This window comes from Manihot esculenta, chromosome 8 (genome assembly GCF_001659605.2).
Source record: "Manihot esculenta cultivar AM560-2 chromosome 8, M.esculenta_v8, whole genome shotgun sequence".
Lineage (NCBI taxonomy): Eukaryota > Viridiplantae > Streptophyta > Magnoliopsida > Malpighiales > Euphorbiaceae > Manihot > Manihot esculenta.
In genome coordinates this window covers 2677013-2748135 of record NC_035168.2, presented here as the reverse complement: position 1 = coordinate 2748135, position 71123 = coordinate 2677013, and the positions used below count along the sequence as shown (strand labels likewise).

At 33.0% G+C, this 71123-nt stretch overlaps 6 protein-coding genes, 1 long non-coding RNA gene and 1 other non-coding gene across 9 annotated transcripts; 1 reads left to right on the top strand and 7 right to left on the bottom strand.

The window, feature by feature from the left end:
• Positions 1-568: 568 nt before the first annotated feature.
• On the bottom strand, positions 569-1575 carry LOC110621377. The gene is made up of 3 exons (XR_006351595.1): positions 1339-1575; positions 841-945; positions 569-727 (listed from the first exon to the last, which is right to left on the bottom strand). It is a non-coding gene; the product is annotated as an uncharacterized LOC110621377 (transcript).
• A 7647-nt stretch (positions 1576-9222) lies between these two features.
• On the bottom strand, positions 9223-10168 carry LOC110619980 (casparian strip membrane protein 1). Its single transcript, XM_021763509.2, has 3 exons — positions 9768-10168; positions 9558-9681; positions 9223-9469 (listed from the first exon to the last, which is right to left on the bottom strand). Exons 1-3 carry the CDS (start codon positions 10028-10030, stop codon positions 9251-9253), a joined length of 606 nt encoding a protein of 201 aa, XP_021619201.1. The 5' UTR covers positions 10031-10168; the 3' UTR covers positions 9223-9250.
• Positions 10169-12713: 2545 nt separating this feature from the next.
• On the bottom strand, positions 12714-14290 carry LOC110619932 (casparian strip membrane protein 2). Its single transcript, XM_021763451.2, has 3 exons — positions 13672-14290; positions 13252-13375; positions 12714-13163 (listed from the first exon to the last, which is right to left on the bottom strand). The coding sequence occupies exons 1-3, from the start codon at positions 13932-13934 to the stop codon at positions 12948-12950; spliced, it is 603 nt and encodes a 200-aa protein (XP_021619143.1). The 5' UTR covers positions 13935-14290; the 3' UTR covers positions 12714-12947.
• A 763-nt stretch (positions 14291-15053) lies between these two features.
• LOC110620498 (probable UDP-N-acetylglucosamine--peptide N-acetylglucosaminyltransferase SPINDLY) lies at positions 15054-27238 on the bottom strand. 2 transcript variants are annotated; one of them, XM_021764266.2, is made up of 18 exons: positions 26884-27238; positions 25928-26338; positions 24998-25159; positions 24711-24886; positions 24532-24607; positions 24173-24301; positions 23820-23939; positions 23669-23737; positions 23505-23586; positions 23234-23328; positions 22487-22551; positions 20629-20827; positions 19230-19424; positions 17960-18054; positions 17722-17857; positions 17364-17581; positions 16307-16434; positions 15054-16004 (listed from the first exon to the last, which is right to left on the bottom strand). In XM_021764266.2, the coding sequence occupies exons 2-18, from the start codon at positions 26336-26338 to the stop codon at positions 15589-15591; spliced, it is 2772 nt and encodes a 923-aa protein (XP_021619958.1). In that variant the 5' UTR covers positions 26884-27238; the 3' UTR covers positions 15054-15588. The 2 variants fall into 2 exon arrangements, with proteins under 2 accessions (XP_021619958.1, XP_021619957.1); XM_021764265.2 differs by having other exon boundaries at positions 25928-26364; positions 26884-27237.
• A 2541-nt stretch (positions 27239-29779) lies between these two features.
• Positions 29780-35405, bottom strand: LOC110621162 (cyclin-L1-1). Its single transcript, XM_021765289.2, has 9 exons — positions 34747-35405; positions 33866-34047; positions 33699-33780; positions 33363-33503; positions 33067-33236; positions 31113-31383; positions 30425-30842; positions 30261-30296; positions 29780-30156 (listed from the first exon to the last, which is right to left on the bottom strand). The coding sequence occupies exons 2-9, from the start codon at positions 34015-34017 to the stop codon at positions 30086-30088; spliced, it is 1341 nt and encodes a 446-aa protein (XP_021620981.1). The 5' UTR covers positions 34018-34047; positions 34747-35405; the 3' UTR covers positions 29780-30085.
• A 2400-nt stretch (positions 35406-37805) lies between these two features.
• On the bottom strand, positions 37806-40236 carry LOC110621163 (NAC domain-containing protein 90). Its single transcript, XM_021765290.2, has 3 exons — positions 40006-40236; positions 39475-39770; positions 37806-38240 (listed from the first exon to the last, which is right to left on the bottom strand). The coding sequence occupies exons 1-3, from the start codon at positions 40169-40171 to the stop codon at positions 37920-37922; spliced, it is 783 nt and encodes a 260-aa protein (XP_021620982.1). The 5' UTR covers positions 40172-40236; the 3' UTR covers positions 37806-37919.
• Positions 40237-55789: 15553 nt separating this feature from the next.
• On the top strand, positions 55790-57579 carry LOC122724455. Its single transcript, XR_006351829.1, has 4 exons — positions 55790-55827; positions 56705-56809; positions 56904-57253; positions 57383-57579. It is a non-coding gene; the product is annotated as an uncharacterized LOC122724455 (long non-coding RNA).
• Positions 57580-67224: 9645 nt separating this feature from the next.
• On the bottom strand, positions 67225-69170 carry LOC110619950 (NAC domain-containing protein 90). Its single transcript, XM_021763470.2, has 3 exons — positions 68986-69170; positions 68470-68765; positions 67225-67524 (listed from the first exon to the last, which is right to left on the bottom strand). Exons 1-3 carry the CDS (start codon positions 69149-69151, stop codon positions 67225-67227), a joined length of 762 nt encoding a protein of 253 aa, XP_021619162.1. The 5' UTR covers positions 69152-69170.
• Between the last annotated feature and the right edge of the window lie 1953 nt (positions 69171-71123).

Sequence of the window (71123 nt, the reverse complement as noted above, 5' to 3'; positions counted from 1 at the left end):
ATAAAACAGTACAAATGGACCTTAATCAGTTCTCTGAGAGGGCCAATAAAAAAAACCCTAACTCTATTGCTTAATGTTGACTAAATCCTAAGGTATCATCATGTCCTGAACCAACCAATCAAATCCCTCAAGTAGCCCCTCCCCTGTGTATGCGCTACAGCCCACGATTTTCCAATGCCTGGTTTTGTCCATATTCTCCAGGTTTAGTACCTGCAGAAGTCAATATCCACAAGCACAGTCATATAGGAAAAAGTACCAATTGAGAAGGAACATATGAAACAGACCCTAGTCAAAAGTCAAACACAGAATTGAGATGCCATGCATGCATCCAACAATCAGGCTGATGAAATAGCACGGAAGTTTTTCTTCATGCAATAACATTAGTACAACAAAAGAATCAGCTTAAAATCAAAATGATATGACAATTCAGAATTATATATATATATATATATATATATATATATATATATATATATACACCAAAGGTGGGACAGGTGTGACACCCCATTATTTGCATCAAAATAACAGAGCTTCAAACATAGAATTGAACCACATAAGAAAAAAGAACACTAACATGTGATGCTACTGTCAGATTGAGAGCCACTCCTCCAGCTTTCAAACTCATCAAGAATATTTTGCAATCTGGATCCTCGGTGAATTTCTTGATAGCAGCATCTCTTGCAGCCAAAGTCATGCTTCCCACCAATTGAACGCAATTTACACCAGACTGAAGAAAGACATCCCCTTTAAATGAAATTCTTTCTTTTTTCGAAAAAATAATGAAATAAAAGACAACTATAAATTATATAAAAAGATAAGAATACATGCACACATATTTACCTTATGTAATGAGTAGCTTATGAGATCCAAGAATGAAGTGAACTGGTTGAAAACAATTCCTTTTGCAGAACCATCCCTTTCAACCATAAATCTAATTTCTTCCCTCTGCAGCCATATAAAATTGCTTTATGCAATAATCATACACTGAAATGCTGCAAATTAGACATGCAATGCAATTTTAGCAGATTTGATGCTGGTAATGTGATTGATAGTATCAAATACGGAAGTAGTTAAGGTATTTATCCTAGACTACTAATATGGTATATTATTGCCATTGAGAACTCATAAAAAATTATGATAATTTCTCTCTAGATAATTAGCTTCTCTCCGTTGAATCTCTGAATATTTGTTTCTCTTGATTCCTTTGCTCTTGTGCTACCTCAGACAGTGTATGGGAAACATAAGAACTACTTGTACAATGCATTTCAAATCATAAAGCAAGTTCTTTTATTAATCCAAAGAAATAAAATGAATGTAAGACTTTCATGCAACACATACCAAAGCTTCTATCTTTGTGCTTGTCTGAAAATCATTTAATTGTATTCTGTTGAGAATACTGGAGGATTTAAATCCCTTAATGGTTGTCTTTGCAGTCTGATCTCCAAAACCAGCATTTGCAGTCAAATCAACAGTAAGTAACTTAGAACAGGTAGGGCAGGAGACTTGTCCCAAGGAAGCAGAGAAATCAAGCAGACAAGCCTTACAGAAGACATGGAGTCAGGCAGTAACCTGAAATAGTAAGATTACAAAAGGGAAATTGTTAATGAAGTTGTGCATCAACATCAGAACCAGGAAGGAGAATCAAGTCTTTGTTTACATTCAATGATAATTTTTCCATTATCTTGAACACAAGGGATGTGGTCATGTGAGCATGAAGTCAAGAGTATATGAACTTTTAGCACTCAAATTTGAAAATTGCAAGCAGAAGGGATCAGTTTTGCGATTCAAAATTTTCCCCTCTTGTACTGCTGAGAAAAAAATTACCCTACTTATTTTTTACAATATTATATTGAGAGAGATTTAGGGTTGGGATTTAAGGGTTTTTTGATAGCAGGTTTGTTTATTTAGGTTTATTTTTTATTTTTCAATTAAGATTTTATTTTTATAATTTATATTATTTAAAATGTTTTATACTATATGTTTATTAATTTTATTTTTAATAGTATAATTTTTTTAAAGATAAATAATATAGTTTTATTGTATTAAAATATTATATTGTATTAATTTATAATAACAATATTTTAAATTATTTTTTAAAATAAATTGTATTAAAAATAAGAATATACGTAAAATTATAAAAAAATATTTTAACAGTATATTTAATTTTAATTTAAAATTTTAAATAAAATAAAATTTAATTAAAAATTAAATTAAAATTTTAAAAATAAAATGGTCGCTGATTGGTCGCTGTTTAGCGACTAAACTAATTAGTCGTTAAATATGGTCGCAAATTATAACATTATATTCCAACTCAAAAAATAGTCGCAATTTCGTCGCAAATATGGTCGCAAATATCTTGCGCCACTAATTCCCGCTAAATTTAGCGACGATTTAATATTTGGTCGCTAAATAGCGACCAAATAACGACCAATTTTTGGTCGTTGAGCTTTTTATTAAATAAAAATATTATTTTATTCATGTAGTAGCAGAATGGTCGCTGATTGGTTGCTATATAGCAACCAAAAATTTTGGTCGCAATTTCACAGTTTTTTTATAGTGCGCCAAGACTTCGACAGCTCCTAAATAAGCCTCCAAGGAGCCCATTACACTCAGCGAGTCTACTGGGAGCAGTTCAGAGGAGGGAAGTGGAATTGCTCCTTTGGACGTCCCACCTCTCCAAGCTGTAGGGGCCATAGTGATTAGAGAGGCAGCTAAGTGGGTGCAAACCTCATAACCTACTACTGAAGGTAGGGCTACCAAGTGGGCTCGTACTACAGAGCCTACAAGGACAACCCCTCTCCTCCCTCCCGCTGACAAAGGGAAGAGGGCAGTGGAGCAGTAGTCATCAACTCATGATAACGAGCTCTTGAATGCTGCCGAAGTGACTCCTAAATCCATGTCGGCTTCGGCAGCCAAGATACTCTGCGAGAAAATATTTGGGCGGACTCTAGATGCCTCGAATTCCTATTTTCTGGCTCTTATTAGCCACCTTGCTTGCTCCACCAAGTAATAGATGGCGTTTAACACTCGTTCTTTGGATGACCTTAGGGACAGTTTAAGGGAGATGTTCCTCATGGTAAGCCATATGTTTTTCTCAAGGGTATTTTTAACTTCTTTGGCTTTTTTAACTCTGTTTTTATTTTCTTGTGGTAGGCTTTTGGGGTATTCCTTAATATTGATGCCTGGAACCGGTCTTTTCAAAGCTCAGTGGAGCAGCGCATCGCTGAGCAGCGTCGGGATGAAAATATCATTACCACTAGTGAGGCCCTCAGACAGATCATTGAGTTCAAAGAGGTTATTGAGGACCTCACCAAGCAACTGGGGGAGATGAGGGAGGAGGTTGCCTAGGCCTCCCAACGAGTTTCTGCAGCTGAGTTTTGGCGAGATGAGGCCTTAGCACAACTGTCCTCTTTAGAGGAGTCCTGCTGTCAACGTGATGAAGCCAAGACCCAGTGTGATGAGGCCTTAGCTCACACTATTGTCCTTCAATAGGAGCTCAACAAGCACATCGAGGACCTGAAAGGTATGGCTTTGGTAGCGGAGGAGTCTCGTCTCCAACAACAATAACTCCGTCAAGAGGTCACTGCTATGGAGGAGAGGTGTTATACGTTATTAAGAGATGACCAGCCTGCAGATGATAGGGTCCAGCAAGCTTGTGAGAAGCATTTGCGAGAGTATAAGGACTCTGTAGAGCTAAAAAGCAAATCCATTAGGCTTGTGAAGCGCGACTGGAAGAGTATAAGACCTCTACAGAAATGAAAGAGACAGTGTACAAGGAGGCCTTCCACATGTTTACTTCAGGCTATAATTAGGGCCTTAAGTTGACTAGGGATGCCCCCTCCACTCCGTTGGCAGACCTATGAGCCCTTAAAATTGACTCTGACGATAAGGAGGTACGCTACGGAGAGGATGACAACCCTTTGCCCAAGAATACTCCTCGCTTGCTTGCTGGGCCTCAGGGGGAAGATACTATAAACAAACCCTTAAATGATTTAGTTAGTTCTGTTTCTCCCTCCCTTGTAACTCACTCCAACAATCAATAAAAATTTAACTTTTGTTATTTTCCCTCTGTCTACTTTTATTTTTCATGTTTATTGAATTTGCTTATATTTTTGTACTTAGGTTGTTTCTTTATGTATATTGCTCTGTGAACTGCACCAGGCTAGCAGCTCATTAATTTAATTTATTTATTTATATTTTTATACTTAGACTATTTTTATGTGTACAGCTTGTGAACCTTACTGAGCTGGCGGTTCGTTAACTTAATTTATTTGTATTTATATACTTGGATTGTTTTTATGTGTACAGCTTGTGAATCTTACCGGGCTAACAACTCGTTAACTTAATTTATTTGTATTTCTATACTTAGACTGTTTTTATGTGTACGACCTTTGAATCTTCTTACGGCTGTCAACTCATTAATTTTGCTTTATCTGTATGGCATCTTTCCTGTTATGTTGTTTTTCCTTTTTACTGAATGCCTCAATGTTTTTTACCTGCTGTTTTCTTGAAGCCTTTATCTAGGCTGAGTTTGGTTTTCTTACAACTTTTTACTTCAGGTTGTACTGCTATTTAGCTAGCTGAGCTATTTAATTTTCGTACAGTCTTGCCTTCAGATTTTCATGTGTTTCCCTTACATGTTTTTCTATCATTCATATGCTTGTTTATGGAGCTTAGTGGCAAGGCTTATTTTGATTTCGATTTTCCCTTGGTTTTGCTTGTATATGAGCCTTAAGGGCACTGAGCTCGTTTTTAAGGTCAGCGTGGTGCTTTGGCTCTGTGGGCTTTAAATTAGCTTTTCGGTATGAAGTGAGTATTAGAATGCCTTAGGTTAATTTCTTTACATGTTGGGCCCTTTCGTGAGTTTGAGATCTCATTCTCCTACAGTCTGAGCCCTTTAATGAGGTTGGAACTAAGCTTTCTGCATGCATTCCTATAATATGTGCCCTCACTAGTCGAATTCAGGTTTGAGGTTGGAGCCCTTTACTTGTGTTTTTATGATCCGAGCCTTTGTGTGAGATTGGAGCCAAGCTCTTACCTATATTCCGGTGATTCGTGCCCTTTGGTGAGGTTGGACCCATGTTTCTTTTCCTGTATGATCCGAGCTCTTTTTATAAAGTTTGAGCCAGTTCTTATTTGTTTGCTGAGTCTTATGTATGTCGAGATCCTTTTTTAGATCTGTAGCATATTTCTCAATTCATTTTCTTTAGGCTTATAGCCTTGCGGATGTTGGGCCTTCGTCATGGGCCTTTATTCCCCAACCAGTTTTGTGGTGTCAGCGGCCATGTTCCGAGACCAATCACCTACCTTATTAAGGGCTTCATCTCCCTAGCTGGTTTTGTAGTGCAGGTGGTCAAGTTTCTAGATCGGCCACCCACCTCGCTAGGGTCTTCATCTTCTCAACCAGTCTCATAATGTCGGTGCTCATGTTTCGAGACCAGTCACCCACTTCATTGAGGGCTTCATCTCCCCAGCCGATTTTGTGGTGCTGGCAGTCAAGTTCTAAGACCGGTCACCCACCTCACTAGAGTCTGCATCTCCTCAACTAGTTTTGTGATGCCGGTGGTCATGTTCCAAGACCGGTCACCTACCTCATTGAGGGTTTCGCCTCCCCAGTCAGTTTTGTGGTGCCGACAGTCAAGTTTCAAGATTGGTCACCCACCTCACTGGGGTTTTCATGTACTCAACCAGTTTTGTGATGCCGGTGGTCATGTTCCGAGAACGGTTACCTACCTCATTGAGGACTTCGTCTCCCCAACTAGTTTTGTGGTGCTGGCAATCAAGTTTCGAAATTGGGTACCCACCTCACTGGGGTCTTTATCTCCTCAACCGGTTTTGTGGTGCCAGTGGTCATATCTCAAGACTGGTCACCACCTCATTAAGGACTTCATCTCCCCATCTGGTTTCGTGGTACCGACGGTCATGTTTCGAGACTGGTTACCTATCTCACCGGGGTCTTCAGTACTTGCTCAGGAATACTAATAGAAGGGAAAAGATGATAAATTTATTCATGTCTTCAAAAAAAAAAAATAACAGTTACATTGTATGCCTTTATGGGAAGTGCCTTTTTAAATGTTGAATATTCCTAGTGTGAGGCTCTGAATTTTCTTGCAAGTCTTCAATTCGGTATACCCCAGATTTGACTGTTCTTGGTGATCATGAATAGACCTTCCCAGGTTGGTGCTAGCTTCTCCACAGCTGCTCTCTTTCCTGTTGCTTCCAATCTCCTCAAGGCTAGGTCCCCAACCTTCGAGTTCCTTTCACGAACTTTCTGATTGTAATACCAGGCTGTCTTTTATTAATAAGCAGATGTTCTTATTTGTGATTCATCTCTGATCTCTTTGAGGGCATCTAGATTGCTTCTTAATTTCTCGTCGTTGGTGCTCTCATCATTGAATTAGACTCGGTGAGAGTAGGGATTTGCAGCTCTATAGGGACTACAACTTCTATCCCAAACGCTAGCGTGAATGGTGTCTCTCATGTGGGCGTCCGAGGTGTAGTCCAAAATGCTCACAGGATGATATGTAGCTCGGCTGTCCAGTTCTTCTTAGCACCGTCTAATCGCTTCTTTAGCCTTTGGAGGATAGCCCGGTTTTTTACTTTAGTTTGGCCATTTGTTTTCGGGTAAGCTACTGAGAACTTGTGCCACATGCCCATATTTCTTATGAAGTCCCTAAAAGAGTTGCAGTCGAACTACTTTTCATTGTTCGATATGAACATCCTAGGTATCCCGAATCGGCATAGAATATTACCACAAACGAAGTCTATCACTTTTCGGACTACGATAGTGGGTACAGCTTCTACCTTAGGCCACTTGGAGAACTACTCCACGACCACTATCATGAATCTATTCTGTCCTACAGTCTTAGAGAACGGGCCAAGATGTCTATCCCCCATAGTGAAAACGGCCAGGGACTAGATATACTCGATTGTGGTGTGACCGGGCTATTGATAGCATTTACAAACCTCTGGCATATATCACATCTCTTGACAAATTTATCAGCTTCTTTCTTAACTGTGGGCCAGTAATATCACTGTCGGAAGATCTTATTCACCAACATAGTTGCCCCCTCATAAACTCCACAGACCCTTGATGTACCTCTCAAATCACTCTGGCTGCTTCTTTTGGGCCTACACATCTCAACCACAGGCTGGATTTCCCCCTTTGGTACAAGGTTCTCCTTACCGCTTGGTAATTGGCAGCTTTAGCTGTGATTTTTCATGCTTCTACTTTATCCTCGAGCAATTTTTCCGCTTCAAAGTATTTTAGGTAAAGGGTCATCCAGCTTCACTCTTCATTAATATGCATGACGAGAGCTGGCTTTTCAAAGGTAGAGGTGACAATTAGCTGTAAATACACTTCGTCTGAAAGCTACTCTAGTTCCTCTACAGACGACTTACTGAGTAGGTCCGCCTCTTCATTTTCTTCCTGGGGTATTCTCTTATATTGGACAATGATGCTTTGTTCACCGAGTTTGGCCTCTAGAGTTTACACCTTGGCTAGATACTTTAGCATAATGGGATCCTTCGCCTGATATACTCCTATTATTTGATTTACAATAAGCTAAGAATCACTGTTTATTCTGAGTTCAGTTGCCCCTACTCCCAAAGCTATCTGCATCCCATTTATAAGAGTTTCGTATTTCGCCATATTGTTAGATGCTAAGAACTCGAAGTGTAGGGCATAACACACTCTCAATTCATCTAGCCCTTTCAATAGAATTCCTGCTCCGCTGCCTGTGGAACTTAATGCCCCATCTACAAATAGGTTTCATCTGAATTCATGCGATTATTGATCACCCTCCTCCTCTTCTATCGAGCTTGGCGATGCTGCACTTTGTTCTTCTTTATCTGAGCTGAAAGAGCATTTAACTATAAAGTCAGCTAAGACTTAGGCTTTGATAGCCATTTGAGATCATAAATAAAGTAGTACAAGCTGATATCAACGGATCAGCTAGCATTCGTCCTGAAATCTCTGGCCTATTTAAGATTTTTTTCAGGGGTTGGTCAGTCATTAGTATCCCCTAGTGGCTTTCTAGATACATTCTGAACTTCCTCACCACTAGCAGCAAAGCAAATGCTAGCTTCTCAATATTCATATACTTGACCTCGACGTCTCTGAGCACCTTGCTAACGTAGAAGATAGGCTTCTGGTTTCCTACCTCTTCTCTCACCAATATGGCACTCACTGCTTGCTCGGATACTGCCAAATAAATTTACAGTTCCTCTCCCGCTAAGGGGCTACCAAGCACATGCGGGGAGCTAAGGTACTCTTTGAGGTTTCTGAAATCTTTTTTACAACCTTCTATACATTTAAAGTTAAGGACCTTCCTCATCTTCTTGAAGAAAGGTAGGCATCTTTTTTCTGATTTGGACATAAAACTGTTGAGTGCTACCACCCTTCCTGTAAATCTCTGCACGTCTCTGACACAAGTTGGCTCGGGTATTGCCAACATAGTCTCTACTTTCTCCGGGTTCGGTTCTATGCCCCTTTCACTGACCATGTAGCCCAAAAATTTTCATTATCTAATGAAAACATACTTTGTCGGGTTCAACCTCATTCTGTATCGTTGTAATACCCTAAAAACCTCTTCCAAGTCGGTCAGATATTGTTGGAAGGTCTGACTTTTAACTACCATATTGTCAACATAGACTTCCATGTTTCTTCCTATCCTATCCTTAAAGATCTTATTCATCAATCTCTAATACGTTGCCCTGACATTTTTCAACCAGAAAGACATAGCTTTGTAGCAGTATATCCCATCTCCTTCTTTTTTTTTCGGATGGAAACGCATTTTTCATTTATTAAATCCCTATTACGTAACCCAATTTTATAGTGATAAATCACAATTTATTTTAAATGATTGTTATGGAGTATCATATATAAATATGTATTTTTTATAGGTCTAGAGATTTATTAGTGTGTAATTTATAATTGAAAGTGTATAAATAATTTTGTATTGTAATTTAAAATTTTTAATTATTAAATTAAAGACATAAGACGGTTTAAGAAATAAGTTAAAACCAATTTAAGCAATGATAAAATTAAACAATATATATATAAAGCTTGAGTAGCGTGAAATGATACACAAAACAAAATGATATCATTTCAATTTCTCCCAATACAGGAAATCACAAACATCATGACAATTAACAAATAAAAGGCATAATTAGTTTTGTCTTAATTATGCTTTTTTTTTATATAAAAAAAAAAAAGGCAAAGCAAATATGAAAAGAATTAAAAGCATAATTAACTCTGTCTCCGAAGAGCCAGACCAGAAATCACAACTAACAACATGAACACAACAACTGAAACAAAGGCAGCCACCACAGCCCCACTAACTTTCTGGCAAAAATCACCAAATTGTTGGCACACAGCGAGCCAGTTCGCGCTTGGGTTTCCATTGTGAGCCAAATACACTATGGCCGCCGCAGCGGCTGCAGCTGCCGTGTTCAACGTCAGAGCCACCTGCAAATTATCAATAAACACCATCAGGTTAATTACCAGTTAACTTCAAATACAATAAAAAAAAGAAGGGAAGCGGTTGAAAATTTACAGTGTCCAGAATCAGAAGAAGGAGCCTTAGTCCAACAGCATTGGGGCGAATGATTGCTACAACAGAGAAGGGAAGGGAAAGGACTAAATAGCCTCCAATTATTGCCATAGCAATAAGAAAGAACCTGCAGAAATGGGTTGTTTATTAAATCTCTCGTTTGTTCGCGAAACAAACTAAAAAATTAATTAAGATGAAGGATCATGCACATACTGAAGAGTGGGAAGATCATCATAGCTAGCTTCAAACTGGAAGAACTGGGTGAAGAAGGGAAGAGTTTCATCACTAGTTCCCATTGTAGCAGCAGCAGAAAGAGCAGAAATTACAGCACCTAACCTCAAAAGGAAGTCACAAATGGCAAAACCCTTGTTGTATCCTCTTCCCTTTGCATGGCTTAAAGAAGTTAATCCTATTAGAGGAGCTTTTCCCTTAGCAGCAGCACTTGATTCAGCTGGAATATCAACTGTAGTTGACATTTTTTAATCAGTCAAAAAGAAAATTAAGAGAAATGAATGGAAAGATTATGAATGGGAAGAATGGTGGAGGAGGGGTGATATATAAGAGAAGAGGAGTAGAGGAGTTGGTTGTGTTGAAGTAGTTTGAAATAAGAATTGTCAACCATGAAATATGTTCAACTGGGATTTTGTCTAAGTTGTTGTTGGTTAGTGAAGAGTGAGAGGAGTTGTTGTCAACTATTTCAATTTTATCAGAAGGTCACCTTTGCTTATGCACCAAATAATACTAACTACTTAATTGGTAAGACTCTCTCTCGTTTAAGATGTTGGTATATGAAATAAGGATAAAAATATGAAATATATTAAATTTAAATAAAAATTGAGATAAGAAAAAGACTATATTACCCTGTAATTAAATAGTTTTAAAATTTTAATTAATTAATTTCTAAGTGCATATATACTCTCAATCAACATTTTAAATACACTCTAATTAAGAATAATTAGTTTAATCACATATATATATATATATATATACTTTTAATTACATAACTTATACTAGAAAAATAAAATAAATCAATTTTAATTTTAACCTTTCCATCTAATTAATTAATGAAAAGAGAATTTTATATTAAATTGCTTTGCAACCAGGTGTATAGTGTAAATTAAAAAAAGTATAAAGGTAAAATTTACACTTAAATTATATAATAAGGTTAAACTACAAAACTTCATATTTTATTTTAAATTTACCTTTAAATTATTATTAAAAAATTAAATAAATTTAAATAAATTAAGTGTAGCTTACATTTTAAATTTTCAACAAGTCATGGTTTTATTTGATTTTTTAATAATAATTTAAAAATAAATTTAAATAAAAAAATAAAATTTATTGCTTCTAACTTTTTTATTTTTATATTGCTGATGAGCAAATCTAACCTTTTTTAGGTAGCCAAGTTAAAATTCTTAATTTTAACATTATGACATCTCTGTTGCTTTTGCCTGGCTACAATTTATAACAAGGTGAAGTAATTTTGCACCTTATGAGCACTAGATCGGAAGCTTTTAGCTCTTTTTTTTTTTTATAAATGAAAAATTTTCAGACTCGATTCGATTTAATTTTAAATTCGATCTAAAAAAACCGAGTTAAAAAAATTCATATTAAACTTTTAATATTTTACATTCTATTCTGCCTGTAACAAACAGACATGAACATATTTATTTAAAAAAAAATTAAATTAAAACTAAAAAACTAATTAAATTTATACTTACATAAATTTTATATTATACTAACTATAATTAACAAATAAAAAACATTATAATATAATTAATAAATGAAAAAAAAATAAATTTCAACTCTATTTTTTTTTCTCTAACAATCTAACCAAACACTATAATTACCTACCATATATCATATATTAATAGAAATTAATATAAAAAATAATAAAAAATCTAATTTTAATAATTTTCACAATTTAAAATCTTAAAAAATAATTTAATAGATAATTAAACTAAAATCTCAAAAAAATTTATTAAAATCATCTATAATAAAATAAATTTATAAAAAATTATATAAAATAAAAAAATATCAATCAATATTATCTTTTTTTTAAATCAATAATATTTAAATTTTATTTAAAAATTAATATGTTTTCTCAAAATTAATATATCTTCTCTATTTATTTTTTTTATTATTCACACCTTAAATTTTATTTATAAAAAAATTAATAAATAAAATAATATCATTTTAATTTAAAAAATAAAATAATATCATTTCAATATTTCTAAAACTTAACTCGCAAATCTGTTCAGTTCGGTCCACACATCTGTCCAATTCAGTCTGTACAAACTTGCTCTCAAAATAAACTGGATAAAATTGGATAAAAAGAAGCTCATTTTGAAAACCAACTTCAAATCTCTTATTCAGATAGAATAAAATAGCGATTCCAAACTGTCCGCAAAATCGAATCCGTTCTGACAGTAATACTTTAGACCCAGAAAAACTAAAGCCTAAATAAGCCCAAAAGAGTAAACCTTATAAACCTTATAAAATATTAAAAATAAAATATAAAAAATAAAAATTTATTAAAAATTTAAATGAATTAAATTAAATTAAATCAGTTTGATTTCTACTAAAATTAATTTGATTTTTTATAAATAATAAATTTTTAATTTTTAATTTATTTAATTTAATTTAAAATCCAATGGTCGTCCCTAGATAAAGCAGCCTGTTCAAAGCTAGGAGGACATGCAACACGAGATCTGGACAGATGATGAAGGATATGTATCACATATTCGAGCCAAAGAATCTTCAATAGATCGAGTGGTGCCAGTAAAGGTGAAGGAGATAGTCTTCGGCGATCCAACGCACCTTCCGAGCTAAGCTCTGCGAGCCATCACCAAACCACCAGAAGCCAGACTAGGGAATACAACTGAGGTAAAGGATCTGTGTAGCTTCAAACCTGCATGCAAGAAAACCCAACACAAAATAACACAACTACAAGAGAGGAAACGCAGATCATAAAACACCCTCTCAATATCTCCACAGATCTGCAAAAAACCAAAGGAAAACAAAACAGAAAACATAAAAACTACTCGGAGGTGGAGAGGGAGACTCACTTTCCGAGTAGAAAGGAAGAGGACGTCCCCCTGCCTGGACGGGACAAGGGGAGACCGACGTGCGAAAAAGAGAGACGGGAAACAAAGAATATTGAATCTTTAAGCACAGGCAAAAACTTTATTAAATCAATAATTTAGCATAAACAGATATGTAAGACTGTAAGAAGAATACATTAATTTCCACTGAAATTAAAATCCACACTTAATTACACTACATTCTCCATCACAGGACAGGATCACACAAAAGAAACATTAATGAGAATTTTACAGATGGACAAAGCGGAGATGGTGTCCATGCATTATCCTTATTTTTATATATATTTTCTTATTGCCTTCTGAGAGCCAGACCAGACATGATGACCAACAACATGAAAACCACAGCTGAAGCGAACGATGCCACCACAGCCCCACTCACTTTCCTGCAGAAATCACCAAACTGTTGGCAGATAGCAAACCAATTTGTGGTTGAATTCCCATTATGAGCCAAGTACACTATGTCCGCCGCAGCCGCAGCAGCGGCGGTGTTCAGGGCAAGCGACACCTAGAAGATAAATGAGAATACCGAGTTTTCAGTAACATTTCTACTCGTCAAAAAAAGAAAAATGGAAATGATCAGAGAGGTTACGTACAGTGTCAAAAATGAGGAGCAAGATCCTTGGTCCAGCAGCATGGGGGCGAACAATGGATACTATAGAGAAAGGAAGAGAAAGGACTAGATAACCAGCAATCATTGCCATTGCAATCACAAAGAACCTGCATGCATGGAAGCCTCATAGTCAGAGTTCCCATTTGGAATTTTCTATATAAAAAAAAATTTGCAAGCACTATTATGTTTTGGATTTAGATAAAGTTATATTGTGAAATTGTTATCTTAATATTATTAAAATAATTATTTAAAAAATTTAAAATTATTATAAAAAATATTTATTTTTTTATTATATATAATAATATATTTTAATAAAAAAAATAATTTTATTATTTAATGAAATTATAATTTTACTGCTGCCATTTAGACTTATTTTTATAAAAGTGCAGTAAAAGAGACATACTGAAAAGTGGGAATATCGTCATAGCTAGCTTGGAACTGGAAGAACTGATTGAAGAAGGGAAGGCTCTCATCACTGGTTCCCATGGTAGAAGCAGCAGCTAGGGCACAAACTATAGCACCTAGCCTTAGAATGAAGTCAAAAATTGCAAACCCCTTGTTATATCCTCCCTTTGCATCTCTAGTAGCTGCCATGAGAGATGCTTTTCCTTTAGGAACAGCGCTGGACTCTGGTACATCAATTGCAGTGGACTCACTTTTCATCATTTTTAGTTGATTAGAAAGTGGACTTGATGATCAGAGAGATCTGCTGAGCTTTTTTTTTTTTGTTATGAATATGATGAATGATTATGGGGTGAATCTTAAATAGAGAAGTTGATATAGATATATGAGGAGTTGTTGCTAAGAATCTCCATTGTGATTTTTATTTTTATTTTTTTAATAAATTGGTTAGTATTCATAACAGAGCTAGTAGAAAGGTAAAGGGCATAATGATACTAACAACTCCATAATTCCCACTCAGGGAATAAGAAGAAAAAAAAAAATTTGTCATTTCTTGATTAAAATTGTGAATCATATCTATTATCTTTTTCACTTAATTATATTCCATTTTGAAAAATAAATTAAATATAAAGCATGAAAAATAACTTATATTCAAATTTTATTTTTTATGAAAAATATTTTTTATTTTTGTTAATATATAAATATTTTTTAAAAAGAGTAATCTATTTTCTTTAAAATAAATTAAATATTCTCTTAATTAAAAAATATTTTTTATTAACTTATTTTTTTAATAATCCAATCACAAAAATTATGAAAATTTATCTTAAAAGTTTTGAATTAATATATTTTTTCAATACTTGTCAAAAATAAAATTATAATTTTTTAATATAAAAAAAATAAATAATTTAGGTTAATTCAGCTCAAAATTTATTGCCAGTTTTAGAGTGAAATCGAAAATACATCCTGATTGAGCTCTGACATAAGCTCAATAAAATTAATTCGAAATAAACATGATTTTTTTTTTTCTTTTGGATTTGATTCAGGCTGTACTACTTCTGAGGAATTATATTTTGATTTTGAAAAACAGAAGGAAGAAGTTGGAGACCCGAGTTGAGTAGGAACAATGAGCTTATACAAAACCTGATCATTAATTATGTAAGAATGAAGTGATCTATTAAACCTTATATGTTGCAGAAATTCTGCTTTTCTAAACTTAAACTTTTTTATTTTTAAACTTTTTTCTTTTTATTATGTAAGAAGTTGTAGCCAATGAGTTGAACAGATCTCAGGGGTCATCTATTAAACTTTTTTCTTTTTATTTTTTATTTTTTATTTCTCTCATTAGATTGCTGAAAAACTAAAACCAACAGTGGAGAACAGCCCTTAAATCAAACACGTTATGTCAGTAATTTTTGCTCTATTTCATGATATTCACTGTTAGTGAGATCACAGAATCGCACTCGCACAAACTAAATCACTAACTCCGCCATCACCCATCACCCATCACCTCCCATGGTGATCTACTCCACCCCTTTAAAAATCTTCAAAAGAAAGAAAAGCTCTCCTTACAATATACAAGCCACCGCTAACCTCTATTACATGATCCACGAAAAAAGAACAAGGGGACTCAGGTACCCACTTGTAGCAGCTCACAGATCATCTCTTCCCAATTCCTGTACTCTGCTATGAAGAAAAATCCAAATACCAGCAACTACCAGCGTTCTTTCCCAAAAAAATTGATCCTGTAATAGGAAATATTGGGTTGCCACTGTAGTCAACATTAAGCTTTAACTCAGCGGGATACAGCCGCAAATATCATTGACACGGGACTCGCTGTCTAACGCGTAGGTATACATTCCAAGCATGTCTCCACACACATTGAGTTGACAACACACACCCCATTCAATTTTAGCCTTGCTTATCTGAAGTCTGATTCAACTGATTGACTCCCGTTTTCCTCGGACGAGTGATTCGCCGTTGATGATGGGACTGCATTAAATCCATTTTCCTTGACGGATTCAGGAGGGCCCTCTAATGATAATGGGATACTTGTTGGTTCAGAGTTTTTGATAGGTGCTGCTTCAGAAAACCCCTGTTCTCGAAGCTGTTCGATGCGCTTTAAAGATGGCACATCATCCTTGCAATATCTGTGCCACATTTTCCGGTATGTGGACTCCAAGCCGAGAATGAAGTTTGGCCCATCACAGACGGGAGACTTCGACATAAGATCCCTAAGACTCATTCTCAAGTTTGAGAGCTCTGGTATGTCTGAGGCAAGCTGCAAAGCCAACTGGACATATTCATCTTCATTTTTGGCAATCAGATGCCCCAGCCCTGCATGACAAGTAGAAAGAAGTTTGTATTGATTTAAGGAGGCTACATAAAAATATACCCCCAAAAGAAAAAGCATTGCATAGAAGGTAAAAGAAATGGAAAAGGACGCAGGTTGCTATACACAGATAAATATTAGCAATACGAGTACATGTTATCGCTCCATTTCGAAAACCTGGAACCAATTGGAAAAGAGGTTTCTCGTTCCGATTTAGGACGTGCACAGAAGCAGTAGAATTTACACGATGCTAATACCAACAGTGATCTTGAGATAGACATTAAAGGCTAAGAAGAAGGTTCCTCACCAACTTTGCTGAGAAGAGACACACCAACATTGTGCGCATGTACAGCACCAGCCATAGCAACACATGGAACTCCCATGTAGAGAGATTCACACGTTGTTGTTGTTCCAGCATATGGAAAAGTATCCAAACTACACACACAAGAGAAAAAAGTTGGGACCCATAAAGAAATGGTACAGACTAGACATAATGCAAATTCAGAATTTATTTATCAGCCATATATGACTGGAAACACAGTTCACAGGCTGCAGTAGGCAGGTATACCACTCAAAACTTGCATATGAACATAAGCTAACCAAGCTCATGCAAGGAAAGAATAAAAAAACATCTATCCTCGGCTGCCAGGATTCCCAGCACAGGTCTCATACAATTCGTATCAGTTCTGTTTCTAAGAACCATCATTATCCCCCATTCCTCGACATAAAATGCCATCTTCAATCTCATTTTGACCCATTAAAATGACAATTATATACAGAAATTAGGAAATTATCATGGAAATGGTCTCCTGCCCAAAAAAAAGAAATTGTACACGTTCATTACGTAAATATTCCATGTCAATTTATCTAACCCTTATACCCATTTATTTTATGCCCAATGAATTACTAGGCCGTACAAGAAAGAGAAAGGAAAAGACACTACCCTTATATGGCTTAAAAGATTGAGGGAGGGAATGGACCGTTAATGTTACTTTATGGTAAATAATGCCCGCTACTTAGCAATAGCTATCACAGGAAATTTTTTCTTGGTCAACAAGTTTCACAGGAATGGAAGGCAAACAACTATAATTAACTGCCATTACGTAATGTAATGGCCCTTATTTCATACCACGTCCCACTTGGTGGAGAAAAACTTTTTCTGTCACTCTTCAAAACTCAACATTGCAGTTGAGTAAGAAGGATATTGACTCTGTGATCACATAAGCTAAAAAAGATAAACTGGCAGACATCACATGATCACAGCATATGAATCAACAACATATGGAGCAAGCTAGACTTCTCCAAAACAATTGTCAGGAAGAAATAAAGATGACCAATAAAAAGATTAACACTCAATGTCTTACCTAATGTCCATGAGTGAATATGCTTGCATGTGATCATGGTTAAGAAGAATTAGAGGTAAAAGATCAACACGCAATGACTCTAATCCCAGCTCCTCCAAAGTTGTAAGAAATCTCTGTCTAATGCTATCACAACAAAATGGCTTGCATTTTACCACAAGGCGAGAGTTTGGTACTGCACACAGTATCCTAGCCCAAACTCGTAGTACCTTAGGAGTTATCTGGGGTGGGGGGGAAAGGAAAAGGAAAAAGAAAAAAATTGAAAAATGGGCAAAAAGAAAGATCAAATAGCACAAAACAATAATTTGGAAAATTTTGGTTTATCATTAAAATTGATAAATGTACAAAACTTAAAAAATACCTTTGCCAGATTATTAAAGCTACCAAATGTAACAAAGCCATTAGCAAGTGCAGGAGTTGGAGAAACAGGGCCAGCTTCAGGTGACGGTGTATAACAAAGGAAGCATTCTGGTAGTCGGGCCAACTCCTCAACATGCCTGCCATTGGATAGAAATGGCACAGATGAAAATCTTAGAATAAAATAAGAAAAATAATTTCACTTGAAAATGCTCATCAGAAGAAGCAAAGAGAGGGGCTACTTTTGCTTTGTATCTAGAGGATCTGCCAATGAATCAGTGATTCTGTAATCAATTGTAGGCAAACCAGTTGTATTTGGGTAGCCAATCCAAGTCACCTAAATTAAAAATAAAGCGGAATAAAGTCAGCAAGGCACTGTTTCTTATTATGTTCAATCATATAGATCCACTGCATGAAAGAAACACACACCATGTCATTAGTATTGTGCACAAATTGCATGACATGATTTCATGTGAAAAATTCCAAAAAGAGGCAGATAAAATATGAGAGTGAGACACAGACGGCCAGGATGTATTAAATGGTTATCATGTGCTAAGATTCCAGCTGCTAATCGTTTAATGCTTATTTAGTTTTAGGCTTGTATTTTCTGGTTCATTTTAGCATGTATTAATATAGTTTCCATCTCTTCTAAGTTCTATGTTTATTTAAAATCTTGGGGAAAACCATCCAAATGCCCTAGCTTTTCAAGCTTCTGCTGTTGCACTTCTAATTGAAACTTGTGTTCTATAGTGCCATCAAAAAAATTTATGGGCTATAGTTTTTCCCTCAAATGTTAGTACTTGATCAGACCCCAAAGATCTGTCAGTGAACTTAAATTAACTGGACTTGACAACAAAGAGAAAAAGAATGTATGTGCTTTGACCTATCCTTTATGTAATTAATTTAGGTTTTCAGCTTACAGCCTTACACTGCTTGAGATTGTTGATAACTCATTCATTAATGAAGATCACGCCTCACCAGTCTCCCATAAGCCCTCTTTGTAATGCATCAAGCAATCAGAGCAGTCTATGATAAAAGATGATGTTCATTCAATTGTCTACACCAAATGTAACTGTGTGTGCACACACATGCATATAGATATCTTGCAGCATAAATTTGCAGTGGTCCTGGTTTTCCCTTGGGAAACTGAGAATAAGGACTACTTTCTAGAAGTGAAAATCTAACAAATTCTTAATGCAAAAATGTGCACCACTAAAGTTTAATAAAGTGATTTTAAACAAAGAGGTTCAAGCAAACAAGATACTTAGGTTCCTGTTTTCCCCAATAAAAAAAGTTAAAAAAAAAAAAACTCCTCGAGATGTGCATCTTGCAAAAAAAGGCCTGGAATAAATAAAAAGTTTTGCAAATTCAAGCTCTGCAAATTGCAATGAGAGGCTACTCATAAAGAATAGAGCTGTCCAGTAAGGCAGCAAAAACATTGAGAAAATGCATCTTATGAAAAGGAACTGAACCTCAGGAAAAATACTCAAAGAATAATAACCTGAAGCATACCTGAACAGGTGCTGGTCGGCATGCCATCATACCCAACTTATTGTTAGCTGTATGTCCAGTAAGTTCTACCAATATGTCAACTTTATCTTCTCTAACCATGCTTGCCACCTTCTTTTCATCAACCCCATATATATCCCTCCATACTCCACCCTTTTTTAAGACTTTCTCCCTAAACCTGTTAGTCTTTGCATCAGCCTGTGAATCATAATAAATGTAACTTAAGAATTGTGAAAAAGGTTAAACAAAAAATAGCAGTAGATATGTCATTGTGCCAGTTACAAACACAATACTGAATACTCTTGAATGAATAATATGATATTGGCAGGCCATGGCAGTAATAATGACCCCAATGCAAAACAATTTAGAGGAAGGAACAATTCTAAAGACATAATATGTACGTACAAATAACAACTTCTAAAAAAAGAACAAATACATATTTGCCCCTCCTGAACTTTAGCAAAAAAAGTCTATGGCACCCTGAAATTTGGAAAATTATATGGCACACCTGAACTATTTAAAAGTAGAATTAAGATGACCATACAGTCGCCATCAACAAGCAGCTTGAATCTTCTAAAGAATTCTTAGAACAATTTGAATCTGAGGGTAGATTCTTTGAATGTAGAAAACATAAGGTGAATTTCAATTTTAGAATTTTATATGATTATTATTATTGTTCGACTATTGACTGTTAATGGAGATAATTATGCAACAATTTAGAGCTTGTTAATACATGTCATCAACGCATTTTTTCATCAAATATGTCAGCACGTTTATTGTCTATGCTACCTTGTAGTAAAATTGTAAAATTATCTTAATTACATCTTTAAATAGTTCAAGTGAGTTATAGGACGTTGTCAAAGTCCAGAATGGCACAAAACTTTTTTTAGTAAAGTTCAAGGGTGCAAATATGTATTTGGCTAAAAAAGGAAAAAAATCTGGACTGATGCAGAGATGGTAAATAATGCCCATAATGATTGAGAACATTGCTGACAAGTGGTGGTACAAGAGCAGCGGAGGAAAAGTGATATAGTTGAAACTAATAAGGTTAGAGTAAATGCATACGCCTTAGCAGCATCTATGTTAACCTTTCAAAGCATTTGGAAAATCCAAAATTCAAGTTTCATATGTGATCATTTATTGTAACAACTTGATCAATCAAACAGGAGCATAGATAAAGTAAAAACATGGATCTAGAGAGTTGGCAATGCTAACGACAAGAATTAACATGTAAACACAGTGACAGCAGGTAGAGAGAGCAATGTTTTGGCGCAATATCCAAATTTATATGATTTATCTATTGATTGGAAAAATATTTGCACAATAGCATGGATCGGACAATGAATAGCATGTTCCAAACTCCTTTAAACAATTAGCTGAAGTAGACAACTCTAAACGATACCTTCACAACAGCTGAATAAACCACCAGCTTGTAATTTGCATAGTCATGATATACAAGTGGGGCCTCAATGAAGTAAGATACAGAATGGGTAAAATAGTCTGGAGATACATATCCAATCACAAGCGGCCTTTCTGGATCTTTTGGGTTGTCCCATGAAGTGTACTGCGGATACAACCTCATAAAGCGCCTACCCCAGTCCCTGTATATAAGAATTTCAATTCAAATGAAGCTTCAGCAAGGCCAAAGCAATATTTTCTTAGAAGAACAAAGCATAATGGTTGGTACAGATGTGCAAATCCATAATATTAAAAAAAAATTTATTCATTTGTGAGATGAGATTATCCCTTCATTCACATACAAGCATCAAAGGACAAAAGAAATAATAGCAGGAAACTTGAAGAAATCAAGAGACAGATCCACAGGAACTTTAACTTTTAGAAAGACTGAATCTGTCAACCCTTTAGTCAAAGAAAATCAATTTTATGGACCAACAAGACTAAAGTCCATTGTTAGAGAGAAATTGAAGTCAGTACCATCTAGTAGCTTAATTCTGCAGCAAGGTACCCAAAAAAAAATCATCTTCAAAGTGGAGTTTAATAGATGTCAGCAAATAATGCAAGTTAGTTGTCCTATTTTCAAGAATCATATAGTTAGTGGTTTAGCCATACTCTTAGTGGTTAACCCATGTTATTAGTGGTGGTTAACCCATGACGTAGATAGTACAAGTTAGTTTTTATTTTTTGTAATGCAAGTTAGTTTTTGTTTTTCATTAGTGGTCCTCCACGTTGCTTAATGGTTCCCTATTTTTAGGAGATGCTTATGTCTCTCTCTTATATTTAAGTGCAACAATTCAATAAAAGAATTATGAGAAAATTTTTCAAAAGTTCTTGAGTAATTCAACTCGAGAGATTTTCAAATTCTCTATAAAGAGCTTGTTCCATTGCAACCATAGGTCGCAAAAAAGAAAATTTTGTCCCCATAAAATTCTAGCAATAGACCCATAACTCGATCCATCTCTAAGGACCCTAACAGATGTCTTCCTCAAATGTTTCAAGTCATGTACGTCTTTCATCCTACATCACATCTTACAAAATAAAATCACATTGTCTTTTATCTTCATAGTCCTCCACCTACTATACATGTAGTCTAAAATGGTTAAACCAAGTAATTTTCAATATTTGGATCTGGGCTATATATAAGCCCTTATTCATTCTATTTCCTAATCGATATGGGATTACTTGTGGGATGCTTAAAAACTCTCTTACTGAATTTTATGATGTCCTCGTTGCAACTCTACTATGCCATATCATATACAATTGTTAACTCGATTGTCCTATATATCAAGTACAATTGCTAATTCAAGACTAGACCTTATATATTATAGTTCACTAATATCTCAGGCAACTCAACCTTATCCCACAGTTAGCCCTTTTCTCACATGCTCATCAACTCTATACAATTCATCAACTCTATATAATTTTTTGACACAAGGTGGCTCTAATACTAATTATAATAGCCCAATTCTAGCTTGCCCAAATTGTTTTTCAAACTCTCTTTGCACTAGATCTACAATGGTTAGCCCAAGTTATTTTTGATATTTGGGATTGGGCTATATATAAGCCCTTACTTCTATTTCCCAACTGGTGTGGGATTTTGTAATCCCAACACTTGTGGAATGTTCCAAATATAGTTCGAAACAATTTCAAATAAGTAAATGGTCTCACTACAAAGTCCAAGAAGGTGTCGACTAGCAAATTTTAATATCTGTACAAGAGGATGGACTAGTAATAAATTGCATTTTATGTTAAAAGAAAAAAGAACTAAAAAGTATGCCCAGTTTATCAAAATTAAGTCAGACCTGTGAGCCTCAAAAAGCTTATCATCATGTCCCTCATCTATGTAGTTCATTGCAAGCAATCGATTCTGCAAAAGCAAGCCCATGAATATACATATTGATACAATAGAGAGGATATGACAACTATCAGATAACCATATTAACAGATAGAAAATGCAGAAGTTGTTTCAAAATTTGGCATCAAGCATGATAACATTTAAGATTTATTCAATAACTTTACATACACAATTGAACGTGTGCAAGAAACATCATTTTGCTGATAATGCTAATGCTTCATTTCCTAAAGGAAAACCATTCAAAAGGGAGAAAAGAGGCCAATTTGGCATATCTTCTACTGTTAATCCATTTGACAAATTTAGGCACTTGAATGTTAAAAATCTAATCAACTAAATCATATTTCCATGCAAGAACTTCCTTTGCTCTTTCCTAAGTGATTTCTGGAAATAGAAAGCTCCTTAGTGGAAAAAAAAGGTTGATTCTTGAGTTTCACTCGACACTAATGGTCATTGGTTCTATAGAACTCAAATACCATTCCTATTCAATTGTTGGGCCAAGTTCTGGAAAATAAATTGTTCTTGACAGATAAAATACTACCCACATAAATATTGAATTGCTAATATATCTGCAATAGAACATATGAAGTAACTCTTTTCTATGATTAAGGGGTTTAAAGAAACCAAATGAGGACAGAAGTCAGAACAGATTGAAGCAACTGATATTCACCAGAGCAAGTTTTTATATCTACAGTACCTGGCCTGCATTTCGGGAATCAGGATCTATCTTAAGGCATTGCTCATAAGCATTAATGGCCATAGTTATGTTTCCAGCATCTCTGTAAAGGACCCCTACATATAGAGGATAAAAAGAAATGACATTCGGGGAAAAAGAAAAGAAAGGTAGGCATGAGAGAAACATTTGAGTCAAGAAACTTGAACTCAAAGGAATAAAAGAAGAATAAATTGATCAACAGCAGTAGGAACTATTATGCATGTGAGAGAGAGTTTGCAAATAAGAGAAAAACCTAGGTTATTATATGCTTCAGCATAAGTGGGATTTGCCATTATAGCTTTCTCAATCATGCTTGCAGCAGAATCCATTTTACCCTGCCAAACAGAAAGATGCCATCAGCAACCATATCAACTATATGATCCTTTTAAAAGACTTATGAATAACTCCATCTTGAACCTGGACTGTGTAGACTACACCAAGGTTGTTCAAAGACTGAGAGAAGTTTGGTTTGATTGATAAAGCTGTCTGCAGAAATAATGATAAATATGATAACCATGACAGAAAGTCGAGAATAAAAATCTAAAATCATAAGCTGGTATCACGATACCTGGTAACACTCCACAGCTTTATCGAGGTTGTCTCGGTCTTTGTATATTACTCCTAAATTGTTGCAAGCCTCAGCACAGTGAGGATTGAAGTGGAAAGCAAGTTCATAGAACACAATTGCCTGCAAATAAAAGTTGTTTGGATTTAAAGAAAAAAAAAGGGCAACCTAAAACAATCTAAAAATAAAAATGCTAAAACTTGTTAACACACAAAAAGTTGCATCAATTACCAAAAAAAAAAAGGAAAGTTAGGAGTTCAGTATCACTTGCAGGCAGCTACAGACTAATTAATCCTTACTGTTCACAAGAATGTGCACACAAAAATTCAGCGTAAAATTATTCACAAGTTACTTACCTTATCAAACTTCAGCATTTCACCATATGCAACACCAAGATTATACATAGCATCTGCATAGTGCCAATTGTAGTACAAAGCCTTCTTGTAATATGCAATGCCTTGATCGATGTCTCCCTCCAATTTAACCTGAATATATACAATTGCCACTGAATCCAAAATCAGGCAAAGGAAACTGAAAAAAAGCTCATGGTGTAAAAAACCCAATAAAGGGATTGCCATCAAGCATGAGAGGAAAAGTATTCTATTACAATGATTGGTGTAAAAACAATTTCTGAAAATAACATAATGACTAAAACATGAGAAAGGATGAAACTTTGCATCAATAACAAGAGTAATCAATATGATGGAAGAACCACCTTTGTTCCTAAATCTGTCAAAGCAATTGCCATATTATTCTTCGCAATCTCAAAGTTTGGTGATACAGCTAGACACCTGAAACAGCATAACAGTACATCAGCAGCAACAAAAGACCAGCAAAGATACACCTTAGATGCAAGGCCAGATAGAAAGTATAGATAGCTAACTGGCAAGCTACCTCTCATAACAGGCAATGGCTGACTCCAAATCACCTCGGTTTTTATAGATGACACCCATGTTGCAATAAGCTTCAGCATACATGGGCCTTTCCAGTGCAGCCTTCTCATAGCAATTTAGGGCGGTGTCATATTGCATCATTTCAGAATACACGACACCAAGGTTATAATATGCAGGCTGAATTTAATAATAAAATTGTAAGAATATGAATCCAAATGACATAAGGAAATTAACATAAAAAGAAGCAGAAAGCTACTAAGGAGGGAATGAAAAAAGGTACAACTTTACCGCATAGTGGGGATCTATCTTAAGAGCTTCATAATACTTCTGAATGCCCTCCTGTGTATTGCCAGAAATTTTTAAGCTTGTACCAAGATCTGTTAAGACAATGGCTAGGCATTCTGCAGCTGGTTTGTATGAAGGATCTGCTCTCAAAGCCTTCTGATATGACTGCACAAGTACAATTGATTAATTCTTAAGATCGACTCTCACCAATGAAAATTCCTAGGGCATATCATTGTGCAAAGGAACAACCTTACCTTGCATGCAACAAACAGCACAATTAAAATAGAAAAAGAATGCACAAGTCATGTACTAGAATTGTGGATCCTTTTTCACACAATGCAACAGATTTGAAACCAGTTACACATCGGTATCAGAAATTGTAAATCTTTGGATACTACTTTCATTCAGTGTCATTTTAGGTCTGCCCAATTCTTTCTCACCTCTTCCACCACTAGCTTATCACACTTCTATACTAAGACATTCAATGTTCTATGTTAGACATGACCATCGTCTCTCATTGTTATTATGTGAAATTCACAAAGCATAGCCAATCCCAAGTTCCAAGTAAAGGAGAAGAGTTGCAGTAGGTTGAAGGTCATCCTAAACTCGATCAATTCTCTTAAGTTGTGTCATAAAAAATAGAAAAAATTTTTTAAAAAAGGGGGTCAAAAGAACCCTATACACATTTGCTATGAGAAAACAATTTTGACATCAAAAAAATAGGCCGGCAACCTGTATATAGAACTAATTCGGAGACAGGGACACCAAGTATATACATGAGGAAGGTACAATATACAATAAACATTAAAGGATTCACCAATGGAAAAACTTCTGTACAAAGTGCTAACTAATTTGTAGTTTTACTAAACAACACCATATTAACTGCCTATATCTTTTCCACAAATAGGCATGGATTAATTGTTAGAAGCATACCTCAGCCGCCTCTACCAGTTGACCCTGATCTTTGTACAATATACCACAATGCATTAGGGCACATGCATTCTGCGGATCCAGCTTGACAGCTTCAGAAAAACTATCAAAAGCAAGTCTTCCCATGTTCTGCATCTGCAGGCATATTCCCTTTCCAATGTGAGCCTCAACATTTCCACTATCTTTGTCCAAGACACTCTGATAAATAGCAAGAGCATCAACAAATTTGTTTCTCGAACGAAGAATGTTGGCATAAGAGAGAGTTTCCTTCCCTTCAAACCCCTTCGGCACTGCAGCTACACCAACAGGAGAGCCAGTTGCACAAGGTGAAGGCTGTGACCCCTTCAAGAAACCATTATCTCCAGTAGGTACCTGCTCTCTCCCATTTCCAATATCTTTCTCAGTCCATGCCATCTGGAAATATCCACAAACTCACTTGCCTATATGAATATCAGTAAACAAATTGGACTAAATCTCAACCAAGCATCAAAGATAACCACTGGACAGTCCTACCTAAAAACCATATCAGGACTGCCCAAAACACAGCAAAAAAGGGGCTTTCCATGAATCAAGAAGAATGGACTCCACATATTAATAAGAATGCATGTACACAGCTTGCACTGATAATCACTCAAAAACAATAGAAGCGAGGTGAAAGTTGAAAAGAATATGATAAACAATAATTGAACTAACTAACCCACAAAGCAGAGCTACGATTTTTACTCAAAAATTAATAACTTTCCTATAAAAGCAAAACCCTAATGAAGAGAAAATTAAATATAACGTATCCCGAAAAAGCTCCAAACCCAGTTAAACCCACCACCAGTAGAAAATAAAGTTTAGGGAATTACGCAAATGAGATACCAGTTTACGCAATCTGATGCACATAAACAATCAGAAAAAAAAAAAGAAAGCGAAGAAAAAAGGGGGAAAAAAGAAATGAGGGATTTGATACTGACATTCAAAGCAGAAAAGCCAGCGAGAGATTACGAAACAAGAGAAACGCCTGGCGTACTATGAACTCTGTTCAGAAAGGACTCATCATAAGCAGGCCGAGAGGGGGGGGGGGGGGGGCGTAGGTTGAGGGTGGCGTAAACTCTGGAAAAAAAAAATGAAACAGAGCGGAGAAAGGAGATGAATTTGAAGATACAGAGAGAGAGAGAGTCCAATGGAAAGGAGGCAGAGGCACGCCTCTCTCTCGTCTCCGATACAGTGAGCGTTCGATGTGTCCAAAACCCACGAAAGAGAGAGAGAGGAGAGGACTGAGAAGCACCTGGTGTCCGTTCGTTAATTATTACACAGTGGCGTAATAGAGACAACACTTGTTAATTTAGCCAAAGCTTGTTCGATATTTGCATTTAGACCACTGTAACTGTGCACAATTCTCCTACTCCAACTTCATCCCACGTTGCACCCATTTTTGAGGGTGCTTGTCTCCTTGTCGGCGAGGTGCTTAAGCTTAAGCTTAAGCTTTAACCCCTTATCATTGTGAATAATATTTTTTTTTAAATTAAAAACAAAATAAATAGATAATTTTTAAAAAGCCCAGATTTAAACTAAATTTAGGTTCAAATTATCTTTATCTATAATAGATAATTAATTAATTTTATATTAATTATAAAATATAATAAAAAATCATTTCGATCACAATTATAAATTTATTAATATAATAAAAGTATAATTAAAAAATATAAATTAAAAAATCTTATAAAAATTTAAATAAAAATAATCAAATGAAAATAAAATAATTAAATTTAAATCTTACATTTCAGATAATAATGAAACAATAAATATCTAATTAATTTTATAAATTATATACTTTTAAATTTTGTAAATTAAAAAATACTTAATTTTAAAATAAAATTTTTAATTTTAATTTTTCAAAAATTAAAAATCAAAACTCAATTTCTATAATCTTACTTTTCTCAAGTTAATATTTGTTCACGCTAAAACTTTTTGATAATAATATTCCTAATTCAATGCAATTTATTCTTTTTATAAAAATTCAAATAATTATATATCTATGAAAAATAAATTAAATTATCGCTACTTAAATAATTGTTAATTGTTTTATATATTGTTTCATAAAAATATAATAATATAGATATGCACTACAATAAAAAATATATATATATGAAATTTACAATTGAAAAATATAAAGTAATTTCCAACAAATTACCTACGACTTGGGGTGAAAAAAAAGAAAAAAATTGCTTTGGAAATGTTAGCAATGGCGATAGATGTGTTAGTAATATTCCAAGGCACATACTTTATTGGTGAATATAGAGCAAAACATGGTGTGGAAATTGTGACAAAGTTAGCATAAATTACATACCATGTAATCTTTTTTATTTTTAAAATGGAGATTATGGATCACGAGATTAAATTTTAAATTTTTTAAATTTATTTAAATATATTCATCATCAAAATAAATCTTATCAGTAATTACTTATAACAAGATTTATTTTATATCACAGCAAGTCCTATAAATACTCGATTTCATTAAAACATAATAAGATATATTTAGATAATATTTATATATTTTATTTAAATATATTTTATTATAATATTATAAAATTTTTATATATTTTATTTAAAAATTAGAATTCAAATATTATTTTTTAAAAATTAAAATGATTAATTAAAATATATGAAATTAAATATATTTTGATATTATTTAGCAATACTAATTTGAAACACATAATTTAAGATAAATTTTAATTGGTTTGAGACTGTTCAAATATTACTCGCCAATGTTTATGTTGCTTAAGAATCCAAATCCTACAATATTTCTAAAATTGATCCAAAATGGCTTGCTACTATGCAGACAAAATTAGCTACAAGGAGTTTATGAAATTTGGGAATTGACGTCCTCGCCACGGGAAAGAAAGCTATTGCATATACAAGAACTCTTTTACTCCTTCGTTTTATTCATGTCCATATTGAAATCATTATTTACTTTCTCTGGGTTTAAGACTCTTTCTCTCCAGATTTCTTTCCCAGTGCTTTTACCTCTTTGGGAGGTTTTCCTCTGCTCGATTGTGAGTTTCCTCCCACAATTGAGTGAGGGTGTAAATAGGTTTGGCGTATAACCTGCTCAATGAAGAGATGTGAGACAGAGGCTCGAAGGATTGTCTCGAAAGGTGCATTCACTTTGCCATTATAGTGCTTCGTTGCCTCCTCAGCTCGAGCTGCATGAAGCCTCCCATAGCAGTGTATGAGCAGTTTCCCTTGTCTGTGGATGAGCAGTTGTGTCGATATTGAAATTAAAATCCTCTGTTCAAGTGGCAACTCCTTTTCATCAAAAACTAGATCTGGATTGCATGTCGTTTTCTAGATCTTAGTTTACCGTGTCTTCTTCTCTTCTGGCTGCAGTCGATGAAACCGCAACTTCTCATTTTAGTTCATCCTTTCCGACGACTGGAACTCACAAAGGCAAGGCAACACATTTTTAACTTCATACTTGGATCCTTAGTCGGGTCAAATTGTTTATTGCGGGTCTAGGGCTTAAGTTGGATCCTTTAGCTTGGGCCTTAATGTTTGTTTGCCTATAACATGTAGGCCTTGGGCCCTATACTCACCGTTTCCTATCAATGCAATATTATCTCTAATAAAAATAAAAAAATTCTTCCTGTCCACACCATTCTCAGGGGTTATTACCCATCCCCGTTACCACCAAGAAGATAGTTGCAAAATTTCTGCCCAGGATTTTCTCACGAGTATGGACATGGTTATTCTGTTTTCTAAGAAATCATTTCAGTTTCTATTTTCTATAAAGAACACAATTATATACATAGGAAATCGTTAATTTCCAAAAAACTATTCTAATTTTTCACAAATGAACAAACTTTAACATGTTTTAGAATGTAGACCGACTTATATTTAAAACTGAAAAATAGATTATTCTACATTACATAGGTAATAGAAAATAACCCGCTGTGGTTACCACATCGATCAACTGTCTTGTGTTTCGGTAATCAGCAGGATATTATAAATGGAGGGGACTGGAAGAAAGAAACTTTGCTCACGATTGCATGGCAAGCAAATCCAGTGTCTGTTCACTAGCCTGCACACTGTATGTGTCAAAAAGAAAAGAAAGTCATTTACAATTAGTGTGTTTGTGACAGCTGCTACAACAGGTTGCGCAACTCAATGGGAGCTTCAACCGTATGAGTGATGCCTGTGACGATCCTTCTCCCTCGAAGAATAAGAAGAGCTGTGATAATCACGATCTGAAAATGCAAAATAGTTTCAGATAATAGAACTTGTAAAAATAGTTTAAAAAAACTGAGAATAAAACCAGACATATAACTAACACGAAAATTCAAATGCATACCACGTGATGAAAGATATCTTGATTTCTCTAAATGTCCTGTATTTACGTTGGAAGAACACAAAATTAGAGGATCAATGGGAAGATGGTTAAAATTATTACAGCTATGAAATTATTGCCATATAAGTATGTGCTTCAGAATTAGGTTGAGAAGTCAAACAACTAACCTGAATCCTTTCCTCTATCCTTAGCACGATGAACTCGATCCTTGGATTTATCTCTGTCTCGCTCAGTCTCCTCACGCTCTCTTTCCCTATCAGAATCTCTACCCCTCTCACGATCCTGGACCTTCATTCTATCCCTCTCTCTCTCCCTGTCGCGATCTCTGTCCCTATCCCTGTCCCTCTCCTTGCTCCTGTCCCCACTTGCCTCTGTTCTGTGCTCAGACTTGGACCTTGGAATGGGCTCATCTCTTGCCTCTCCATTTGCAGACTTGGACTCATCATCATTCTTCTTGGCTTCCTTCAGCTTGTCTAGGGCTGCTTTTATTGCACCCTTAGAACCCCCAGATTCAGCACTAACAACAGGTGGGGCTGACTTGGGAGCAACAACATCATTAGCTGGTGATCCAACCTGCGGAACTTCCTACATGCAGAGCGTGGAAACAAAAGCTCCATAGTAAGATCACATTCTCAATCATACTGTATATTATTATTATTTTAAGAAAACTAGACAATCCCCTTCAATACTTGAAGCATCATTTTGTGATCATTGCACAACAATGCTATATTATCTAGAAAAAATGGCACACTTGCGATTTATATGATGATAACAATTGCAAATATTGTAAAAGCCTAAAGGCACAAAGTAGATGCTCACATAGAGTGTTGAAATTAAAAAGGATAAGAAAACCACCTTTGGAACTGGTTGCACTTGTGAATCTGAAGACTTGCTAGAAAAAGAAAAATCTCCATCCTTGCAGACTGAAATGTATTTCGCCTTGGGAAGGCTATACAAGTGAGCCAGAACTCTACAAACTTCATCAATCCCAGATTTATCTGCATCAAATGCCTTCCACCATGGTGGATTCTCAGGAAGGGGTACTTGGAACCTACGAGCTGCAGCATATACAACCCCACAAGCCACAACCTCACTCTTGAAACGAACACACAAGGTTGTACGCAAACTGCTCCAAGTAGAGAAATGATCAATAAATCAACAAGAAAGAACATATTCCATCCTAGGAAACGAAAGATATAATGGACGATCAATAAAACAATAACATATATAATGTAAATAGTAAAGAAGCAATTTATTACATGTAATTCCACCCATAATTCTAACCAACTTAACTATACTAATCCTTCACTATGCCTCCAGTCCAATGACCACCCTCCACACAATTCTCCTCTGGTTGTAATTCACGTTCACTAATCTCTATCCAAGAAAAAGAAAATCCATCCTTGCAGACCAATAAGTATTTTGCCTTGGGACGGCTACACAAATGAGCCAGAAATTTACAAACTTCATTAATCTCAGTCTATTTGCATCAAATGCCTTCCACCATGGTGGATTCTCGGGAAAGGGTACTTCGAAACTACTTGCAGCAGCATATACAACTCTACAAGCCACAACCTCACTATTGAAACGAATACACAAGGTTGTACACAAAATGCGCCAAATAGAGAGATGATAAATCAATCAACAAGAAAGAATATAGGATGTCCTAGGAAACGAAAGATATAATGGATGACCAATGGCAATAAAACAATATAATCTATGATATAATACTAAAGAAAGCAATGTCTTGCATGTAACTCCACCAATAATTCTAACCAACTTAACAATGCTAATCCTTCACTATGCCTTCTGGCAAATGACCACCCTCTACCCAATCTTCTTCTGATTGTACTTCATGTTACCTAATCTCCGTCCTTGCAGATTGATATGCATTTTACCCTGGGAAGGCTATACAAGTGAGCCAGAACTCTACAAACTTAATCAATCCAAGATTTTATATGCATCAAATGCCTTCCAAGTTCCACCATAGTGGATTCTCAGAAAGAGATACTTGGAACCTACATGCAGCAGCATATACAGCCCTACAAGCCACAAACTCACTCTTGAAACGAACACACAAGGTTGTACACAAACTGCTCCAAATAGAGAGATGGTAAATAAATCAACACAAAAGAACATATTACGTCCTAGTAAACTAAAGATATAAAGGATGATAAATAAAAAAAAAAAAAAAAACAATATAATCATGATGTACTAAAAAAGGAAGCAATGGGTTACATGTAACCCATAATTCCAACCAACTTAACTATACCAATTCTTCTTGTTGTACTTCATATTACATAATAATTATATGCTGAAACTTGTACAATAGTAAAAATCTAAAACACATACATGCACACATATTAAAAGACAATAATCTTGAGCATAGCCTTAGAAAGCATTATTTCAGTTAAATTATTCATTAAGAGCACTAGAGAAATTTCTAAATTCTGTCCAACACAACTAAAAGATATTTTTTCAGGAAGGGTGAACCTGGAGGGGATAAGGGGAAGAGGGAAAAAAAATCATACTTCCATTTAGGAAGCAATAATATTGTTATTTGTAAGATGCAACACACGCTTCTCAACTTGGCTCTCAAGAATAACAATAGTGGTGCTAAAGCCATTTTAGTGATTCTTACTTTTATATAGCCATCCTGATCTAAATAACATAATTCTTAAATCATTAACTGACAAAAACTGATACAACAGAGCATAGAAAAATATCATGCTAAGTGGATGAACCAAACACAAAGAATTGGCAGAACTACAGGAATTTATTCCAAAAGCAATTATACTGAGTGAAGTACCTATCATTTGTAAGATTCCAAGCTTCTTGTCTCAGTTCTGGAGGTGTTTCAAGGGTAGCAAGGTAGTTTGAAATGAATTTGTGGGGATGCTCAACATGACAAACGAAACCCATCTCTTTTAATATGTGTCTTTCTGTTCTGCTCAGTTCTACCTTCAACTCTGCAAATTTCTTTTTTTTTTTGGTTGTAAACAAAAAAAAAAAAGAGGCAAAGCTAAGTACAAAAACCCAAGGACTAAAGTGAAGAGGAAGAAATACATCCCATGGCATAAAGTAACATGATATCCAGATTCTAACCTTAGAAGTCAGGTCCAAAAATTCTATAGGTAAATTCTCCCTCCTGCATTCCATTCTATGAAAAACAATGATGACTTGCCTCGATTTCCTAGGGCTTTCCTCTAGTTTAGATGCAAGCCATACACAACTAGCTGCAACTTTCTGCAAAATATATTACCATATCCTAATTATTAGTTGAAATCATTGAAGCACATATTTTTAATATTCTAATCAGATATAATACTAATGCTTATTCCTAAAATAAACAATAGATTCTAGAAAATTTTCATAGAATGGATGTAAACAAATCACAAAGCTTCAATCCAAATGAATTACAAAGGGGTAAACAAGATTAACCTTGACATCAAATCGGGCAAATGACTTCTTGCAATAGAAACGATGGAACAGAACTTGACCAGTGGCCATCACAGCTTGGGGACTGTAAGAAGAATAAATAAATAAACAAACCATTCTCATGGCAACTCACATCATAACAAAACTTAAACATGAGAAGAAGAGGATACAGTTTGAGTAAAATGCCGCTTTCTTGGATCAGGTCACAGCCATAGATTCTCAGGGTAGTTTCAGTGGCTTCTTCAATTCCATCTTTCCTAGAGGGCGAGTTCTGTAACTGCTCGTCGGTTAAGTAGAAGTTATCAATTGCAGTGTAAATCATCGCCACCAGGAAAAAAAATCCCCCTTTTACCTGTAAAAAAGATGAAGTTGAGAAAAAAAAAATAAATAAATAAAGAAGCTACATCAAACTTAGAATCGTAATTGCCCTGAAGAGAAATTATTTAGCAGAAACAAGTACGCATGCATATGAAATTGGGAATGATAACAGGTGGGGTATCAGCAAAATTTAGAATATCCAAATCTGACTCCATCCCAAATCCGTTTATGATTATACTATCATTTTCTGCAACGACCCGAACATGCCCAAACCGATTAACTACATGTCAATTACTGGTTTGAACCCAGGTAGAAGCACAATAAACAAAGAAGAAAACAAAAGTAAAAGGAACTAGCTTTAGAAATAACCAAATAAGAAAAATTCCATATCATTTGAGCATAACATGTAAAAGGCAAATCTCATATCTGCTGCAAAATTAGCTCATCTTCCTCGTAATTGGATAAATGTTATCCCTCGTGATTTAGGTTGTGTATCATTCTCGCATGTCATTTCAAACTGTAATGCAATGACTCGCAGATGGAAAAAAATACAGATGTGCCAACTTCAACAAATCTCAACAAATACATACAAATCTCAGAATTTCAGAAACATAATACAAATCCATTCAAAGAGTCGAGAGACCGTGGAAGACAAACTCATTTTAGCAAGAGACAGAAAACCACTCAAAGAAAGAAATCCATTAAGCAACAAATCTCAACTATCCAAACAAACCTGTGTCGTGACCGTGGTAGGCAGAAGCAGCGGCGATGGAGGAGGGATTGCAGAGCGAGACAGGAGTAGAGTCGAGAGAGCGGCGACTGCGATTAAAGAGCTTCAGCGGCGAGACAACAGCGTGACTGAGGGCCAGCAGCAGCGGCGACGGTGACAGACGCAGGACCAAGAGAAGGGGGGCGGGGTGGGGCGGCGGCCGTGCGTTTTCTGGTTCGAGAGAATGTGCGGTAAATCAACTTCTCGGTTTAGGTTTATTTTTGGAAAAATTATTTTTTCAGTCCCTAAATTTTGATATAATTACGAATTTGTCCATTAATTTTAAAAGCGACTGCTCTGGTCACACACGTAAGGGCCTTGGAGAGTATTTGGGGAAAAGGGTTTGGTCCGATATTCTCATCAAAATTAATAGCGTCTTGCTCATCAAAAAGAGATCAGGGAAAAGGGCAAACAAAAGCGATCGTAGATTAACTTTGGATCTGCCTTTTGATTTGGATTTTGAATTTTGATAGTTATGAAAAATATTGTCAGTATTGTAGAACTGAAATTGCTTACGCAAATTGCATCTGTAAAAACCACCCTAGACTGAGCTTGACTGTTGGAATCACCTAACACTATCCCAAATGTGATGGAAGCTAGGTGATTAACGAGCTATTAAGGGAAGGAGTCCAGATTAAAGAAGGTTAATGGCTGGTTCATTTATGGTGGAAGTCTATCAGCACAAGGAAAGGGAAGACCTGAGTAGAATGGATTAGGGATTTTAAAAATGGATAATTTACAGTGAAGTCCTTAGCATTTATTAAAATCTATATATTAGTTGATATTTTAAGTTTGACTAACAGTTTGGTCTTTAATTTTTACTTCTTTTAACAAATTGGTCCATTTAACAAAATCAATGATTTCCACTAGCTGCGAAACCTTCAGACAATTTCAAACCTAAAATATTTTGTATTAAGCATAATGCCTTTTAACTATCAAACTACAAAGTCGTTCGCCATCAGAAGTTTAAATTTACAAGATCTATGTATTTAGCCAATAATCTACAGGAGTTGCCCAATGGCCGACTGTCTAGCTGGCACAGTGGTGGAAGACATGGAGGAGATGGTTTTTGATAGAGCCCAAGTTTTAGTGCTCTTGAAATCTCAATGAAGCTGGCTAAGGAGAGTGAAGCAAGCAGTAAAAAAAAAAAATCACATTGTTCTTTTCGTAATGCAATGGGAAGAAGATCACAAAGGGAATGTGGGCTTTAGACCAAAGACAAGAACAATATGAGCATGCAAGCTCCATACATGGACTGTCCAGAGAAATGGGATAAAGCATCAATACCATATTTTGCCAATATGATTGATTTTTTTTTTTCTCCCAAAAGTAAAGAGTTTAATTCACGTTGAAGGTTTAAAACCTAGTACAAAAGTAACCAAAATCTATGCAGCTCAATTAGATAAACGAAAATATATTTAGATCATTTAAAAAATTCGAATATAGAATCTGGTTGATTCGAATAAAATTATCACAGTATGAGGAGCTGCTAGTACCACCCAATGATATAGCGAAATCAAGAAGGTTGTTGCATGAAGCCACAAAGACACTAAAGGAGAAAAACCAAAGTATTGAGCACAACAACCCAAAAGGGAGCCTAAGGTGGGGTGACTTTCACTAGAAAATCTTCAAACAAAGCAAATTTAAGCTAAAGACTCCACAACCAGCAGAGAAAACCAACAAACATGAGGCGAAGCCGCCAGGTGATAGACTTGGCAGTTTTTAGGATGAAGTTGTTAGTTTCAAATCGGGCACCGGATGTAACATAGGTGATAGACTTGGCAGTTTTTGGGATGGAAGCTGTTAGTCTGAAATCCGGCACCAGATGTAACATGGGTGATAGACTAAGCAGTTTTGAGGATGGAAGCTGTTAGTTCGAAATCGGACACCGAATGTAATATGGGTGATAGACTTGACAGTTTTAGTAGAGTCATAGAAAACATAAACAAGATGGTGGCAGAATTCCAGCCATGGAAATTAATTTTTTTTAGTTATCCGAAAAAGAATATTATTATTTACATTTATAAAAATTATTTCATTAACAAAATAAAAAGTTTAAAAATCAAATTATTTTAAAAAGTAATTAAAGCACGCGGCCTAAGTTTATTAAAAACAAAATCAGTATTAGAATTCAAATCTGGGAAACCCATCCGCGTTTAAAATTTTCACATGAAGTAAGACAAGTGGCTTAGTAATCCAATCCATTGTCAAATTGCCTATTAGGCCGAAACTGGGCTGCACATCTTTTCTTTTCTACGTATCATCTAAAGGAGATTTACCAATCTGAAATCAAACTAGTAAGCATAGTCAAATTTCGGCCTTTCCTGTGTGCTCTGCTAAATTACCAGCATTTGGTTTTCATGATCTCTCTTTTTCAAGTTTAATTTCATTCGCCGTGCCTCATATAATAAATATTTTTATTAATTAAATGAATTATGACTAATCAGTGAATTACATATGAAAAAGGAAAAGCATAACATGATTTTCCTTCTAAATTCGCTTTTTATGCATATTTTCCATGAGAAACTTGTTTTACGAGTATATTAATTTAAAAAAAAAAAATCATTTTATGACTTCGCAGTTAGCAAATCAAGAAAGAGGAAGAGAAGAAACATGTTTTTCCTTCCCCAAAAAAATAATAAGATAATTGGATTGGAGTCCAGCACAGAACTAAGCCCACAAACGGAATTGGTTAATTTCATAATCAATTAGAGTCGCGTGCTTGACATACCGTCACGTGTTTTCCATTACCGACAAACCAGCGTCCATGTTTGTCCCTTAGCTGGCTTCTTCTTCGGAGGCAGCCCAAACAACTGCTCAATTAAATTCAGACACATTGCCAAATTACTCTTAAGCAAAAGGCATATAGTTTATAATAAGCATTCTTTAGACTTGGTTCATCATAATTTAAAATATAATATAAAATTTCATCATAATCTCAACACTCCTAACTATATTATGATTAATTTTTTTTAATAGAATTTTGTTTACAAAAAAAAAAAAAAAAAGTAAAAGTAGTTCATTCTACGCAAGGAAGTTCTAACATGGCTAAGTAAATGCAGACACGCTTAATTAGAATATAGAGAAGACAAGAAGAATTTGGATTTTTTAAACCTACAAATTCAACTCTCTCATTATTAAAGCCCTTTCTCTGATCTCCATTGATCATAGTCTGCCCAATTGTATAAGTGCTCCCAATCCCACAGTGGCTCATTATCTATAGCCATTGCCAATTCAGAAGAAGCACCATGGACGTATCCATGTTCTTCTGTGCATGAACCCTCAAATGTGCTTCTGTCCAACGTTGGTTGTGGGATCTGCTGATTTCTTTGTGCTTGCTCGCTGCTAACTTGAACACTTGGTTCGCCTATTTGCACTCCAATTGGCCTTCTATCGAATGCTCTACGACATTTTGAGTTCTTGTACACACGGCACAAAGTAAATTGATCTTGCCTTGGCTGCAAAATATATTGTTAGAAAAGCTTAAATTATTGTCCAAAAATCAATAAATCCCAAAAATTTGTATATCCAATATATCTTTAAATACAAATATTTATCAGGTTTAAACGTGAATAACCACTGTCTCACTTTGATTTATAGTAAATTATTTAAAACAACAATGTCAGATAAAACAATATTTGATATCTATATCTTTCATTTTAATATGGTATTAGTATATTCAATTTAAAAGTTCGATAGTTTGAATTTTAATCACTCATGTATTGGATAACTATAAGATAAAATTATTCTGTTTCTGTTCATACTTCAAGTTCAAGAGGGCATTTGCATACAAGAATCAGAATGTCTTAGAGATACAGACCATTTCTGAAGCTCTCACTATACAATCTTAAAACTTTGAATGTTTAGGCTTAGTTTGTGATGCTATAGTTTTGTTTCTTAGGTTTTGATTGTCTTTTTGTATTGAGATTGTTATGTTTTTTCACTTAACTTGCAAACATTTAAGTTGGATTTTGTTTGTTTAAGATTTGGGTTTTATTGATGTGCTATGCTAAATTTTTTTCATAATATATAAAATAAAATTATGCACAAAAAAAACTCAATAATATAAAATTGTCAGTGAAATTTATGAGATTGGTATATTTAAATTCCCATCAAAACTAAATAAAATCATTAAAGATTCCTATGTAGTCCACTTGATGGCGAATTAATTTGACCTAATTTTATGGTAATTAGTACTAATTAATTGTTTTTATAAGCAATACACAATACAAATTTTATTAAGAATTTAAGTAGAAAAACCAGAGGGTGGTAATACCTTTGGCCAAAAGACCATTAATCCTAAACCCTTAAATCCTGAACAAAAAATGACCTAAACAATTAATTAGTACTAATTACCATAAAATTAAAAAGATTGCATAATTTTCCTAGTGTTTTGAAACACCCCTTTATTTTTCTTTGTTTACAAGGTAAAATTCATTAAAATTTGAAAAAAATTTAGCATTTGCACGCTGCTAAGGAAAAAACTTCAATACAAGAGATCAAGACTCTAATTAAGAGACCCTAATTAATCGTTGTTAATCATGCCCAACAGCCAACAAATTGAAAACAAAGCAATAAAATAATTAGAATTTCAGTTGTGAATTTGCATAAAAATACCATGCAAAGAAGCAAAAACCTAATTTTCTTAATCCAATAATAAAAAAAAAGAATCATAGATCTTATAGTTCCCACCATTGTTTTTGGACAAGTTGAAGAGGATGCTTCTCCTTGTATGACTCTATACTCATTCAATTTCCAATCTGTCTTTCTTCCATGTGGAATTCTTCCCTTGTAGAAGACCATGGTTCGTTTTGCAGCAATGCACCGATTATTGGTCGAAGAATAAACATAACCAGGTGAGCCAGTGGATTTCCAATACCCAGTGGTTGTGAGTCGACTCGGCCTGCCTCCTTGGGCTTCCCTTTTCTGTCTCGGAAGGAAGAAAAACCACTGTTCAGGATCTTTACGACATAATTCTCCTGATAATTCTGCAGCAAGCAAAAAAAAACCTAGATTATGTTGGTAATAATCTACTATTGTACAATAAAAAGCGTAAAACTTTTCATGCTGAAAGGGAAGCTTTCTGCAGAAAGAAAAGAAAAAGCTCATTATGCTTGATTATGAACTCAAGCATGGTGTCTATGGCGTAAAAGTGAGGAACCAGAGAAGAAGTGATGAGAAAGAGAAGATCAGGAGACAGAGAGAAAAACGAAGATATTATACGTGGGAGATCCCATGGATTGAAGTCATAAATATCAAGGGCTGGAATAACACGGGCAATAGCCGTGTTGATGTCGTCTCTCTTCCCTTCTAGCTTGTTATGCAGATAGAAGGAAATGAGCTCTTCTTCCGTTGGATAAAAACGAAACCCAGGTGCCAATTCCTCCATAACTTCTTGTTGGGTGGATTCTGGTATGAAGTTTCATTACTATATATAAGAAGCTAAAGCCTGAAGAAAGATTGTTCATCCAATTAAGAGTTAGAGAAGAGAGAGAGAGAGGCTAAGCTCACAACAACGAGGTTACCTGGAAACTTTCACGCGCTAATTCCACAGAAAAATTCTTAGACTTTATCCCTTTTTAAATCAGTCAATTATTTGTCTACTGTGTGGGGTTCTGATTTTGATATAATTTGTATTAAGTATCAGAACCAAATCTCAGTTATTTTATTTTTAAAAATTATACATTTCAATATAATTCTAATATGATTTTAAATAATTTTGATTTGATCAGTTTGATTCCCATTTTATTTTAATTATTTTTTATTTTTAATTTTAATTTTAATTTTAATTTTAATTATTTTTAATTTTAAATTTTAAAAATAAAATTATAATATCATTATATTTATTTTAAATTTATAAATAACTAATATCGAAATAATAATAAAAATAATAATATATTAATATATATTCTGCATAATTCTCAATAAAAATATTATATTATTTTATATATAATTATTAATTATATATTTTTAATATAAATATATATACATAATTAATATATAAAAAATATATTATATTATTAATATGTGATTCACTCATATAATATAATTAAAAATTATAAAATAATTAATATATTTATAATTGAAATAATATATATATATATAACCTATTTAAATAAAATAAATTATATCATATTAATAACTAATTAAATTATATGATTATTTTATAATATTTTTAATAACTATTTAATAGCTAAAAGAGAATTATATTTAAATTATAAATATAATTTAATTTATAAAAATAATTAAAGAAAGTATATATACATGCAAAAAATTAAACTTTTATTAAATTTAGAATAACTTTCAAATAATTATTTTATTTATACATTTATTTATTTATAATTTTTATTATATATTATTTAAATTTATAAAATTTAAATTTAAATTCATTAAATAAAATTATATAATTTTAGTAATATAAATTACAAAATTATATTGAAACAATATAATATAAAATATATTATTAAAATTATATAATATAATTATAATATCATTAAAATCATTTAAAATATATATACATATATGATATCGAATATTCAATACATATAATTCTTAATAAGAAAATAAAATTAAATAATTAAATAAATTTAGTTTGATACAGTTTAATTTCTATAATATTTATTTTTTTTAATTTTAATATAATTTTTTAATTCGATTCAAAACTCAATTAAAAATTGTGCACAACCCTAATATTTTGTATAATATAAACCTTTCTTTTTCTTTTTTTTTCTTTACACATTTAATTAGTTTCATATTTTTAGCTTTCCAGTGTAATTTTACTAAAAGTGTATTCTTTATAAGTAAAAGTGTTAATTTATTATGATTAATATAAAAATTAGAAGCATTTGCATTTTATTTTGATAATACACCTGAATAGTCTAACATATAATAATATATGTGAATTCTTTAAATCTTAATTATAAATTTTAATTATACTTTTACCGTTATAAAAGTGATAATGGTAAATTATTATTTTGCACTTACCGGTTTAATCTGATAATAAGTGCATTTAAATAAATTTGGGAGGTATCAATTTTTACTCCCTTAATTTTTTATTTTCATTTATAAAAAATAATAAATTTATTTTATAAACAGTAACGGTAACTCAATAATAATAATTTAAGAACGCTCATATATATATTAATTTTTTATATAATTTAAATTATTAATTTTATAATATTAAAATAATAATTTTATAACTATTACTACGCGATTACTGCATAAATATTAAAATATATTAGTGGTAAAATTACTGTATAAAATCAATTAAAAAGGTGTTGTTAGTTTGAGCTCACATCTACCTGATCTTTTCCCTTGTACTCTTTTGTATTCAATAATAAATCTCATTCTAGCTTTTATATAATATATATATATATATGATTCAAATCCATAAAAAGTCATATTAAAATTTAACTGCTTTGTGAATCCAGCTAAGTTTTGGATTTGACAGTCTTATTTTGATTATAATTTTTTATTTGAAATAAAAGATTTTAATTTTTTAATTTAAAAAGAATTTTATTTTAAAATAAATTTCAAAATCATGCATAATTTAAAAATATATTTAATTTTTTTTTCTCATAATGTCTGAATATCCAAATATCCTAGCTCTCCAGACAATCTAAATACATTAAAATCTAACATGTGGCATAAGTGAAAAATTTTTTAAGAATTCAAAACATCAGAGACCAAAACTAAGAAGAAAAACAAGACGACATAATCAAATCAATATATTTATGTTGTTATACCTTTTGAAAGCTCCACTTATTATAAGAAATATGTATTTAAAAATAAATTTTTAGAAGTTAATGCGTTGGAAAAATTTACATTCCATAATTTTTTTCACTCTTTTTTTTTCACACATATTAAAAAATAATTTTTTTATTAATTTTTTAATTATATTTATTTTTAAAATATTAAATTTTATTAAATATTAAAAAAATATTAATTATAATGAATAAAAAATTACAAATTATCTTTCCCTCTAAACTAATTTATCTTTAAATTATAATTAAAATATTAAATAAATTTAACTAATATCAAATAGACCAAATATAGTACAACTTACCGATAGAACACAATTTTAGTATCTATATTACTCTATTTTCACTACAAATTTGATTACCTTATGATTAATTTTATATTTTTTGATGCTCTTTCAAAAATGTATAACATCGACAAATTTAATAAAAATAATGAAAAAAATTATTCAACATTATTTGACTATTTATTTGGATAAATCTATCTGCTAATATTACTTCGCAGAAACCCAATTAGTTTAAATTCTCTAATTGAGTTAACAATAATCCAGTTAAAAATCGAAACAGAGTTTCTGAGCAAACCAACAATCCACAATAGATATTGACAAGAGAATAAGAATTGACTCAAAATTTAAAAGAAAAATCATATCTCTTTATTCAAAACTGTTGGATCTCACATGATTTTTTCTCTTTAAGTACGTCATGATATTGTCTCAAAAAATCTCTTTAAAAATTAAGAAAGAACCCCTAATCAAAACAATTTAAAATTATATTTATTTTTTGCAAATATTCTACTAGAATTCGGCCTCTTTAAAATATTGTTTGGGTAAACAACCACATGATCACATTCTCTTAAGCTGATTTCTTTTTTTTTTTTTTTTTTTGTATTTTTTTTAAGCAATGTGCGGTTAATTCTTTAATTTTAATTATAAATAAATTGAAATTTCAGTTTTTTCATAAAAAATCTAAACATTATTATTCATTTTTTATTTCTTCTATATTTATGCAATTTTAATTCTTATATTTATTATTATTTTGTTAATCGACTAATAAGGCCATTGTTCATATTTTTAAAATGATATTTTGTTATTTTTGATATTTAAAATCCGTAATTATTTGAATTTAATAATAAGTAACTATTAGTGTAATCACTAAAAAACTGTATGATCTATCTTGAACTCACTACATGGAAATTATATGATATATTTTGAATTCATCACACGGTTTGATTTGTTAGTTAAAATGAGAACTTTAAAATCGTTGATAAATTAAATTTAATAAATATTTTTTAAATTATTTATTGATTAGGATTAATTATTAAATATTTTGTAATTAATTTACATATAAAAAGTAATTGATTATATGAAGTGTCTTTCATAATTAGAACTAATTATTAGAATAAATAAAAATATTTTTATTTCTATAATCAATTCTTAATACTAATTTTCAATAAGAATTTAATTACAATAATTTGATTTTCTCTATTATTATTTTCTTAATTATCTTATTTTTATTTTGGTTTTTCCTTTATCAAAATTCCGCTCTTTTATTTATTTAGTTATTGATAAAAAAATTTTAATATTAATTTCTTGTGAATTTCATCATATTCAGCCCTATAAATAATTTATATTTGTTATATTTAAATAAATTATTTTTTATAATTTTAACACTCATTACTTATAATAATAATTTAGAGATAAATTAAGATAAAAATAAATGAAATAATTTTTTATCCTACTGTATAATTCATATACAAATTTACCCTTTTGACCTTAAACTAACCAAGAGTGATATTGAATTGGATTACAATAATTATTTAGTTCCAGTACAAATCAAATAGGATGTTTTCGAAAAAACATGAAATTGTTTGAAAAATTCAATTTGTTACATTTTTTCAAAACTGAAACTGAAATTATACCAGAATTAAACTAAAACAAAGAGAATTCTAGTGAATCTTAATTGATTAAATCCAAACAGACCCTTGACTATCACTGCATGCTGACCATCATATGTCGCCAGTAATAAATTTATCATTTTTATTTTATTTTTTAATATTATTTAACATAAAGTTAATTAACGTAATAAAAAATGAAATTATTAATTTAAAATTAATATTTTATGTTGATCATCTAAATAATGAATTACTTTTCAATATTACAATTAATAAGAATAAAAATATATTATTTTTTCATAAGATAATATTTGATCTAATATATTTTTTTATATAGTAATAAGACCGAGTTGACTTGAGTCACTGTGTGATAGGTTGTAAAAGAAGGCAATGGGAATAATCAACTTGAAACCTGGGACGTGCTAAACGTATTAAGATGGATAATATGTTGTGTTACTCTTCAGACAAAAAGTCCCAATTTCACGGCACCTTAATTTCAATTCAAAAACATAAGAAGACTATTGAACATACTAAAGAATAAATTTAAGCAGATAAAGTTTTGGATAAATATAATGCTAAGTGAATTAAGGTTTGCTATATATGATCCCTGGATTTCGAATCGAATTAAATCATTTATAAAATTAATAAATTTAAATTAAATGAAAATAATTTGATCCATTTGAAAAATTTTAAATTTGAGAGGCAAATTGGCTTGAGAAATAAATGATACTGAATTGAAATGTATTGAAGTTAATCCAAAATCTCAAGACTTGAGAAGTAGAAACCTATATGAAATTAAGGTGGAACGTGCAACCAATCAGCAGAGCAAGCATTGAGGAGCTACTGTTGCATTGGCAATGGAGCAGCTATCAAGGATTATGTTGCAGGTATCAAACATTTAACTTGTTGGATTTCATCTTGCTTCTTTCAGCTGCACTCTTAAAAAAAGATTTACTGGTGTTTTCTTTTTCTTGGTTGATCGGCTTAGCGTCCTAGTTACGACAAGAAGTTGCCAACTGCCCCATATTGTGTTGCTATGTTTTTGTTTTTGTTTTTTTTTTTTTCTTTTTAGGATGGCTTTCTTAGCTTGCTATTTTAAGTAGGGGTGAGCATTCGGTCGGTTTGGTTTAAAATCAAACCGAACCGAATAAACCGAAAATCAAAATTTTAGTGTTTATGAAAATTCGAACCGAACCGATTTTAGTTAGAAACTGAATCGAACCGAACCGGTCTGATTCGGTTCGATTTGATCCGTTTCATTTTTAATAATTTTTTTTTATTTTTTACACTTTATTTTTAATATTTTAAAATTTAATTAAAATATTTTAATTTTAATATGATTTAATTTCTCTATATTATTGAAAAAATATATTATTATCACTAATCGGTTCGGTTTGATTTTTTCGGTTTTTTTCTGATTAAAATCGAAACGAACCAAAATAACCGAAATTTCTGAAATTAAAAACCAAACCGAACCGAAATGTATAAAAAACCGAATTAAAATTTTAAATCGATTCGATTCGATCGATTTTTTCGATTTGAACCGAATACTGCTCGCCCCTAATTTTAAGATGGTTAGCCTTTAATGACTAAGCTAAGATTCCTTTTTTTTTTTTTTAATAACACAGCTTCACTTTAAAATTTATATAATAATATTATAGTAACAATTATAAAATTATTCCTTAAATACTATTAAATTAATAGTTTGACAATAATTTAAAATTATTGTAAAGAAAATTTAATTTTTTATTATATATAATAATATATTTAAAAAAATTATTTTAGGTTTAATGAAACTATAACTTTAACTCTATTTTTTATTTATTGTAAAAAATAAATAAATTATTATTTTATATTATAACATAAGAGATAAATAGGATGAATTTTAAAATATTACTATCGATTTATAATTACCATTTGAACATATAAAATAATAAAGTTATAGACATTGGTGTCTTATTAATTCCATTTTTATAATAGTGTAAATTCTTTTATTATTAAAAAAATAATAAAGTTATAGTCATTGGTGTCTTATTAATTCCATTTTTATAATAGTCATTTTGTGAAATAATGGGATAAGAAAAATTTTTATAACTTCAAATTTTTAACATAATGTATTATTATGATTATTGAATATATAAAAACTATACAATTTTAAGGAAATATATGCAGGGACAGGAGGGAAGGTACGGTAAGGGGGCACGTACCGTACCGGCAATCGAAAAATGCTTTGAAAGGGATGAAGGTGCGGCAGCGACACAACCGGTGGTGCGGCAGCGGCGCAGGCCGATGCCCTACCAAAGGAAAGCTCTTGGCTCCGCCACTTATACATGGACCCACTTCCGGAGTTATTGGAAATAGCGGTGTAGCTTTTTTTTTTTTTTTAATGGTAACTACATTGCAAGAAAATTTGAGTACAAGGCCTAGTCCACAATAGTATATTGTAACAATTACCCTAATCCAATCCATTAAAGTTAATGGAACTGGGTCAACTCGGGGCATACTCACTGCCTCAGTCTCATTATCCACGGGAACAAATGCAGCAGCTGAGACACTGCAACACAGAGTTAAGCAAGGGATGAAGCCTAGTTTATCGTGACCAGCCGCACCAATTGGGTAAGGAGCAACCTCTAGCAAATTTAGTAAAAGATTTTAAAAATTTTTCTTAATGTCGGATTCTGAATATAAAGAAGTCAAGGAAAATGGCAAGTTGAATCAATTGAGCACTTTTTTGCATAATAAATTGTGAATAAAGAGAGTGAGAGAGTTGAATAAGCGGCTGCATGGAAATTTACATGCCTTGAATTAAGGATTTCACTTCACTTTAGTTGATCTTATGCTCAATTTTTCTGCGACAGAAAATGATTCCAACGTTGAAATCTCTTCCGAGTCTTCTTTATCATCACTTCTTCTGCATGCTTTGTGGGTCACTGGGAGGACATTTCTCTTTTTATTTTTTTATTTTTTTATTTTTTTTTTTACTTTTGTTTGCATAATATGACGTAACTATATGTATACATTATGACTAGTATTTTACTATTGAGAAGAGGAGCGAAATAATAAATTTGTCTGGATGTTTTATTTATTTATAATTACATTTAAATTTAAAAATAATAATATTTTTATTATTTAAATTAACTTTAGTAGTTGGTTAGAAAATTTTAGAATATATAAAATTATTAATATTTAAAACTTTAAATGGAATGGGTTGATCTGTTGAATTCAAAACTTATTATATTTTTTTATTAAAATTTAATAATACATATATTAAAATATATTATTAATTGTAAAAAAAAATTGAAATTGAAATTTTTATTTTGATAATTTTTTTAAAATTCTGTTGAATTTATATTTAATTTTTCTATTTAAATTTATATTTTATTATAATTTTTATATTAAAATTTAATGAATAAAAGTTTTTGTATAACGAATAATATATACTAAGTTATACAAAGAATCATGTGTTACGGTTTCAGATGTTAATAATCGCTTAAAACTGTTTGATACTTGATTTGAATACTTTTACGTCAAATCAGCAATCAGGATCACTCAATATTCAGTTAATTTGGTAAGTTAAGATTATATAAACAAATAATGAAATCAACCGGCTACATTCAATCAGAAGTCTTATTATAAACTCTATAGATAAAAACTGAACATAAGAATTGATAAATAGACTATTTATTTTATTTTAAGAGTAAAATAGTAATTATATATTATTATCGACCTTGTAGACAAGACACCCCGAACCCTTTCGGGGACAAGTTTCGGAGGCTGAAAGGCACTTCAGAGACAAAAGTCTCTAACCTTCGGCGGCACCTTCGGCGGCCGAACTCCCCTCCAGAGCCGAAAGTCCAAAAGCTCGGGGGCAAGCTTGGGCAGCCGAAGCCACCTCCTCATGGGTTCGGCGGCCGAATGTACCTTCGGCGGCCGAATGTACCTTCGGCGGCCGAACCTGAGTTCATCCGCAAGGCAGAAACTTGCTCTGCCTCTCGCCAAAAGCACCAAAACCCTCTCAATCTCAACCACCTCAATTCCTCAACTTGCATATACCCAAGTATATGCTCAAAGGGGTCAGAAACTACCTTAACACCCCAAACACACAACACAAACAACACAGAAACAAGCTCTACGCACAAAATCATCAAAACCTCACAAAGAACCTTATTCATGCAACTCTCCCCCAAAACCACATAAAACCTTCAGAAAACATAAAAACAAGTTCAGGATCTTCACTTACCTCTTGAAACCAAGAAGATGAACGATCCTAACGTGGAGTTTTGGAGCACCTCTCCTTCAAACTCTCCAAACTTCACAACTTTGAGTTTTTAGCTTAAAACCTTCAAAATACCATAAAAACTAATCAAATCTTTGCAAGATTGGATGAAAACATGAAAGAATACTCACAAAGGACAAGGTCTCACCTCAGAACGTGAAAGAAACGGCGAAGCTTATCCTTTCAACCGACTGAGGGCCGTTTTATAGGTGGCTGGCCAGACCACCTTCGGCGGCCACACGTGAAACCGAAAGCCATGCATGTTCGGCGGCCGAACCTGGCTTTTCTGCCTTGGTTCAATTCACTCAAAAACTCATTTCCTTATACTTTAAAACTATGAAACATACCAAAACATGTTAGAAAAACATTACTCTAACCCTTCTAGAGACTTCCGACATCCGAAACTCCATCGGAAAGTAGAATTCCGATGCCAGACTCTAGCCGGGTATTACATTCTCCCCCCCTTAAGAACATTCGTCCTCGAATGTTCCTAAAACAAACAATTACCACATAAAAAGGAGGAAACTAACCTCAAAACAAATATGGATATTGCTGAAGCATAGACTCCCGCGTCTCCCAGGTGCATTCTTCTAGATTATGGTGGTTCCACAGAACTTTCACCATTGGGATCTCTTTGTTCTTTAGTTGTCTGATCTGTGTGTCCAGAATCCGCACTGGCTGCTCTATATAGGTGAGATCTGTAAGAATCTCCACCTTAGGCTCACTCAGAACTTGATTCGGATCTAACACAAACTGTCGTAGCATAGAAACATGAAATACCGGGTGAATTCTTTCCATAGAAGCAGGTAAATCCAGCTTATACGACACATTCCCGATCCTCTGCAAGATCTCAAAGGGCCCAATGTATCGTGGAGCTAACTTACCTTTTCTTCCAAAACGAACCACTCCTTTCATTGGAGACACCTTCAGCAATACCATATTACCCTCCTGAAACTCTAACTGCTTTCTGCGAACATCTGCATAACTTTTCTGTCTGCTCTGAGCTGTTCTGATTCTCTCTCTGATCATGGGCACCACTCTACTGGTAATCCTACTAACTCTGGCTCTGCCAGAGCCTTCTCTCCAATTTATTCCCAACAAACAGGTGATCTGCACTTCCTCCCATACAAAGCTTCATAAGGAGCCATCCCTATGCTAGCATGATGGCTGTTATTGTAGGCAAACTCCACCAAAGGTAGATGCTGCCTCCAAGAACCACCAAAGTCTAACACACACAGTCGAAGCATATCTTCTATGATCTGGATGGTCCTCTCTGACTGTCCATCAGTCTGTGGATGGAAAGCAGTGCTAAAATCCAATCTCGTGCCCATCGCACTCTGCAGACTTCGCCAAAATCTAGAGGTAAATTGAGGTCCTCTGTCTGAGACTATAGACACTGGAACTCCATGTAATCTCACTATCTCATCCAGATAGACCTGTGCCAACTTATCCACAGAATAGTTACTCCGTACTGGAAGAAAATGAGCAGATTTCGTGAGTCTGCCCACAATCACCCATATAGAGTCTATCCTGTTGGACGTTGCTGGTAAACCCACTACAAAATCCATAACTATGTTCTCCCATTTCCATTCTGGAATCTGCAATGGGTTAAGCATTCCAGCTGGTTTCTGATGCTCTAGTTTCACCCTCTGGCAAACCTCACAGGCTGTCACAAACTGCGCCACTTCTTTCTTCATGGCTGGCCACCAATAGACCCTTTTCAGATCCTGGTACATCTTGGTGGCTCCTGGGTGAACACTATACCTCGCATTATGAGCTTCCCTCATAATGTCTTCCTTCACACTGCTCCTATCTGGTACACAAAGTCGACTCCCATAACGGAGGATCCCTTTGCTGTCAAATCTGAACTCTGCACTGTTGCCTGACTGAACAGTCCTGGCAATTTTCATCAAATCTGGGTCCTCGTACTGTTTCTGAGCTATCTGCTCCAAAAACACAGGTGTCACTCTCATCTGTGCTATCAACGCACCTGTACTAGACAACTCTAGCTGTAACCCCTCTTCTAAGAGCTTGTAAAGCTCCATCACGACTGATCTCCGCTCTGCTGCTATATGGGATAAACTGCCTAGTGACTTCCGGCTTAGGGCGTCTGCCACAACATTCGCCTTCCCCGGATGATACTGGATCTTACAATCATAATCACTGAGTAATTCTACCTATCTTCTCTGCCTCAAATTCAGCTCTCTCTGACTCAAGATGTACTGTAAACTCTTATGATCGGTGAAGATCTCGCATTTAACCCCATAGAGGTAATGTCGCCACATCTTGAGTGCAAAAATAACTGCTGCCATCTCTAGGTCATGGGTAGGGTAATTCAACTCGTGCTTCTTCAACTGTCTAGAAGCATAAGCTATCACCCTATCACTCTGCATCAAAACACAGCCCAATCCCACTCGAGATGCATCACAGAACACTGTGAAATCCTCATTACTGACAGGCAGAGCTAACACTGGTGCTGTTGTCAATCTCCTCTTGAGCTCCTCAAAGCTCTCTTCACACTGGTCTGACCAGACAAACTTCTGGTTCTTCTGAGTCAGTTTGGTCATAGGAGCAGCTATTTTTGAGAAGTTCTGAACGAACCTCCTGTAGTAACTTGCCAGTCCCAGAAAGCTTTTAATCTCAGTCACTGTAGTGGGTCTGGGCCAGTTAGCTACAGCCTCTATCTTCTTGGGATCTACCTCAATACCCTCTGCTGATACCACATGTCCCAAGAAGGAAATGCTCCTCAATCAAAACTCACACTTCGAGAACTTGGCATACAAACCATGCTCTCTCAGTGTCTGTAGAACTATCCTCAGATGCTGGGCATGCTCCTCTGCATCTCTGGAATACACTAATATATTATCGATGAAAACAATGACAAAGTGATCACTACAACATATTACATCTCTAGTTACGATACGTAGCTACAAAAAAAATTATTGTGGCTAATATATTTATTTTATTACGGCTAAAAACCTATTGTGGCTAATTTAAACTATTTAGTAACAAAAATGCAACAATTATAACTAATATGTATTTTTTGTTTTATTTTATATATAATGTAACTATTTGTTGACTATTTGCCACAATTAATTTTAGCTACAAAGTAATATCATAGCTAATAGATATAATAGCTATAAATTTAATTTTTTTGTAACAATTACTACCATTATAGTCACAACACATTAATATTATAGATAATACTTTTAATAGCCACGAAACTAATATGATTGTAGTAATAATTATTTTATTAGCTACAATTTATTAGTCATTACAAAAAATTTGTGGCAGAAACATAAAAATATTAGTCATGTAATTATGTTTGTCATAACTATTACTAAATCATTAGCCACAATATCGTAGCTAAATGAATTATATGAGTACTATGATACTTTAGTTATAATTATCAAAGAGTCATTGAATTAGCTATCAAATTAGCCACAATTATATAACTATGATAGAATACTATAACTAATAAAATAATTTGGAGAATTACTCTGAGGTCCTCTAAGTATTATATATTGGTTTATCAAGTTCAAAAAATATGCTTAGAGGTTCTAAAAAATTTCATATAATATGTTTTTTTTTATCTCTCAATCAATTTTTCTCCTATTGTCCATTTGTTTAGATAGAAAAGTTATTGAGAATTATTTTCTAACTTAAAAAGTTACATATTAGTGAATCAATTTTAGTTATAATTATCAATTTTAGTTTTATTTTAATTGAAAATTTGAATAAATAATTTCTAATAGATAACAAGTTTGTTTATAATATATAAGTATAATACTTTGGGGTAAAAAAAGTATTGTTATTTATTTTACACCCATCATTTCTTTTTTAATGTTTAGACACTGTCGTTTATTTTGCACCCGATTGTTTCTTTTTTTATTGTTCTTGTCTTTAAACTAATTAAAGTGAATAATTAAAGTTTTATTTTAATTGAATATTTGAATAAATGATTACTAATAAATAACAAGTTTGTTTATAATGTATAAGTATAATATTTTGGGGTATGAAAGGCACTGTCGTTTATATTGTGCGTTTCATCTTTTTTTTTAATGTTCTTGACTTTAAACTAATTTAAGTAAAGAATTAAAGTTTTATTTTAATTGAATATTTGAATAAATGATTACTAATGATTAACAATATAATATTTTGGGGTAAGAAATGCACTGCTGTTTATTGTGCGCCACGTTATTTCTTTTTTAATGTTATTGACTTTAAACTAATTAAAGTGAACAATTAAAATTTTATTTTAAATGAATATTTGAATAAATAATTACTAATAATTATTATATTTTGTTTATAATGTATAAGTATAATATTTTAGGGTAAGCAAGTCACTGTCATTTATTTTGGCCCCCATTGTTTCTTTTTTAATGTTCTTGACTTTAAACTAATTAAAGTGAACCATTAAAGTTTTATTTTAATTGAATATTTGAATAAATGATTACTAATAAATAACAATTTTGTTTATAATGTATGAGTATAACATTTTGGAGTAAGAAAGACACTATCGTTTATTTTGCGTCCCATCTTTTTTTTTTAATGTTCTTGACTTTAAATTAATTTAAGTAAAGAATTAAAGTTTTATTTTAATTTCCAGGAATCATTTTTTTTATATAGTACCGCTTTCTTCTAGGAATCAGTTTGAGAACCGGTACTACACACCCTTAGTAACATGAACTTTACACTACCATATGCTTAAAGGTGAGCATTTTATAACCATCACCATGACCAATTAGCAAATTTGGAAATTATGGTAATTGAAATTTTTTTACAGAATTACTAATTACTAAACATAATTACTAATCTGTAACCAAAAAACCAAAATTCTTTATCCACAATATATAAATTAAATTTATACCAAAATTATTCCAAATTTTTAACCAACGATTTAACACTTTTAGGGTCTTATTCCATCAAAAAACACAATTATGCCAAATTTGGCACATTTAAAATTTTTTTTTTACATACTTGAATTTTTTTTTTACCTACATATTTGTATTTTGCGTATAAATTAATTTTAAAGTTTTTTTTTTGAAAATAAATTTATTTTGATGTTAAAAATACAGCTCTACGAATGTGTGGTCATGATTTTTTTTCTTTTAAAAAAAAATTCATAGCGTTGATTTTGAATCTGCTTAAGCAAATTAAAATTATTTTATTTTGCTTATTTAATTAAAAATATAAAATATTTTAATTACAAAAAATAAAAATAAATAATATTATATTAATTAATAAAGGGAACCCTATCAATTAGTGGCGGCAATATAATGATAAGCTTTTTGGCTTGGGGGGAATGAAAACCTTAAAATTAAAAATTCCCTCCTTACAGCCGCTACTGATTCATTCTCACTCATGATTCATTCAGTTTTCAATTTCTGTCCACTATCAAAAGGAGAAGCTCCCACTATCAAATCCAATCAGGTATGTTTAAAATTACAAAAGCCTTAAAATTAATGTTTCATTGTAATTGTTCTAGGTTAAACACGTGAAAGGCATTTGATATTTACTTTTCATTCGTTTTTCATCTGTTAAAAAGCTTTGATTCACTATTTTTATATTAATTTATCCTCTATGTGTAATATTCAATTTTTTCCATGAAGCAGAAGCAAACATCATGGCTCGACGATGCAAGTTGCGGAAAGGGAATTCCATCAATATTAACTTGGAAAATGAGACTGAAAATAATGTTAACCAGAACTTTCAAGAAACTCAAGAGTTATACCAAAATCAGGCTTCAAATTTTCAAGGTAAATAATATTTATGTGATTTATAAATTTTAAGTTGTTTTCATAAATAATTATATGGCTAACTTTAATTTTTTTTTTTAGGGAATACTAGTCAGAAGACAATGAGGTATCATTATGAAGGTCATTTTATATTTTCACCAAATAGAATATATGAAAATGGTAGGTTCATGGAGAAACCTAATTTTGATGTTGATTTCATCTCATTTTTTGATATATTGGATGACTTGAAAAAAGGATTGTGGATTTGATGTTATAAAAGGAGATAAATTTTATTACTTGAAGGCTGATAAATCTCTTAGTGATCTTGATGCATTGATAGAGGTTAAAGATGAAACAGATGTGAAAAATATGATGGATAGTTATAAGAAGCTCCCTTCGAAACCCATTGATATATACACTCTATTTCGAGATTATGATATTTTACCAAATGGACTTGGTGACGAGCTACCCGCAGTTACTGTTGATCACACTTCTAATCAACTTCAAAATCCAAATGCAACTGCAGCAACAGGTTTACTCATTTAATTTTATTTAAACAATTGATTATGTTTACTTGTTCTATGTACAGAAATTCTTGTTATTATATGATTATTGTTTTACTTTTATTTTGAAATAGGTTCCAATATAATTAAAAGAAAAACTAGAGGACCAACACGATGCTTGAAAATCACACAATTGGAGAATGGACAAAAATTGCCAGTAGAATTTGATGAAGATGATCAAGCTATTGGTGATAATGCTACTGCATTTGTTTGGTTTTTAGGACAAATTATTAGAAGTGTGTCGTGTTGTCCATTGCAAGTGAAACAATGGAATAAGATTACCGATGATAAGCTCGACCTTATGTGGTCTACCATATTAGTACGAAAATTTATATTAAATTACATCCATTATAAAATGATTATAATTTTTTTAGTTATATTAAGTATCATAATATTTATTTCTTACTTCTTTGCTAAAAGGAAAGTTCACTTTTGAGTATTCTGATGCAAGAAAGGGAGCAATTTTCGGTCATATGAATGCATTATATAGGAATTATAGGCATAAGTTGAAGAAGAAGTACTTTGATTCAAAGGCAACTTATTCACTTCGTCTCCGAAACAAGCCTAAGGATATGGATGTAAAAGATTGGAAGTATTTGGTTAATCTTTGGACAGAAATTGCATTTCAGGTATTAAAAATTCGTGTAAAATTTAATAATTTATTTTATATGAATTCAGTTTCTGTTAGCTAACATAAATTCTGAAAATTTTTCATTGTTTTTCTTTAGAGAGAAGCAACAAAAATAAGACAAATAGATGCAAGCGTTTTATGCCGCCATACACGGGGACAAAAAGCTTTGCTTAGCTGAGAGATCATATGGTATGAGTTTGTTTTTATTTTATTAGTATTATAGTATTTTTTATTAATTAAATGATATACAAATAATCCCTTTTTACTGCTGTCGTTTTGTGGACTATGGCTAGAAAGAAACAAAATAGTATTTGATAATTCTAGTTTAGAACTTGAGAAAGTTTATGATTTGATCTTTTATGGATCTTTTATTTGGTTTAAGATGTGTCTAGCTTTCCTTATTCCTTAATCCAAATTCTTTTTAGTAGTTCAACAATCAAGAACTGGTCAACCTGTAATGGTATAAGCTAGCTGCTTGTTGTTATTCTTTGTATTCTGCTATAACTCTCAAAGTTCTAATAAAAGCTATTTTTATCAAAAAAAAAATAATGCCTTTTGAAGTTCATATGATTGTTAGAACTTTTTGATATGCCATTTATTATTTTTTCTGTAAATGCCTAATTAGATTCAGACTGCCATTATTAACCTTCATTTCCCACATCAAAACAAATCCCCTTTTTCTTTATGCTCATTAAAGTTAAACATGACAATTTTTTAGTAGTATTAGATTAGACAGCAAACACCATTAATAACTCACTCATTTAATGGTGAAATTTGACCATGTTTAATATTCTAAATATAGGAATGAATTATGATTGGTCAACCCTATGAGCATCCAAACTTGTAGAGTAAATAATAATCAACAGTATTATGAATTTTAACGCTTGAATTGATATCATTAGCTGTAAAAATGTTAGCTCTTTTATACAAGTTTTGTTTATCTGCAGCATATTTGTAGTTAAGTCAATTGACTCTTTTACGGAAAGTTTGGTTTTGCTTGAACTCAAATTTTTATTGATATAGATCTATGATAAACTAATACTAATTGTTATATTTATTTGAACAGAAGAACAAAAAAAATGGAAAAACACTTTCTCGCTTAGAGCTTTTTCTTGAATCCAGAAAGAGAAAGCAAGGCAAAGAAATTGATCCAATATCACAAGAAGCCATTGTAATACTTTTTACATATGTTTTATTTATTTGTTATGTATTTTATGCTATATTTTGATTTTTTTTAATATCAATAAATATAAATATCTCTACAGGAAAAGTTTCAGCAACTAAAGAAATAACGAGAAGAAGGACAAATTTCACTGGATGATGATGCTATGTTTGCTGATGTACTTGGGCCAGAAAAAATGGTTATGTACGTGCTTATGGTCCTGGAAAAAATGTCACGGAATATTTTGGTGCTAGACCTACAAAGATAGAACTACTTAAACAACTTGATACTTCAAGAAGAGAAGCAAACGAGCGTGTCCAACAAATTCAAAAAGAAGCAAGTGAACAAGTAAATGATGTTAAGAAGCAAATGGATGAGAAACTTGCAGAGATGAATAGAATATGAGAGCAGAAATTCAAGATGCTTTTGGAGAAAAACAATAATATTGCATCAGTAAGTGATTAAAAACTAAGTCTCATTTTTTTTCTAATATAAGAATTTTTGTAAGCTATATAACTAGTATGAACCTTATCTATTTTATATAATTTTGTTATTAATATTTTGAAATAAAATTTTATACAGCCTATGGAGGATTCCCAAGATGATGAAATTGGAGGATGATTTGCAGTATATTTGAAGTTTTGGATTTTGAAGCAGCCAGCAGCCTTATAATACTACTTTTAAAAAATTTAGATATTAATATTAGTGTTAGTATGGTATTATAATTTCAAGTATTTTTAGTGTGATTGGTTTATGACTTAAATTAGTTTATTTTGGATATTAGTTATTTTGACTTAAATGTATTGTTATTTTATAATTGTCATTCTGATTGAGTCTTAATATTAATATATAATTATTTTATAAATTTAAATTTTAGCTAAATTTTTTATATAAATTTTATATTCTATTATAAATTTTACCAAAATTATTAATAGATAAATAACATATGTAATAGTAAATTATAATATAATCCCATTAAATAATAATAAATTAAATAAATATTACATTTTAGCTACAAATAATTAATAGTAGCCGTATGTACTATATTTAGAATAGCTTTTAATTTAATAATTTTGTGGCTTTATTCAATAGTTATAAAATAAAATTAAGTGTAACAATTATACTAGAACTTGTCACTTTCTTATTTTTGTGGTTATAAATTTTATTCTTGCATTATAATTATTTAAATGTGGCTAATAGTAAATATTTTTTGTCATACAATTAAGTTTATGGCTAAATTTAGATATGTTAGCCATAAAATTAAATTTGTAACTATACATAAGTTTAAATTGCCACATTATTATTTTTGTAACATAATCATAGCAAAATCACTTACAAAAAAAAGTTGTTGTGGCAAAAAGAAAATGTGGTTACAAATATTCCATTTGTGGCTAATAACTAGCCACAATATTTATTTTTAATGGCAATATTTTTGCTTCATTTAAATAAAAAGTGTGACTATAAATATTTATTTTAGCCACAACACAGGTAAATCCTGTAACTAAACTTTAGCTACGCCACTTCTAGTTACGGTATGTCACGGGAAAAATATGTTGTGGCAAAATCATCTAGCCACCAAAATTCTATTTTTAGCTACAATTTATTTTGTGACAAGATATGGATAATGTTGTAGTGGATCCAGAAACTCACTGAAAAGTCTATTCATGAGATCCATGAATGCTGCAGGGGCGTTAGTCAACCCGAACGGCATCACTAAGAACTCATAATGCCCATATCTGGTCCTGAAAGCTGTCTTTGGCACATCTGCCTCTCTGACTCTCAACTGATGATACCCGGATCTCAGATCTATTTTAGAGAAACAACCTGCTCCAGCTAGCTGGTCGAATAGATCATCAATCCTAGGTAAAGGATATCTATTCTTGGTAGTGACCTTGTTCAACTGTCTGTAGTCGATACAAAGTCGGAGGGATCCATCCTTCTTTCTGACAAAGAGCATTGGAGCACCCCAAGGTGAGGTACTAGGGCGGATGAAACCCTTATCTACCAAATCCTGCAACTGCTCTTTTAACTCTGCTGGCGCCATCCTGTAGGGAGGAATAGAGATAGGTCTGGTATCAGGCAGCAATTCTATTTCAAACTCTATCTCCCTACCAGGTGGTAGTCCTGGAAGTTCGTCTGGGAAAACATCGAAAAACTCTCGGACTACTGGTACTGTAGCTGGTTCCCTAACCTGACTGTCTAGCTCTCTCACATGAGCTAGAAACCCCTGACAACCCCTCCTAAGCAAACGACGAGCCTGAAGGGCTGAAATCAAACCTTTGGGTGTCCCTCTCCTGTCTCCTCTGAAGACACACTCTGACCCATCCTGGTCTCTGAGCCTAACTATCTTCTCTCTACAGTCCAAAGTAGCACTATATGCAGATAGCCAATCCATCCCTAGAATGACATCAAAATCTGTCAAGTCTAGAACCACAAGGTCAGCTGGAAGGCATCTACCCTCTATGAACACTGGACTGAAACGACAGACTGACGCTGCCACTGATGGGTCACATTTTGGGTCCACTGACCCAGAGAGGATACTCTAACTCAGAACTGATCAAACCCAATCTCTCTATGGCTCTCGAAGCAATAAAGGAATGAGAAGCACCGGGGTCCATCAAAGCATACACATCTGAACACCCAATGATGAGATTACCTGATACCACTGTGTTCGACGTGTTCGCCTTCTCCTGTGTCACAGTGAAAATCCGTGCTGGGGCTACAAGATTTCCATCTCGGGAACCTGCTGCTGAAGTAGAGGCTGCCCCTCTCCCTCTACCTCTGCCACTACTCTGAGGCATGACTGGAGCTGCTGGCTCTACAACTGGCTGTACCACACTGCCTGAACTCATCTGCTGGGATGGTGCAAAAGTCACCTGAGGACAATCCCGAGCAATATGCCCTTCCTGTCCACATCTAAAACAAGCTGTAGATCCCAACCGACAAGCTCCTCCATGTGGTCTTCCACATCTTCTGCATACTGGAACTGTGCCAGAGCTTGAGCCACTACCTATTCCCAGACCTGACTTGATTTTACTCCAGAACTTACTCTTTGTTCCTTTTGCTCTATCCCATCTCTTGCTGCCTGAAGTGCCTGAACTGGGGGCCTTAGAACCCGAAGCCTGTGCCTTTGACTGTTTCTGAATATTGGCACTAGCTTCCATTTTCCTGGCTGCGTCCACTATAGTGTGGAAACTCTCCTTCTCTGCTGGAAGAATCAAGGAAGAATACCTGGGATGCAGTCTCATAGTATATCTCCTTGCCTTCTTCTGATCAGTATCATAGGCTTGACCCACATACTGAAGCAAATCCAGGAACTTATCTGTGAATTCATCAACACTCATCTCATCTGTTTGTCGCAACTGTTCGAACTCTATTACTTTCATCTCCCTGGAGCTATCAGGAAAAGCCCACCCTGCAAACTCATTGGCGAACTCTTCCCAAGACATACTGTCCATCCTGGGTTCCACATAATTCTTGAACCATTCTCTGGCCTTCTTGCATTTCAGTGTAAACCCTGCCATCTCAATGGCTCTACTATCATCAGCTCCCAACTCACTGGTTATCATCCTAACTGATCTGAGGTATTCAAATGGATCATCTCCCGTGTTATATTTAGGAGCATCCAATTTCAAGTACTCTGTCATTTGCACTTTACCTCCAGATGAGCTAGGTTGATGTCTGTCAACAACAGGGGCTACTGGTTCTGGTGGTGGTGGTACTGGGTCATTTGGCTCTGGGTGTGCTGCACTTGGATGGGTAGGGGAAGGTGGATACATAGGATATGGTGGGTAATAAGGAGGATAAGGCATATATGGCATGTAAGGAGGATATGGGACAAAACTAAAGTACTCTGACATACCTCCCATCGGATACTCTGGGTCCTGCGGAAAGGCTGGATAGCCAAAACCTGAGGCCTGAGTGCCTCCCTGCGACTCTCCCATACCTTCCTCAAATCTGCCTATACTCATGTTGTCATCTCTAGACTGGTCAATCTCCATAGCCTCCCTCCTTTCCTCTGATCTTTCTCCTCTCGCTGTACCTCTTCTGCTCTCGTCTACAGACCTTCTAGGGTCTAGTGACGTACCTTCCCTGCTCGATCTCTGAGACCTTGCCCTTGGCAATGCAGGAGGACGAGCAGTTAGTCTCTCACTATCTGGTGGGACTCCAGTCAATCAAGCTGATCGACGAGTTCCTCTCATCTTTACTCTCTGGAAAACAACACAGAAGATAGCACTTTAGCACATAAACATCACATATCACTAAGGCACATGCATAACTCATGGTATTAAACAGATAGGACTCAACACCCTATCCTAGTGGACATGATTTCCTATTGTGCTTGACCTCCTCTAGCCTCTATGAGCCCGACACTCTCTCGATAGGTCCGACCATGTGAACCTAGGGCTCTGATACCAATCTGTAACGACCCCAAAATGGATCGTCACCGGCGCTAGGATTCAGGTCGGCTTAAGGTCGCCAAAACCCGTAGCAAGCCTGCTATACTCTCTGTGTACCTGTAAAACTCATACATGATCATACATTTTCTGTGAAAATAAAAACTCTTTTCTGAACCAAGGCTTAACCTGTGCATGCACTATCTCTGTACTCTGTACTCTATACTCTGTACTCTGTACTTTGTACCCCTGACTAGAGCTTGCTCTAGATGGGTTAACTCATACCTGTTAAGCCTGGTTTTTCACATACAGTAAAACATATATACATATACAGATCATGTACAGAACAAACATCACTAAGTCAAGCACATTTCTAACTTTATACACAATTATTACATCTCTTTAATATTACATGTCCACTCTAAGCTATTACAAATCTCTTTACTCTTTCTGTACTCTGTGGATCTCCTCTGTATACTGACTGAGGGCCGTTTTATAGGTGGCTGGCCAGACCACCTTCGGCGGCCACACGTGAAACCGAAAGCCATGCATGTTCGGCGGCCAAACCTCAACTTCGGCGGCCGAACCTGGCTTTTATGCCTTGGTTCAATTCACTCAAAAACTCATTTCCTTATGCCTTAAAACTATGAAACATACCAAAACATATTAGAAAAACATCACTCTAACCCTTCTAGAGACTTCCGACATCCGAAACTCCATCGGAAAGTAGAATTTCGATGCCGGACTCTAGCCGGGTATTACAACGGGCTACAAGCAGTAAAAGTACAGTTCAGGAACTCCATAAGTTTACGACAGCCAACTGAACCCAGCCCTTACTGATAACTAACTAGTCACTCCCCTAATGAGTCTTAAAAACAACTAGATTTGTGATAAGAGTAGATATCAACCTGTCTCATATGACACCTCCAAAATAAATATATGAAATGAATTATAATAAATTATCTCGACTCTTATTTTCAAACTAATTTCTACTAATTTATTTCAATATTACTTCTTGAGAATTTTAGTATTGAAAAATTACAATTTTAATCTCTAAAAACTCTATATACATGCTTGGAAAAACCAATAGGAAACACATTGGGCACATCACACAACTTAACTAATCACATTAGTTTAGCTTCAGATTTAATGAAAGAGGAAGAGGAACAAAGAATCAGAAACTAATGACATTAGTTTAGCTTCACGGCTTGTTGGCAGAGGGAAGCCACCTAAAGGGACAATCGCTCCCCTTCTTTCTTTCTTTTTTTTTTTTCGTGTTTAAAAACATTCTTTTATTTTTTAGGTTTTATAATTTAAAATTAATATTTACTTTTTTTTCTTAAAAAAATAAAAACAAATTATCTTCTGTCTTTAAAAAATAAAAAGTAAATAAACATATATACATTTATACCTCTTAATTTATAAGTTCATAATTTTAATATTTGATCCTATCTATCTTAATTGTATACATTAAAAAATCACTTTTTATTATAAAAATAATGAAAATTGGTTATATAATAGAATAGTTTTTAATATCTTTAAATATTATTTGAGCATATATATTAATAAAATTGATATTTTTAACAAGATTAATAAGTAAATGGTAATATTAAGCTATTAAACCATAAAAATTCGTTGGTAATGTATTTTTTTTATAATTTCATAGACTAAATATTTGATATTAACTCATTATTTTATTAATTTCTATGGTATAAACTTTTTATTTTTATAAGACGTTGACATGTGAGTTTTGTTTATATCCCAATAACTTAATTTTAATTTATTCAATTTTCATCATATTCTTTTTTTATTATTAATTTATATAAATTAAAATTTAAATAACCATGTTAAGGTTTCATTTATTATTTTCAATTAAGAAATTTAAAATAATAAAAATAAGAAATAACCCTTTTATCTAAAGGAAAAGAAGAGCAATTAATTCTGTCCTAAGAGTAAAACAAGCGGCTTAGAAATTCAAATATGAACATTGCCTGGAAGCAGCAGAAGAGGATTAGCTAGCGTGTGTAACACATTTTAAATTAAAAATTTCTCTTACAATAAGGCCTTAGTCCTCAAAAAAATTGTAAAATATATATATATATATATATATATATATATATATATATTTTGGAGGCTTGAAGACGTACCTCCGAGATGAAGATTAATTATCAATCTGAAAACGTTAGTGGTGATGGTCAAATTTCGGCCTTTCCTGTGTGCTATCCCAAATTACCAGCATTTGGTTTTCTGTCTGCATGTTTTCTTACTTTGAGAAATATATATTTATGTTTACATATAATGATTTTGTAATTGGGAGTGATTCTAGTTTTGTCTTTTATTTTTTCTTTTTTGGATATTCCGATGATATAATTTTCAACTACGAGGAGGTTGGAATGCTTTGGACTAATGTTGCTCACTTTTTGGCAACGTAGGTTGCGGTAATGCTTACGCGGTCATGCTCTTTTACTCTTTATTATTATTATTTACTAAATCCATATTGCATCTTAATAAGGTCCAATGACCTGAAATTCGGAGTACATTCAAATAGAATAAGAAAACAGATGGGCCAATCTAACTGACAAGCTCACAATCGATAGGAGAAGCCTTAATCGCCGAGCCTAGCGACATCTCCACCGTTGCTAACCACAGCCAACGATATAAAAAATATGAGTTAATATGTTTTAATAACCAATTATAAAATTGAGATTCAAAAGTTAAAAAATATATTTTAAAAATTTATGAAAGGATATATTAAAATTTTACTTTGAAGTCGAAAGAATAATTTAGTTATTATACGTCAATTAAATTAAATGTGTTCTTATCAACAATTTAAATTTTATATTTTTTATTAATAAATTTTTTATTACTAATTTAATAGTGAGTAGTAATTTAATAGTAATAATTATAAGTAACGGTATAAATTATGTGTCTATATATAATAGTGAATAGTGGTAAAAATTATGGGTTTTATGATGCTGTGATCGTATTTTATTTAATTATTTTTATTTTTTATAAAAAGTAATATTATTTAAGGTGTCCTAAGAGTATATAAAAAAATTGAATTTTGTATTTTGATTTCAAAATTTAGACTAAAAGTTTATTCAATTGAAAAAGTTGAGATAATAAATTAAAAATTGAAATATTTAAATTAAAACTTTTTTGAAAATTCTATCAGACCTAAAATGTTTGAATATAAAACTGCAAATTTTAGCAAATGTTGGTTTTTACATCCAATTGGCCAAAAGCTTAAGCTTGTAGATAGATTTTTCTAAAATTGATCATGTTAAAGGAAGATGAGAGAATTAGAGAGAAATATAAATAAAATATATTCTATAAAATCTAACTATTTAATTATTTTTTTAAAATAAAAAAATTACTCTTATATAAATATCTCAATTCCATTAGTTTGCTGGTTATAATGTATGCTGCCATAGTATTTAAAGGAGGAATATCTGATTAAAAAAACTTTATTACTATTTTTTTTTAATTTTTCTTACTTGATTATTTAATAAAAAGATTAAAATATTATTTTTTTAAAAAAAATAGATGTTTAATTAAATAATTTTAAAATAAAACGAAATAATTAATTTTATAAAAAAAAATCCAACTTTACTGCTTCCAAATCAAAAGCTCCATTTTTGAATTTTAGTATAAAGTCCAAAAAAAAAAAATTCTACTTTTTGGAAGGATTTATATGATGGACCTCAATATTTACAATAAAATATTTATTATTTTATTAGGTTCATTTAGTTGAATTCCGTCATCTAATATGACATAATTGATATCATTATCATGATATCAGCAAATTTTATTATTTATTGTAGAAAAAAATTTGAATCGTAAATAGAATAAATCATAACTTTAAATGCTAAAAATGCAAAAATTTGAAAACAAAATAATTAAGAAAGAGATATATGTTCGAAGTATACTCTAAAGCATATATACTATATATCATCTTGTATTTTTATAAATAATAATTTTCGATCTGACAGTAAAATATTTTTTCAATAATTTAATAGATTTAGATTATAAGAAATAATTAGCTTATAGGAAATATTTTTTCAAAAATTATTACATATAATTGTTAATATCTACAACAGATAGATGCTAACTATTATTAGTCACATGTGTACATTCTTGGTAAAAAAATAAAAATAATAATAATAATTATAGACTTTGCAAACAAGAAAGGAAAAAGGAATTGAAAATTGATTTTTCCTTTTGAATATAATATAAAATACATTGGATTGAAGTCCAGCACACTATGGAATTTATTTATTTTATAACCAACTAAAGCTAAGTTGTGCTTCACAATACCGACAAACTTGACTAAAAGCTTCTTAATATATAAATATATAGTCGTAGAAGTCTAAGGCATGTTGAATATACTCTTCATAAATATAATATCGCATGTTTTTGTCTTAGCAGGCAGGCTGGCGGAAGACATGCTCAATTTAGTTCAGACACATTCTCAAATTATTGTTTTGCAAGTGGCACAATCAACATTATTATATGATTTTACTTATCTTATTATTATTAATTGAATATATGTTGGTCGAGAAAAAAAAATCAGTTTCCTTAGAGCAAGTCTTGTTTATTTAGGGGATGATATATTAAATAAAATTATGATAAAATAATTATGATAAAATAATTAGTTTCCTTAGAACAAGTCAAGTCATGTTTTTATACTTTATTTTTAATATTTTAAAATTTAATTAAAATATTTTAAAATTAATATGATATAATCTCTCTATTATTATATTATTGAAAATAATATACTATTATTACTGATCAGTTCGATTCATTTTTTTATTTTTTCTGATTAAAATCAAATTAAACTGAAATAATCAAAATTTTGAAATTAAAAATTAAATCGAATCAAAATGAATAAAAAACTGAATTGAAATTTTAAATTAATTTAATTTGATTAAATTTTTCAATTTAAACTGAGCTTAAATTATCTATCCACCACCATTATATCATTACCGTTGCCATCACCATCACTAATAACCACATTGCTTCTTGTTATTACTATTATAAATAAATTAAATATTAAAATAATAACAACTAATATATTACATTATTTATAATTTAATTTATTTTGTAAACAAGTATATAATGATAATAATATTATTTTATATCTTTCATTATATTAAATATTTAATTTAAATAATTAAATTATATTAAAGTATATTGAAAATATTTGCTAGACTAAGTTTATATGAACTCATATTAGTATATATTTATATTATAAATCTATATAAATATCCTACATTATGTTGTAGCAAACATATACTAACAATAATCAAATTATAATAGTGGAAAACCCACGTGCCGATAGTTTGGCCACTAACATCCGGCCATAGTCGAACTCCTCTAAGAGAATTAGGTCCAAAATCCATCTGAACTCAAGCTAGTTCATTAGTGTGCAATCTAGTCCACCATTGAATAGGTCGGGCTGATCGAGATCAAAGAGGAACTCAGCTCATCTAACGTGATGGGGGCGATAAGGAAACAATCCAAATTATACCATGACTCTATTAGCACGAGCGCCGAAAGAGAATTAAGGCCAGAATGTAAGTACGCCCGTACAACTCTGTATGTAGCGACACGTAGCACTTTGGTAGGACGGCGGTTATAGATCACTAAATAATAAGGAAAAAAAAGAATAAAAGAATAAGACGTGAACCATTCTGGCCAAACTTACTCACACGTGCCCAAACCCTACCTTCTTATGAATCTCAAATATCACCATGAATTTTCACACTTTCGTTTTATATCAAATATCAAAAGCTGATACAATAAGTTCAAATATCAAAAGCTGATACAATAATGGTCAATTTCACTTCAACTTCCTTAAAAGTAATTTAAATGAAGCTGTTCATCCTACGTATGGAAGTTCTAACACGCATGGTTAAGTAAATGCAGACACGCTTAGAACATAGAGAGTAGATAAGAAGAATTTGGATTTTAAACCTAAAAATTCAACTATCTCATTATTAAAGCTCTATCTCTGATCTCCATTGTTCATATATAGTCTTCCCAATTATACAAGTGCTCCCAATCCCAAAGTGGTTCATTATCTATAGCCATTGCCATTTGAGAAGAAGCACCATGTCCATGTCCATGTCCATGTTCTTCTGTGCATGAACCTTCAAATGTGCTTCTGTCTAACGTTAATTGTGGGTTCTGCTGTATTCTTCGTGTCTCCTCGTTACTAACTGGAACATTTGGATTGCCTATCTGCACTCCAATTGGCCTTCTATCGAATGCTCTCCGGCACTTTGAATACTTGTATACTCGGCACAAAGAAAATTCTTGCCTTATCTGCAAACATGTAGGATTGCAAATTTTGATTATCATCAAGTATTCTTGTGAGCTCAGTAATATTCTGTAAGTTTACGAGATTGATAAAGTTAAATTCTAATTATAGCTTTAAATCTTCAATACGATTTATGCCCTCCTTTGTTATACAATAACGTTCTTTGAAACAGATTCAATAATGAACTGATCATATCAGCAGCAGTCATCAAGAAAATCTTTTGTATAAATGTCTAAATGTCTTTATTCTATTTGTTGTTTGTTATGCCATGCAAGCATATCCTATATGGTACATAGGTTGCAACTTTTCTTAGTTTTGTGCTAGAATGGCATTGCAAATTAGACCTAGTTTCCTTTTATAAGTAATAAAAATTTTACCAAGTATAAATAGAAAAACCAACAGGCAGTAATATCTTTGCCAAAAGGCCAACCTAGCTAATAAACCCTTCCTGAACTAACAATGACTTGTACAAAACTGCTGAGACCCCTTTAAATAACTGCTGCTGCAAATTCACTCCAAGAAAGGAAAACATTATTACATTATCAGTTCATATGAGAAAAGTAGTAGAAAAGTAGACCGAAGACCTAAGAATCAGGCTTGAAGAAATTCTCAGTGCAAAGACAAATTACCCTAGGTTTCCATTTGCCATGTTTTGTCCCAGGTTGGTTTAACAGGGAGGTCTCATCCATGATAAGTTTCACTGGATATTATATTAATAAAATCAATATTCTGCTTATAATAATAATAAATACATAATTATAAGTTTTTTTCAAGGATCTTATCAACCACAGGTCCTAATCGATTGTTATTAATAAGAGAGATTACTTATTAGTAGATACTTCCGAAACCCAATAGCCAACAATATTTCTAGCTTCTAAAAATCATGCGAAGAACCAAAAACATAATTCACTTAATGCCAATAAAACTATTAGTGATTTAAGAGTTCACACCACTGGATTTGGACAAGTTGAAGAGGATGATTCTTCTTGAATGACTTTGTACTCGTTCATTTTCCATTCTGTCTTTCTTCCATGTGGAATTCTTCCCTTATAGAAAACCATTGTCCTTTTCGCACCAATGTATCGACCGTTACTTGAAGAGTACACATAACCAGGAGAACCAGTTGATTTCCAATACCCAGTGGTAGTGAGTCGACTCGGTCTACCTCCTTGAGTTTCCCTTTTCTGTCTCGGAATGAAGAAAAACCACTGCTCAGGGTCTTTACGACATAATTCTCCTGATAATTCTGCAGCAAGACAAAAAAAAAAACCTAGATTATGTCGGCAATAATCTATCATTTTACAGTGAAGAACGTAAAATTTTCTAACATCATATAATTCACATGGAAATGTTGAAAATACCCAGTTAACTATATAACAAATAATTAAAGCATCGATCAAAATTGAAGAACCAGAGAAGAAGTGATGAGAAAGAGAAGAACAAACTGAAAGAAAAAGAAACCATACGTGGGAGATCCCATGGATTGAAGTCATAAATATCAAGGACAGGGATAACACGACCAATAGCCGTGTTTAGGTCGTCTCTCTTGCCTTCTAGCTTGTTGTGGAGATAAAAGGAGACCAGCTCTTCTTCTGTTGGATAGAAACGAAACCCAGGTGCCATTTCCTCCATTACTTCTCGACCTCGTAGATGGATGATTATCAAAAAACAAAATTCCTGTGGATGGATTTCTTATGGAGCTTCATTATTATATAAAGTAGAAGCCAACGCTCGTCGGGAGACTGTTGATCCAATAAAAAGTGAGAGAGAGAAAGAGAGAGGCGAGCACACAACAGCGAGGTTACCTGGAAAATGGCCATAGACTTTTTTTTTTTTTTAAGCAAAATTATTAATTGTACCAATAAAATTTCATCAAATAAAAAGAATAAACAGAGAGACGATAATGTCTTCTAACCAAAGTATAAGCAGTGACATGACGACGAATCCATTTAACAGAAATATTAGTTTTAGAGTCTAATAAATATTTATAATCATTCAAAATCAAATCCAATTAAAAAATGTTTAAATGTATAAACCGAAAAGTTTGAACTAACTGCAAATAGTTCATAAGAATGCAGTTATTAAAAGGTAAAAATTCCGTCGTAAAGAGCAAATAGTGACGGAGAGCTAAAATTTCAACAATTATCGACGTACAATTACCTTTCGAGAAACCAGAAACACCACGTTAAAATATACCCTCAGAGTTTTCCACAACAAAACCTTAACTAATAAAATCTTGAACTTGAAATAAAGTCCCATCCACTTGACAAAACCCACTGAAATTGTCCAAACTTGAATATGACGCACAAATTTGTAGAGGAATGGCTTCAGGATCACTAGCAGAGTTAGTGATGTAGGACTATTTAGACTCCGTCAGGAGTTGTAACCAATATCGTTTGGTTAAGACGAAATAAGAGAAAAGAATGACTATTTAGACTCCGTCAGGAGTTTTAACCAATATCGTTTGGCTAAGACGAAATAGGAGAAAAGATAAGCTGAAAGACTAAAAGTCTTATTGAAATTCCTTAAACATTGAAAAGTGAAAAGTCAGTTTCTAATAGCCAAGGGAGGCTATTTATAATAGAAATAAAATAATCCTAATCCTAATAGGAGTCTAAAATCCTAATAGCCAAGGGAGGCTAAATAGAAATAAAACTCTAATATGCAAAATAATCCTAATCCTAATAGGAGTCTAAAATCCTAATAGGAGTCTAAAATCCTAATAGCCAAGGGAGGCTATTTACAATAGAAATAAAACTCTAATATGCAAAATAATAAAAATACCCAAAATATCCAAAATAATAATTAAAATATAAAAGTTAGCCCCGGTCCAACTCTGCCGTAAAATCCAAGGCTAGTTGCCCCGTATCATTCCCTTCCACTTGTAAAGAACTCGTCCTCGAGTTGTCATCAGCAGGGTAGTACTGAAATAGATCTGCCACATTAAACGTCTTCGAAATTTTCATTTCATGTGGGAGGTCAAGAGCATAGGCATTGTCATTGATCTTCTGAATGATCCGGAATGGACCAATCTTCTTGGCGTCAAGCTTTTTCTGTCCTCCACCACGCTCGTGTTTGAAAACATCCACGTGCTGCTTTGCCAAGTTGCTTGCTGCAATACTGTTGTAAGCAAATTCCACCTGGCCTTGGAGGTTTTCACTCTCCTTTGGACTCATCTTGTAATGAGGCAGATTCGGTAATTTTGATCCAGGAATGAGATCAATCTAATGTTGGATATCCCGCAGGGGTGGACGCTTTGATGACTCCTCCACTATCTTAGGAAACTCCTTTAACAACTCTTTGACGGGCGGTGGTAAAGATGGTGCATCCTCCATTGTACCTTTTGCTCTCATCAATAAGGCTAGTGTGCCTTCAGATTTCTCAACTGCGCCTGATAGCTTCTGCACTCCCGTAGCAACAGCAACAGTATGCTTCCCTTCCACCTTAGAATGTTTCGCAGAACCGGAAGGCAAGATAGTAATCTTCTTTTGATTCCACATGAACATGTATGAATTCTCCTTCCCTTTATGCAAAGCATCAACGTCGAATTGCCAAGGGCGACCTAGCAAAATTCCACAGCAATCCATATCCACAACATCACAAT

Excerpts from the sequence above, each read along its gene's own strand:
- LOC110619980 (XM_021763509.2), bottom strand. The coding sequence starts at position 10,030 with ATGTCAACTACAGTTGATATTCCAGCTGAATCAAGTGCTGCTGCTAAG. Across the intron at positions 9,682-9,767 it reads GATGATCTTCCCACTCTTCA|GTTCTTTCTTATTGCTATGG; the intron begins GTATGTGCATGA and ends CCATTTCTGCAG. Across the intron at positions 9,470-9,557 it reads TTCTTCTGATTCTGGACACT|GTGGCTCTGACGTTGAACAC; the intron begins GTAAATTTTCAA and ends GATAATTTGCAG.
- LOC110619932 (XM_021763451.2), bottom strand. The coding sequence starts at position 13,934 with ATGATGAAAAGTGAGTCCACTGCAATTGATGTACCAGAGTCCAGCGCT. Across the intron at positions 13,376-13,671 it reads GACGATATTCCCACTTTTCA|GTTCTTTGTGATTGCAATGG; the intron begins GTATGTCTCTTT and ends CCATGCATGCAG. Across the intron at positions 13,164-13,251 it reads TGCTCCTCATTTTTGACACT|GTGTCGCTTGCCCTGAACAC; the intron begins GTACGTAACCTC and ends TTTATCTTCTAG.
- LOC110620498 (XM_021764266.2), bottom strand. The coding sequence starts at position 26,338 with ATGGCATGGACTGAGAAAGATATTGGAAATGGGAGAGAGCAGGTACCT. Across the intron at positions 22,552-23,233 it reads ATTCCCGAAATGCAGGCCAG|AATCGATTGCTTGCAATGAA; the intron begins GTACTGTAGATA and ends TTGCTTTTGCAG. Across the intron at positions 16,005-16,306 it reads GTCTCTTCTCAGCAAAGTTG|GGCTGGGGCATCTGATTGCC; the intron begins GTGAGGAACCTT and ends CTTGTCATGCAG.
- LOC110621162 (XM_021765289.2), bottom strand. The coding sequence starts at position 34,017 with ATGATTTACACTGCAATTGATAACTTCTACTTAACCGACGAGCAGTTA. Across the intron at positions 33,781-33,865 it reads AGCGGCATTTTACTCAAACT|TCCCCAAGCTGTGATGGCCA; the intron begins GTATCCTCTTCT and ends TTCTTCTTACAG. Across the intron at positions 30,843-31,112 it reads AAGTGCAACCAGTTCCAAAG|GAAGTTCCGCAGGTTGGATC; the intron begins GTGGTTTTCTTA and ends CTCTGCATGTAG.
- LOC110621163 (XM_021765290.2), bottom strand. The coding sequence starts at position 40,171 with ATGGAGGAATTGGCACCTGGGTTTCGTTTTTATCCAACGGAAGAAGAG. Across the intron at positions 39,771-40,005 it reads CAATCCATGGGATCTCCCAC|AATTATCAGGAGAATTATGT; the intron begins GTATAATATCTT and ends TGCTTGCTGCAG. Across the intron at positions 38,241-39,474 it reads CAACTTGTCCAAAAACAATG|CCAAGGCAAGATCAATTTAC; the intron begins GTGGGAACTATA and ends TATATTTTGCAG.
- LOC110619950 (XM_021763470.2), bottom strand. The coding sequence starts at position 69,151 with ATGGAGGAAATGGCACCTGGGTTTCGTTTCTATCCAACAGAAGAAGAG. Across the intron at positions 68,766-68,985 it reads CAATCCATGGGATCTCCCAC|AATTATCAGGAGAATTATGT; the intron begins GTATGGTTTCTT and ends GTCTTGCTGCAG. Across the intron at positions 67,525-68,469 it reads CAACTTGTCCAAATCCAGTG|ATAAGGCAAGAATTTTCTTT; the intron begins GTGTGAACTCTT and ends ACATGTTTGCAG.